Here is a 72,089-nt window from a genome sequence, read left to right on the forward strand (position 1 = left end):
GCTAAATGTCTCAACCCTAGGCAAGCCAGATGGTCCCTGTTTTTACTAGGTTCTATTTTTTGTCACTTTTCATCCAGGGGTCAAATATGTTCAAGGCTGATGCTTTGTCCCGGAGCTTCCCTGGTGGTGGTGACCATGAGAACCCTGTACGATATTACAGAAAGGGGTAGTCATTTCGTCACTGTATCCTGAACTGAAGGGTGAGGTGTTGGATGCTCATGGGGATGCCCCTGCCTCCTGCCCTTCAGGAAGGTTATTCATACCATCTAATCTGTGCCGCAAAGTAATTAAGGAACATCATAACTCTGTGCTTGCTGGACATCCAGGCGGCAAGACAACCTCAGAACTCCTCTCTCGTCATTTTTGGTGGCCGGGGTTGCATCGGGATATGATTAAACACGTATCTGCTTATAGTATTTGCGTGCATTCTAAGGTTTTGCATACTCGTCCGTCTGGTACTCTTCTTCCGCTACCTATCCCTAGTAGGCCATGGACACACTTGTCCATGGATTTAATCACCGACCTACCGGTTTCTGCGGGCAAAACGGTGGTTTTGGTGGTTGCAGATAGGTTCAGTAAAATGGTTCACTTCGTTGCATTACCTGCTCTTCCAAATGTCAAGACACTTGCTCAGGTGTTCATAAATGAGATTTTGAAGCTTCATGGGGTTCCCTCCGATATGGTGTCAGATCAGGGGGACCCAGTTTGTTTCCAAATTCTTGAAGGCATTCTGTTCTTGACTTCGGGTGCAGCTGTCCTTTTCCTCTGCCTTCCACTCTCAGTCCAATGGACAGATCAAGCGTGTGAATGAGAATTTGGAGACCTACCTCAGGTGTTTGGTCTCTGAAAATCAGGAGGTTTGAGCATCCTACTTACCGCTGGCAGAATTTGCCATTAATAATCATCGTCAAGAATCCATTGGCAGGTCACCGTTCTTTGGTGCACACGGTTACCACCCACAATTTGGTACCTTTAGTGGGGGAAGAGCTTTGGGAGTTCCTGAGGAGGAATGTTTTGTTTCATCGCTCACCTCGGTGTGGCGGGGGTCCTGTGTAATTTAAAGATCATTGGAGACAGGTATAAACGTATGGCTGACAGAAAACGCTTGCCAGGTCCGGACCTGAATGTGAATGACTTTGTGTGGTTGTCTACCAGGAATATCAAGTTGAAGGTCCCTTCATGGAAGCTAGGACCTAGGTTTATTGGTCCCTATAAAATAACCAGCGTCATTAACCAAGCAGCGTTTCGTCTTGAGCTTCCTCAGGCCCTTAAGGTCCACAATGTTTTCCACAGGTCCTTACTCAAGAAATAAGGAACCTCTTGAGCCCTCATCCCTCAGATTTCAAGGATTGTAGATTCTCATCTCCAAAGTTGTTCCCTACAATACTTGGTGCACTGGGAGGGTTATGGTCCAGAAGAGAGGATGTGGGTTTCAGCATCAGAAGCGGACCCTCCAAGGTTGGTTCGTTCATTTCACACCTCTTATCCTGAGAAACCTGGTTCTGAGTGTCCGGAGGCCACTCGTAGAGGAGGGGGTACTGTCACTGTCACCCTGTAGTTGGTTGCAGGAGATCTCTTTATTTGGCATTACAGACACCTTCTTAGATCTGTCTTACTCTAGGACCCATCGGCTACCTTCCTCTTGCTAATTAACACTCTGGCCTGGGTGTATAAATACCTTCACTTTGCAATAGGGAGGCGCCGGTGATATTCACATGACCACTTGTGAAGGCTTGGAGCAAGTGCAGTTCTTACTTCATCAAAAGAGGACGTGTGTGTAATCTCTCTGAAGTCGACTCAAGCTAAGCTACTTCCCCCTTGTCTGTCTCCCCTTGCTGTCTTTAGTGTTAGTTGGAACTGACTAGCGCTCATCCCCCCATTCCCTAGCCAGACCCTAGCTCTAGAGAGAGACAGGGTTTTAGGTACCTGCTCAGTGATTGGTGAGAAACCAAAAAAGGGATGGTAGGGAAGGACAGGGTGATATCAGATCAGCCTAGGAGGTCTCCACCCCCTCTGTCCTTAGTGTCTGGGCTCCCTTCCCCTCATCCCTTCGTGTAGCACTTTGTCTTTCCTACACTGTGCGTGACAGTAGGTATAGGAGCTCAGAGGACACAGGGTAGGGATAGATAATGGCCAAATGCCATTGTGATGCACTACTTCTGTGCTGATTAACTATATTGAAAATAGGAGTGATGGTCTGATTCTGTGAATAGAAATCCAAGATTCATGTGATATACTGTGAACTGCTGTAGCATTCTCATCCTCATCACTCATTATGTGTGTGAATTAATACATCTGTGATAAAAAGCAACAGCTCCTTAATAGATGCTTTTTTTCACAGAGTGCCAACAAACAGGGGTAGTATTAAACCGCTCATTGTAGATTTTGCAACTTAATTCTAATTCTGAATTCAACGCTTGTTTCTCTTTGTAAAGCCACGTTCACATGTTCAGTATTTGGTCAGAATTTACATCAGTATTTTTAAGCCAAAACCAGGAGTGGGACAATCAGAGGAATAGTATAATAGAAATACATCACCACTTCTGCATTTGTCACCCACTCCTGGTTTTGGCTTACAAATACTCAGGTAAAATACTGACCAAATACTCTATACTTCAATACTGTGAACTTGGCCTAAATGAAAGGGTGATCCCTGTGTTTTGAGATCAGCTATTTTTTTAAAAGAGAAATCGCACAAATCCTGAAACTTAAACGCATGTTATTTAAGTCCTTAACAACTGCTGATACACATTAAAATGGCAGTCTTTAAGGGGCCTTGTTCTCTAATCGTTGTTTTAAAAAGGTGATATCGAATAAGTGAATAATGGCAGGTGACAGCTGAATTTGATAGCAGATACCCTGTGGCATCAGCCCAACTGGTTTTCAGTTCGGACCCGATTAACCCCTTAAATACTGCTGTTAATCATGACAGCTGCATCTAAGTGGTTAAAAGGGGACTAAAATACCCAATTTAACACGATCTCCCTCCCTCTTGATCGTAATTGTGGGTGCCAATAGTTGCCATGTTACCCCAAGATCCAAACCAGAGCACTATAGCCTGTTAGAGTCTACTATAAGCAGGGTCTAAGGCCGGGGTCCCACTAGCGTATAGCATCGGATGCGATATGCTAATGACATTCGGCTCCTGCTCTGCTTCGAGCGGTAGCCGAATGTCGGTGTTCATGCTCCAGTACTCTCGCACAGAGAGGATCACAGCACAGCTACAGAGGGGACAGAGAAATCAATTTCTCCATCTCCTCTGCTGCTGGCGTCGGCGGGAATCGCACTGCACTCGGGTGATATCCGAGTGCAGTGCAATGTTTCACACGCACCCATAGGCTTATAATGGTGCGTGAGATCCGAATCCAACATGCAATCGCAGCATGCTGCAATTTTTTTCCAGCCTGATTGCAATCTGATCGGAGCTGGAAAAAAAAACTCCACTGAGCACACCATCATAGGATTTAATTGGTCCGAATGCAATCCGATTTTTTATCGGATTGCTTTCGTCCGATCTAATCGCAAGTGAGAGCGAGCCCTAACAGGCAAAGTCAGTGAGAGAGGTCTCAGGCACTGCAGTACACCAGCACTGCAGTGCATGAGACCAACCATGAAAGTAAAAAATATACATATCCCACAGTGGGACTAAGTGAAAATTTTTTAAAAAAGTGGAAATATAATATAAAAATTAAAACCACACAAAAATGAACAAAAATCATGAAAAGCCATTTTGCTACAAAAAATGCAGCCTTTGTGATTAAACAAAAAAAAGTACACATAATTGATATCATGGTGTCCAGAACGACCCAATCTATAAATTGTCATGTTATTTATTCCATATAGCAAACACAATAGAAAAATAATAATAAAAAACACTCTAAAAATGTAGCTTTTCCGTCATACTGACACACAAAAAAAATTAATAAAACGTGATCAAAAAGTCATATGCAAAAAAAAAATGGTATGAATGAAAAAGCCAAACTGTTCTTTGCCCTAATATGGCTCATTGAGTAAAAAAATAAAAAAGTTACAGCTCTCAGAATATGGTGATGCAAATAAATTTTTGTAAAATGTTGTTTATAGTATGTAAAAGTAGCAGAGCATAAAAAAACCTATATAAATCTAGTATCGCTGTAATCGTACTGACCCCAAGAATAAACTGGTCGTATCACTTTTACTGCACGGTCAACTGCACAAGAAAAAACAAGCAACAAAATAATAACTGAATTGCTGTTTTTTGTTCATTCTGTGTCTGAAACTGAATAAAAAGTGATCAAAAAGTGTTATATTTTACAAAATGGTACTAAAAAATTCTTCAACTCATCCTACAAAAAAAATAAGCCTTCATACAGCTTAGTTTGCAAAAAAATATAAAAAGTTACAGTTCTCAGAATATGGTGATAAAAAAAAATATTTTTTTTTACAAAGCATTTTTACTGTGTGATAGTAGCAAAATATATATATAAAAAATATATAAATCTGGTATTGCTGTAATCGCACTGACTCGAAGAATAAAGTAATCTTCTCACTAGTGATGAGCAAGCACTAAAATGCTCGGGTGCTCGTTGATCGGGTCAAGCAAATCGTAATGCTCGGGTGCTCGACAGCATGAGGAAGACCCCTGGAAGCATCTCTGACTCCCAGGTCACTGCTGTGAACAATGTTGTCAGAGTATTATGCCACTTTTACGGACTCACAATAGAACATACAAAAACAAAACCAAAATGGATTTTCCTGGAAAAAATGTTAAGGAACAATCTTTCCAGGGTAATGGCCTGCATATAAGGCAAAATAAATAGCCCCCCCCACCAAAAAAATGCTCCTTTACACCTTGGGCTATGTTCACACGTAGCATTTTGATGCGTTCTTGCACTTTTGCATTGCTTTTCCACGGTGAAAAATACATTCACAGGTAAATGTCATTTTAACATTTTACTACCTCATCTGCCCATGTGGTATGTGAGACATGATCAGACACATCCTGTTTCATTTATGAAGGAGGGACTCTGAAAGTCACAAAGCCTATTTTTATAGGGCCATCAGGCGGCCCTTACTATTGTGAAAGTGCTAGTAGTCGGCCCTCACTATTGTTAGAGGGCCATCAGCTGGCTATGCTTTGTTGTTCTCACTATTAAGGAACGAGTCTCCTATAGTGGTAATGCCCATGCAGTGACATTAAGGCCTGCGAAAAATTTGGAAAAACCCCAATACCCCTTTGAAGAGACATAGAGGAAGGCTCATTTAAAAAAAATTTCCCATTATAAAGGAGCTGGTCTCCTATACTGTTTTTGCGTATACAGTGACTTCAAGGGCTACCAAAAATTTAAAAAAAAAACCAATACCCCTTTGAAGACACATAAAGGAGGGCTTCATTTTAAAAAAATGTTCCCATTATAAAGGAGAGGGTCTCCTATACTGTTATTGCATATGCAGTGACTGCAAGGCCTTCCCAAATTTTGTAAAAACCCCAATACCCCTTTGAAGACTCATAGAGGAGGGCTTGAGTAAAAAAAATGTTCCCATTATAAAGGAGCGGGTCTCCTATACTGTTATTGCGTATGCAGTCACTGCAAGGCCTGCCCAAAATTTGGAAAAACCCAATACACCTTTGAAGAGATGTAGAGGAGGGCCTCAGTAAAAAAAAATGTTCCCATTATAAAGGAGCTCCTATACTGTTATTGTGTATGCAAGGGCTGCCAAAAATTTGAAGTCCGCACTCCCCCTTTCCCTAGTGTCTAGGCTTCCTTTCCCTCTTCCCTTCGTGTTTCACTTAGTCTTTCCCACACCTTGCGTAACATTATCACCGGCAGTGCACATTTAGAAAAAAAAACAAAAACCTGACACTTGGGTTTAATTGTGTGTTTTTTTCCGGGTGTGTTTTTTTTTTCTTTCTCCTTGATATGGATTCAGTTGCAGAGCTCGCAGAGTTGCTGCACGGTCTGTCTCTGGAGGTGAATGACCTCTGCTGTGAGGTTCAGCTACAGCATCAGTGGCTACAGGTCACTAATGTGGGGGTCTCTGCAAGTAGGCATGAACCCAAGGTTGCCCTCCCGGACTGGTTTTCAGGAGATAAGGACAAGTTTTCTGTATTCAAGGAGGCCTGCAAATTGTACTTTAAGCTTCGTCCTTACTCCTCCGGAAGTGAGGAGCAACGAGTGGGAACTGTTATCTCACTATTGCAGGGAGATTCTCAATCCTGTACTTTTTCTTTACCGCAAGATTCGGTTTGTCTCCAGTCTGTGGAGGTTTTTTTTGGGGTCCTGGCCCTCATCTACGATGACCCTGACTGAGTCGCCTTGGCTGAGTCTATGCTATGTTTCCTTCAGCAGGGAAATCAGTCAGTGGAAAGGTACAGTTCTGAATTCCGTAGATGGGCAACGGATTCTAAATGGAATGACTCAGCCCTTAGAAGCCAATTTTGTGAGGGCCTTGCTGAAAAGTTGAAAGATGCTTCGGCAGTGTATGAAACCCCCAAGTCCTTGGAGGCTGCCATGTCGTTGGCTATACGTATTGATAGACGCCTTCAGGATAGGCGGGTGAGACCACCTTCTCCGGGGCCTTCTTGTCGGGGTTGTGTACCTCTGCCGGAGAAGTGGTCTGGTGGTGAACCAGTGATTGGGAAGGTGGAGGAACCCATGCAGTTAGGGGATGCCTCTGTATCATACATTTCCTCGGAGATTCGCAAGAAAAAAGGCGCATGATTTTTTTTGTGGGAAAAAGGGACATTTTATTGGGGCCTGTCCTTAGGTTCCTAAGCAAAAGGAAACTCAATTAACCCTTGGTAGTCAGGAGTTGGATAAGCAAGGGGTGCATTTATCGCTAACCTGCAGTTCCCAGTTTGTCCTGACAGCAGAGGTGGTGCAAGAGAGTAAAACCGAGAAAATTTCTGTGTTTGTTGACAGTGGAGCTGGAGTCAACATGGTTGATGTTGAGTTTGTGAAAACTCATAGTCTTGCTTGCTGTACTTCAGCTAAGCCTATTCCCATCTTTGCCATCGACGCAGCGCCACTTGCACAGAAGGCATTGACTCAGATTGTACATAATGGTAAACTGAGGGTGGGGTCAGTTCATTGTGAAATAATCCCTTGCTATGTCCTGGATAGTCTTCCCACCCCAATTGTTTTGGGTCTCCCCTTGTTGGTGAAACATAATCCGTTGGTGGATTGGTAAGCCGGGGAAATCATTAAGTGGGGAGATTACTGCCATGAGAACAGTTTAGATATTTCCCTTGCTACAGTCTCTATGGAAATATTTCCTGCTTTTCTGTCTGGTTTTGAGGATGTTTTTTCTGAGAGGGTGTGTCAAGATTTGCCTCCTCATCGAGCTAAACTACCGAAGTCCAGACTATATAGTCTTTCTATCCCTGAGAGACAAGCCATGAAGGATTTCATTGTGGAAAGTATGGAAAAGGGACACATCAGGCACTCATCTTTGCGGCAGGGTTCTTCTTCGTGAAGAAAAAAGATGGCGACTATCTGAGATACCCACTTCCTCTGATTACAGATTTGTTCAGCCAGGTTGTAGGAGCTAAGGTATTCTCCAAGTTGGATTGAAGGGGAGCCTACAATCTGGTTAGAATCAAAGAAGGGGACGAATGGAAAACAGCGTTCAATACCCCGGAAGGGCATTTCGAGAGTCTGGTTATGCCTTTCGGTTTAACCATTGAACCTGCGTTGTTCCAGCATTTCATAAATTATATCTTCCACCTCTGGTGGGGAGGTTTGTGGTGGTTTATATGGACGATATTTTGGTTTACTCACCTGATTTTGAGACACATCAGAGGCATGTTAAACAGGACCTCCAGATGCTAAGGGATAACAAACTTTATGCCAAATTAGAAAAATGTGTTTTCACCATTCAGAAGGTGCAGTTTTTGAGGTACTTGTTGTCATCTTCGGGTTTTCGTATGGATCCGGAGAAGATCCGTGCAGTCCTTGATTGGGACCATCCTGAGAACCTGAGGGCCCTACAACGTTTTCTGGGCTTTACTAATTTTTACTGGAAATTCATCCAAAATTACTCAGTAATCGTGAAACCCCATACTGACATGACTAGGAAGGGGTCTATTTTCCAAATGGTTGGATGCCTTCCTCCAGGCTTTAGCTTCCTTAAAGAATTATTTTGCCACTGCACCTATACTCAGTCAACCCTATGTTTCCCAACCCTTTATTGTGGAAGTTGATGAGTCGGTTGTGGGGGTTGGGGCTTTGTTATCTCATGGGCCATCCCCTGGTAAATGGCATCCATGCGCTTTCTTTTCTAAAAAATTGTCTTCGGCTGAGAGAAATTATGATGTGGGTAATAGGGAACTTTTGGCGATCAAATTGTCGTTCGAACAATGGCGATGTTGGTTGAAGGGACTGTCAATCTTATTACTGTTATTACTAACCCTCGCTCCAGCATAAAGCTGCACGACTTGCTGTACCCTGACCTACTGTATCCTAACCCATCCCTTGTAGATTGTTTGTGTGCCCTCGCGGGCAGGGTCCTCTCTCCCTTTATACCAGTCAGTGAGTCACCGATGGTGACTCCTTTTCACATTTAAAGTGCCACGGAATAAATGTCGCTGTAATAGTAATAATTATTATAGTACTTGTACTCTGGGTCAATTGATGGCACTTCCAGATGTCTACCCCTAATTTGATGTGTTTTGGCAGCTTTTGGGCCCGTTTGAAGGTGTTGTGTTTGCAATTTTCCCCCCCCCCTATTGAATCCTATGGCATTCGGTAACGTTCGATGAACATTCGATGAATAAATTGGCGCATATTGCAAATTCGGCGATCGCTATCGAAACCAAATATTGATACATTCGCTCATCTCTATTATTGACCATAAGAACCTGTCATATCTCCAGTCAGCTAAATGTCTCAACCCTAGGCAAGCCAGATGGTCCCTGAGCTTCCCTGGTGGCGGTGACCATGAGAACCCTGCCCCGATAGTACAGAAGGGGGTTTTGGCATTATATCCTGAATTGGAAGGTGAGGTGTTGGAGGTTCAGGGGGACGCCCCTGCCTCCTGCCCTTCAGGAGGGTTATTTGTACCATCTAATCTGCGCCACAAAGTAATCAAGAAACATCATAACTCTGTGCTTGCTGGTCATCCATGTGGTAAGGCAACCTCAGACCTCCTCTCTCGTCGTTTTTGGTGGCCGGGGTTGCATCGGGATGTGATTGAACACGTATCTGTTTATAGTATTCGCGCGCGTTCTAAGGTTTTGCATACTCGTCAGTCTGGTACTCTTCTTCCGCTACCTATACCTAGTAGGCCATGAACACACTTGTCCATGGATTTTATTACTGACCTACCAGTTTCTACAGGCAAAACGGTGGTTTTGGTGGTTGTAGATAGGTTCAGTAAAATGGTTCACTTTGTCGCATTACCTGCACTTCCAAATGCCAAGACTCTTGCTCAGGTGTTTATAAATGAGATTGTGAAGCTTCACGGAGTTCCCTCCAATGTGGTGTCAGATCAGGGGCTCCAGTTTGTTTCCAAGTTCTGGAAAGAATTCTGTTCTCAACTGGGGATGCAGCTGTTGTTTTCCTCTGCCTTCCACCCTCAGTCGAATCGACAGACCAAGCACTTCAATCAGAATTTGGAGACCAGCCTCAGGTGTTTCGTCTCTGAAAATCAGGAGGATTGGGCATCCTACTTACTGCTGGCAGAAATTGATATTAATAATCATCGTCAAGAATCCACTGGCATGTCACCGTTCTTTGGTGCATACGGTTACCACTCACAGTCTGGTACCTTCAGTGGGGGAGGAGCTTTGGGAGTTCCTGAGGAGGAACATTTCATTGCTCTCCTCGGTGTGGCAGGGGGTTCTGAGTAATTTAAAGATCATGGGAGACAGGTTTAAACATATGGCTGACAGAAAACTCTTGCCAGTTCTGGACCTGAATGTGAATGACTTTGTGTGGTTGTCTACCAGGAATATCAAGTTGAAAGTCCCTTCTTGGAAGCTGGGACCTAGGTTTATTTTATTGATCCCTATAAAATAACCGCCGTCATTAACTCAGCAGCATTTTGTCTTGAGCCTCCTCAGGCCCTTAAGGTCCACAATGTTTTCCACAGGTCCTTACTCAAGAAATATGTGGAACATCTTGAGCCCTCACCCCTTCCACTGCCCCCAATGATGGTTGATCGTAATCTTGAGTTTCAGATCTCATTTCCAACGTCGTTCCCTACAATACTTGGTGCACTGGAAGGGTTATGGTCCAGAAGAGAGGATGTGGGTTTCAGCAACAGAGGTGAACACTCCCAGGTTGGTTTGCTCACTTTCCACCTCTTATCCTGAGAAACCTGGTCCTGAGTGTCCATTGGCCACTCGTAGAGGAGGGGGTACTGTCATGGGTGTATCAGATGTGACAAACAGTGGCAAGGCAGTTGGTTACAGGAGATCTCTTCGTTTGGCATTACAGACACCTTCTTAGAATCTGTCTCACTCTAGGACCCAGCGGCTACCTCCCTCCTGCTCTAATAATACCCTGGCCTGGGTATTTAAATACTTTCAGCTTGCTATTGGGAGGCACTGGTGATATTCACATGACCCCTTGTGAAGGCTTGAAGCTGTTGCAGTCTGCTTACTTCCTCTCTGGTGCTAAGAGGATGTGTGTGTAATCTCTCTGAAGTCGGCTCACGCTAAGTTGCTTCCCCCGTGTCTGTCTCCCTTGTTGTCTTTAGTTGTTAGTGGGGACTGACTAGTGCTCATCCCCCCTTCCCTAGCCAGGGCCTAGCTCTAGGGAGATACAGGGTTTTAGGTTCCTGTGCGGCGATTGATGAGGAACCAATATAGGGATGATATGGGAGACAAGGTGATATCAGATCAGCTTGGGGGGTCTCCACTCCCCCTTTCCATAGTGTCTGGGCTCACTTCCCCTCATCCCTTTGTGTTTCACTTAGTCTTTCCCACACCTTGTGTGACATGTACTCAACAACTGCCCTCTGCTGCTCACAAATCCTTCCCAACATCTGCAAGGTTGAGTTCCAATGCGTGGTGACATTGCACACCAGTCGGTGAGCTGGAAGCTGCAAATGCTGCTGAAACACTGCGAGGGTGATGGATGCTGCAGGTGACTTTCAAAAATGGGCACACACACGGCGTACTTTGACAAGCCACTCAGGCAGATCTGGGTAGGTTTTGAGAATCCTCTGAACCACTAGGTTGAGCACTTGGGCCAGGCATGGTACATGCGTCAGGTTGCCTAGCTTCAGAGCCGCCACCAGGTTCCGGCCATTGTCACACACAACCATGCCTGGCTGTAGGTTCAGCAGTGACAGCCACAGATCTGCCTGCTCTGTCAAAGCTGTCAACAACTCATCAGAGGTGTGCGGTTTGTCCCCAAAGCATATTAGCTTCAGCAGTGCCTGTTGCTGCTTGTCCGAGGCAGTGCTGCAGTGCTTCCGACTGATGGGGTCATTTCGGAGATGGAGGCTGAGGAGGAGGAGAAGGAGGAGGTGCAAGAGCTGTAGAATATGGAAGCAACCCTAATTGACCCAGGGCCCGCAATCCTCAGCATCTGGAGTACGTGTTCTGTCCCAGGGTCCGACTGAGTCCCAGCTTCCACTATATTAACCCAGTGTTCCGTCAGCGAGATGTGCTGTTTCTGGCCACATGCACCTGTCCACGTGTCTGCGGTTAGGTGGACCTTCCTAGTAACTGCATGGTTGCGTGCACAGCTAATGTTCTGGGACACGTGCTTGTGTAATGCGGAGACGGCACACCTGGAGACCAATTACTGAAGGATGGCCGCTGCCATGAGGTTGTGGAAATATTCCATCTCCACGAGCCTAAAAGGCAACATTTCAATTGCAAGCATTCGAGAAATATGTGAGTTTAGTAGTGGCCTATGGGGCATTGGCTGCTTATTTGCGCTTGCTTTCAAATGACTGGGGTAGGGACAACTGAACGCTGCACTGGGACAAGGACGTGGACGGTAATGGTTGCAAGTGTGCAACAACAGGTGCAGGGTGGGAGGCATCTTCGCCTGCACCATGGACAGGGGATTGGCGTACACGCACAACAATGGAAAAGGCAGTGGTGTCACCCACAGACACTGTTTCTGGACCCTGGCGTTCTGCCACCTAGTCAGGTGCTTTGCTGTCATGTGCCTGTGCATGCTGGTGGTGGTCAGGCTGGTAGTTTTGATGCCCCTGCTGATTCTGGCCTGGCAGAGGGTGTAAATGGCCTTTTTGGGGTTATCAGGACAGTCATTAAAAAAGAGCCTGACTCTAGAAAACCTAACAGTTGGACTGGCAACTTCCCTCGTGTTGGTGTTCCGGGGAAAAGTTGCCCGCCTTGTGTCTGTGGCCACCCCACTGCTTGTTCCTAGATTTTTTGGTGCTATGCCTCCTTCCCCCTGTGTGCTGCTGTCCTCGCTATGTATGTCACCTTGCCAGGTTGGGTCAGTGACTTCATCGTCCACCACCTCGTCTTCCACTTCCGCACCTTGGTCCTCCTCCTGACTTTCTGGCAGTTGTGTCTCATCATCATCCACCTCTTGCAACAGTAATTGCACTTTCCCACAGCTCTTCGGAGTGTTCAAGTGTGGGATCAGTTGTCTCCAGACACTCGGCACGGTGGGAGAAGGATGATTAGGTTGAGAAATATGTGGTTCAGACTCACGTCTACTGAGACTTGACCATGTGGAAGACAGGGTGGTGGCGGTGGCAAACTGACTGGAAGCATTATCTGATATCCAACCAACAACCTTTTCACACTGCTCTGGCTTCAAGAATGGTGTTTCGCGGCCCCCTAGTAATTGGGAAAGAAAGATAGTTCGACATGATGTGGATGTTTGTTGTGCTCCCTCAGCAGACACTGTTTCATCTTGCCCATGGCCTCAGCATCTGCATTCACCATCACGTCCACTTTCCCGTCCCTTGCCACGTGCCTTGATCATTTTAAATGGAGTGTAATATTTGGCCTGCTCCACAAAATGTCTGTATTATTACCGCAGTAATATGGGATCACATGTGACAACCACGTGTGATGACCACGGTTTTAGCCAGTGGCCTTGTAGTATAATATTGGTCAGAAACCAAGTGTGAATAGGTTCATGAAAACACAGCTGGCTGACTTTAAATGGAGGGTAATATTTGGCCCGCTGCAAAAAATGTCACAATTATTATCGCAGTAATATGGGATCATGTGTAATGACCACTGTTTTAGGAAGTGGCCTTATAGATGTGGTTTTGGTCAGTGACCAAGTGTGAATAGGTTCAAGAAAACACAGCTGGCTGACTTGAAATAGAGGGTAATATTTGGCCCGCTCCACAAAATGTCTGTATTATTACCGCAGTAATATGGGATCACGTGTGATGACCACGGTTTTAGCCAGTGGCCTTGTAGTATAATATTGGTCAGCGACCAAGTGTGAATAGGTTCAAGAAAACACAGCTGACTGACTTTAAATGGAGGGTAATATTTGGGCCGCTCCAAAAAATTTCACAATTATTGCCGCAGTAATATGGGATCACTTGTGATGGCCACAGTTTTAGGAAGTAGCCTTATAAATATGGTATTACTCTGGCTGACTTTAAATGTAGAGTAATATTTGGCACACTCCAAAAAATGTCTGTATTATTATGGCAGTAATATGGGATCACGTCTGATGATGGAAACGTTTCTCTGCTTCCACAATACCGCCATGCGAATAAAATCAAAAAAATCTGCCTGTATTCTGCTAACAAGCAAATGGAGCAGAAAAATGGAGTACTATATTGCCTTTAAGCAAATAATCAGGATTAAGAGCAAAAAAAATAGCCCTGATATGTAGGGCTATGGATACGTGTAACAGCAGCAGCAAACAGAACGTGCAATGGACCCTATTGTGCTGTATACACTGTCCACAAACCCTGCCTGCTTAACTCCTGCTATCACCAGGAATATATACAGCTGGATTAGTCCTCAAAAGGATTGTTAGTTTAGATGTATATATACCTATGGAATACCTGACAAAAACAAGCACCAATTCTGTCCCTCACTCAGCAGCACCTCTCCCTACTCTGCCTGTTTCCGGGGTAGACTGTGATGAGCATAGGGTCACCAGGTCTTATATAGACCTGATGATGCTATGCGGCCAGCCAATCACTTTAATGCCACAACCAACATGGTTACAGCATTACAGTGAGTAGCAGGCAATCCCTGCATGTTAATTGGCTGTCTAAAGAGCGCCAAACCTGCGGGGAGGGGACCCGAGCTTCCGCCCAAGCATCGCAGAAATACAGTACTCTCCGAGCATCTCGAGCAGTGAGATGCTTGAGCGAGTACCGTGCAGTGGGGAGAACTCTCACTATTTGTTCATTCTACCTCCCAAAAATCAGAATAAGACTTGGTTCACATTTATCCTGCACTCAGCACTTATGTCAGGGTTTCCTTGTAAATCCCCAAAAATTGTGATTTATACAAAAGCCCTGATGGAATTACTCACTTATGAGGCAGATGGAGTCACCTTGCACTGGTCTGTGTTCTGGCGGTGTCCCATCATTTTAGGCCTCTAATTAGCACACAAGTGTGGGTGACCACAATTCTGTGTACACCTAAAAAGATGGATACCTCTGAAACAGAAGCCAAACTTAGCCCAAAGTGTATCCATCTGCCTCATTATAGAGAGTAGTTCTGTTGGGAGTTTCATCTAAACTAATTTTTTTGTGGGATTTACACAAAAACCCCAACGTAAGTCCTCAGTGTAGAACACAAGAATGTGATCCCAGCCTTAAACTGAAAGCAATCAAATAATTTTATGTACCCAAACATGTTATCAATAAAACCCTAACTTATCCTGCACAAAACCAGCTCCCATTCAGGTCCATAATATGTCACTGGAAATATAGGGGTTCCCGTGTTACTGGTTGATTAAAGACTCCCATCCCCACAAATAAAATCCAGTGAAATCTGCTTTCCCAAAATCCAAATGCCCCCCTCCTTCTTAGCCCCACTGTGTTTCAGGGCTCTTTCACATGTCAGTGTGTCCAGTACATGTGGTGACAGTTTCCATACATACTGGAGACACTGACACAGGTAGACACATTCAAATCTATGGGTCTGCGCACATGTCAGTGTGTTTTCATGGACCTTCTGTCTGTGTGCTCCACATGTAGACATGTCCATTTTTTACACAGTGCACGGTCCGCAAAATGTCCCATGCTGAACACATACGGATGACATCCATATGTCATCAGTGTGACATGTACCAGCGTCTGGGAATCAGCGGTACAGTTAGCACTGTTTCCAAGTGCCGGGTGCTGAACGCTGCCCTCATCATTGTCCCTTGCTCGCGCTGTGATGAGCACGAACAAGGGAAAATGTTAGGAGTATTAGTCTGCTTCTGCAGTGTCCATGTGTAAAATAAGAATAAAATAATAAAATCCTGACACCTGTCCGGAGATGTCCCCCACTGTAATCCTCTGACCGCTGACACCAAGGAGCTGGGGAGAATGAGCCGCTCCAGTGAGGCCCTGCACTGAGCAGAGCTCACTGAGTGACAGGACACCGTTTCTGAGCTCAGCGCAGGTAAGTTCAACCATAACTCTCAAGCAGCATGCCCGCTACCTTGGGGTTATATTTGACACAGAACTTTCCTTTATTCCCTATGAGATCACTCACTCGCTTTTGTCACCTGCATCTTAAAAACATCTCCAGAATACAACTTTTTCTCCCCTTTGAAACTGCTAAAACTCTTACTGTCGCTCTTATTCATTCTCGTCTGCACTATTGCAACTCTCTTCTGATTGGTCTCCCTCTAACCAAACTCTCTCCTCTCCAATCTGTCCTGAATGCGGCAGCCAGGGTCATATATCTGTCCAGCCGCTTCAAAGATACATCCATCTTGTGCCAGTCATTACACTGGTTACCCATTCACTACCGGGTCCAAATCTCTCACCCACAAAGCTCTCCACAGTTCTGCACCGCCCTATTTATCCTCGCTCATTTCTGTCTATTGCCCTACACGTGCCCTCCGCTCTAGAAATGACATAAGACTAACATCCTCCATAATCTGAACCTCGTACCTCCGTCTCCAAGACTTCTCTAGTGTTGCGCTAGTTCTCTGGAATGCACTACCCCAGGCAATCCGACTGATACCTAGCCCCCACGTTTTCAAGAGTTTTTTTAAAACCCATCTCTTTAAACAAGCCTATCACCTCAACTCACTAGCCTAACTTTCCCTATTATCTCCTTTTAATTATTATTCCGAAGCTTCTACCTCCTATTCATCTGTCTCCACACATGCACATGATAACTGCACTTGATACTTGATAATTGCACTTAAATATACGGGCTGATAACCGGATCATGCAATCTTATACAAAAATCCCTATTTATTATAATTGCTAGACCTGAAATAACAAGCACTTTTCACCTATTGTGCCCCCCCTATTTCCCTGTAGATTATAAGCTTGCAAGCAGGACCCTCACTCCTAATGTAACTTTTTGAACTGTCTACCTTGAATTTATTGTCTGTACATGTCACCTTATTTGTAAAGTGCTGGGGAATATGTTGGCGCTATATAAATAAAAAGTATTATTATTATTTTTCAGAGATTGTATCATAAGAAAAAAAGCCTGGATAACCTGAATTTTTTCATTTTTAACACTAGATGGCAGTATCATCCCACCAGTTCAATTATAGTCTGTCAAGTTTTAGTTCCATCTTAATACAATTTCTTTTTTGGAAAACTGTACATGCATATAGTAGGAACACCTTCTTAACTCTTTAACATGCTTACTTTTGTCAGTTCTTTTGAACCCTAATAATCATACCGTACACACACATAACACAAATGCCATAGGCCTCAATGAAAGTCACGAGCAACTGTGACTTGTATGCAACTTGTCTTTAAATTCACTTTTTTATTTAAAGCAAAATCACAGCTCTAAAAAAGCTGCTGATCTGCAATTTTTATATTTCTGCTTTGCAATTTTTGTAAAAAGTACATAAAATCTTGACTCAAGCAGGGACCTAAGAGTTTTAGATGTGCAAAGTTCCTAATTAAAGTATCACATATGCCTATTGCCTATGTCTCAATTGACCTGCTCAGTAAAGGTAATGTGTCATTTCTACAACATGGTGAACACCAAGGAAGCCAGCACTGGATCCAGGGAGGGTGGATACCTGCTAACTTTGTTATTTTAGTAATTTTACAGACTAGAGCCCACGCTCCTGAAAGTAGACAACCCCTTTAAAGGAGTTAGCCTCTTTTTTTATCATTTTCACAAATGGGCATAAAACAAATTTTTTTCCAGCTACTAATTTAACATAGTCATGCCAATATCTTCATTTATAAAGAAATGTATTTTTACTGAGTTTATCGTGCACTATACATAAGTTGATTTGGTAATTTATTAATTTACTTCTGCGGTGTTTTATAGTTTTGCTATATTTTTTACTTTGACATAATAAAATCTTTTTTCCTTACAAAATTACTTGTTTTTATGTCTCTAGATTATTATTTTTTAGTCAATGGAGCTGTATGGGGTGAGCCTGTACATCTGCACCTGCATATTTGGTTCAAGGTGTAGCAGACATCCCACTTGTTGAGATTTTGCCTGAATAATCCCAGCTGCCACAAAATTGCATGGGCTTGGGTCAACGTTTTCTAAGACCGCAGGCCAAAAACCAAGGAGCTTTGCTTTTACAATCTCGGAATCCATTGTATTTTTTGCCTTGAAAATATTCTGGACCTCTTGGTTAGCACTGCTGAGCTGCTTCCAGTGCTGGAAAAAGTCTTGTGCTTCCATATCAGTTGGCTGAAAGAACTTGTTCAGGGTTATAGGAAGCTTTACTGAGAAATTCTATAACTCGCCCACGTATCTGAACTGGATGTTCAGAATAGGAGCCTCCACAAATTACTGCAAACACTCGATATTGTCACCTGCTGCACCTGGGGCCCTCGGTTAACAGTGGACTCCACTGGTTTACACTGGAAGCTCAGACTAGCCTTTAGCTCAGAACAAAAGTGTGTCAGAGTGAAGTTCTGGAACTGATTGGAGAGCTTGTTTCCATAGAAGATGACATATGACCGAGATTTTGCAGATTCTCAATCAGGACGCCATTGTTTTTGCAGATACGTAAACCTTTCAAAGTTCTTTTCTTGCCCTGTAGCGACTTCATCAGTAGGAAGTGATATATCTGCAAAGACATCCACAAACAGACCACCGGATGTGGCAGCAGGGGGAGCACCGGGACTGTATGTGGAGGGAGCTCCCAGGTCTAAGAGGGAGCTCCCAGGTCTAGGAGGTCTGCAGAAGGAGAAGGAGTGGACGCTGTGCTACAGGGGTGGGTTCAGTGCCCCTATTCACGTCGGAGCTGTTCTTCTCCTTTCTAGTGTCTTCGAGGTCAGTGACAGCATTCGGACCCTTCTTCTTCTTCCATTTAGCCAAGATGGATGACTCTCAGGGAATGGAGGCATCTCCTCTAAAACTGTAGTGAAGATGTCGTTACTAGCTATGGAGCTCAGCTGTAGATATCCCACCTCTTTGCTAAAGCTCCACGTCAACATTTTTGAGCTGGCTGTCACTTCACAGCACGTCCTGGATAGTAGGTTTAATTCCAGGAAACAAGTTGATAAACTTGATGTAGGCTGAGAGAAGCAGGGCTCGGATTAGGTCGCTGCACAGATGAAACTTGATCACTGAACTAGATCAGGGGGTTAGATCGTAGATTGCCAGCGATAAGATTTGTAAACTCGCCCAAAACATATTTTACAACCATGACAAAATGTTTGTGGTAGGCAGAGCTTGCAAAGCCTCAAACACTGTCTTGGCTGCATAACCCTATACATCATCTCTGTGGATGACGATCTGGAACACTCTGTCCCAGACCTCTTCACTTACATAGTGCCCTGCTATACAAATATGTACTGACTATGTCAGTGCCTGTGCATACCATGCGATCGGCGCCATTTTATTTAAGACGCTGTATATGCAAATTTGCAGACACAGGGTCTTCAAAAAAATGGTGCCGGATAGCATGGTATGCATTGAGTCCGGTGTAATTTTATTGAAGTATTGTATTGTATTGTACAAAATTAAGGGAGACCTGTCACCAGAAATTACGCTGTGAACCTGCAAATATGCGGTTAATCTGCTGGTTAATAGCGTTATTCTGCTGCCCGGTGCCTGCATGCAGCCAAATGCAGCGGGGAGAAAATTAACTTTATTCTCCCCGCCAGACTTTGGTTTCAGTCATGGGGTTGGTGGTACCGCGGGTTCTGTCTTTGCTCTGTAACCATGCCTCCGGCCTTGGCTGACACTCTCTTTGCATTAGGGCTGGATGGATGGGTTCCCCAGCCTGGTATATGCTCCCCCATCCTGTCTGCACTGCTGCTCCATCCATCCATGCTGCTCAACCATCCATCCATGCTGCTCATCCATCCATCCATCCATCCATGATGCTCATCCATCCATGCTGCTCATCCATCCATCCATCCATGCTGCTCATCCATCCATCCATGCTGCTCATCCATCCATCCATCCATGCTGCTCATCCATCCATTCACAAACACTCCTACTCACCTTTCCCTCGCTCCCCTGCAGCACATCATCTGAGTCAGGGGTGGGCAATTAATTTTCCTGAGGGGCTATATGAGAGTCTGTGACTGTTGTGGAGCGCTGAACCAATAGGCTGAAATTAATTCTGCTCCATATTAATATCAATATATTAATTATAATTATTATATTATTAATAATTATATTAATATTAATTGTATGACTTAATATTGAGCAGAATTAAGTGTGCTGACATCCCCCTATATACCATTTGAACCCGAATACAGCCCCATGTCCAGCATGAGAGCCCCATAGCCTTCCCATGTCCAGCATAAGAGTCCCATAGCCTCCCCTTGTCCATCATGAGACCCCCACAGCCTCCCCATGTACAGCATGAGAGCCCCATAGCCTCCCCATGTCCAGCATGAGAGCCCCATAGCCTCCCAATGTCCAGGATGAGGGCCCCTTAGCCTCCCCATATCCAGGATGAGACCCCAATAGCCTCCCCATGTCCAGGATGAGAGCCTTATAGCCTCCCCATATCCAGCATGAGACCCCCTTAGCCTCCCCATATCCAAAATGAGACCCCAATAGTCTTCCCATGTCCAAGATGAGAGCCCCAAACCCCTCTTTGTCCAGCATGAGACTCCCATAGGCTCCCCATGTCCAGCATAAGAGCCCCAAAACCTCCCCATGTGTAGCATGAGACCCCTATAGCCTCCCAATGTCCAGCCAAACATCCCATACACATGAAAAAACAGAACACCACATACTCACCTCGGTCCCGTTTCCCTGGCGCTCTGCCTCTGCTCCTGTCTCCAGTGCGCTGACTCTCCGCAGTACACAGCTGACATGATGAAATGACGTGATCACGTCAGCTGTTTCATACGCTGATTGGTGGAGGAAGGGGACGGAGGCCCCTCCTCCACCAATGCAGTCAGCGCGCATGGAGACAGCAGGTGGATGGAGACAGCGGGCGGGCAGGTGTGGGATGGCATGGTGTGGCCCAGGTTTGGTCTGAGTTAAATATTTAAACAAAATGGCGCCGGAGTCAGCACGTGTTCATACCGTGCTATCCGGGGCCATTTTGTTGAAGACACTGTGCGAGAGATCGCGCAATGTGCAGGCGCTCACTCTGGCATCACACTCCTCCTACATACTCTCCGGTATGTCCGCATTGGCGCCGCAGATTGCGGTATGTGGTCAGCGCCTACGCATACTGCTATCTCCAGCGCCACCCTCCTCATCCTCCTCCTGGTCTGAATGTGTCCTTCTGTCCACCAACAAAGACTGGAGAGGTCTGTAATTTTTATGATAGGTACACTTCAACTGTGAGAGACAAAATCTAAAAATAAAAATCAGAAAATCACATTGTATGATTTATAAATAATTAAATTGCATTTTATTGCATGAAATAAGTATTTGATCACTTACCAACCAGCAAGAATTTTGGCTCTCACAGACCTGTTAGTTTTTCTTTAAGAAGCCCTCCTACTTTGCACTCATTAGCTGTATTAATTGCACCTGTTTGAACTCATTGCCTGTATAAAAGACACCTGTCCACACACTCAACTAATCACACTCCAACCTCTCCATCATGGCCAAGACTAAAGAATTGTCTAAGAACACCAGGGACAAAATTGGAGGCATGAACAAGGCTGAGATGGGCTCCAGGAGAATAGGCAAGCAGATTGGTGAGAAGGCAACAACTGTTCGCACAATTATTAGTAAATGGAAGAAACACAAGATGACTGTCAATCTTCCTCGGTCTGGGGCTCCATGCAAGATCTTGCCTCGTGGGCTAAGAATGATTCTGAGAAAGGTCAGGAATCAGACCAGAACTACATGGGAGGACCTGGTCAATGATCCGAAGAGAGCTGGGACCACAATCTCAAACATTACCGTTAGTAACACACTACGCTGTCATGGATTAAAATTCTGCAGGGCACGCAAGGTCCCCCTGCTCATGCCAGCGCATGATCAGGCCCATTTGAAGTCCGCCAATGACCATCTGGATGATCCAGAGGAGGCATGGGAGAAGGTCATGTGGTCAGATGAGACCAAAAGAGACCTTTTTGGTATCAAATCCACTCACCGTGTTTGGAGGAAGAAGAAGGATGAGAACAACCCCAAGAACACCGTCCCAACTGTGAAGCATGGTAGGGGAAACATTATACATTGGAGGTGCTTTCCTGCAAAGGGGAGAGGATGACTGCACCGTATTGAAGGTAGGATGGATGGGGTCATGCATCGCAAGATTTTGGCCAACAAACTCCTTCCCTCAGTAAGAGCATTGAAGATGGGTGGTGGCTGGATCTTCCAGCATGATAATGACTCGAAGCACACAGCCAGGGCAACTAAGGAGTGGCTCCATAAGAAGCATTTCAAAGTCTTGGAGTGGCCTAGCCCTATAGAAAATCTTTGAAGGAGCTGTAACTCAATATTGCCCAGCGACAGCCCAGAAACCTGAAAGATCTGAAAAATCCCTGCTGCATTGTGTGCAAACTTGGTCAAGAACTACAAGAAACGTCTGACCTCTATAATTGCAAACAAAGGTTTCTGTGCCAAATATTAAGTTATGTTTTTTATTGTATCAAATACTTATTTCATGCAATAAAATACAAATTAATTATTTAAAAATCAAATAATGTGATTTTCTGTTTTTTCTTTCTAGATTCTGTCTCTCACAGTTGAAGTGTCCCTACGATACAAATTACAGACTTCTCCATTCTTTGTAGGTGGGAAAACGTGCAAAATCGATAGTGTAGCAAATACTTATTTTCCCCCAGTCAAAAAGGGAAGGGGAAAGGAGGGGAAAAAAGTTGTGAACAAAAATTAACTTTTATTGATTATATAAAATCTTTATAAAATGTGAACTAAACCATACATCCTGTAAGGATGCATATAGGGTCACTGCTAAATGTATATACGTTGAATAGCTGTGACCCTGTAGATCCTGGAATATGTAGGACAGCAAATAGAATTGTATGGTTCCACAACCGATGTCCCTTTAATTAAATGGTTAGGAAATATATCCAGCTAAGAATCTAGATGTACCTATTCCCAAAATTATACAGAATAAAAGTGACACTAATACCGTGTGGAACTATATATAATGAGAGGAACCGCTGCAATCCTCATGTACAGGTCGGAAATTACCTGTGAATCGCTATCATATATAGTCACTATTATTAGTGCTGATATTATAGGAGCTGACACATCATTAATAGGGATTGCACCGGTATTACATGCGATCACATATGTCAATTATGCGGGGACATGAGTCTCAATCACTACTATGATCATACAAGGCAGAATGTGGCACTTTGTCATTAGATGGCTGAACACCCATCCACACAATAGCTCCTGACAAGATGCAGTGCGGTCTCCTAAACTGATCACGTGCACGTGGTACGCACGTGGTCTGTATAGCCTGAGACAATTAAGCTCCGGAGAGACACTGCAGCAATCTGCTATTCATGTCAGCTGGCACGCACATGGGGACAGGACATAGAGAGCCTAGTGAAGCTGTTACATATATTCACAGGACAGATCTTCCCTGACGCACGTTTCGCCAGGGGTACTGGCTTTTTCTAAGGGAGGAGTCGGCCGCCTCTTCAAACTATTTATACACCCTGTCATGATTGTCGGGTATGGCAGCCAATCAAATCATAGAGGTGCACAATACATAGATGATTGGGTTAGGAAATGCAATAAACAGATGACAGAATTACTGATATCATAAGTGCCTTAAGTAATTCATCTGGGCAGTATAACCCCAAAAAATATATGAATTGATGAATAAAAACGATCATGACAATCTTATCAATTTATGTGGAGTTATTATCTCCCATAATGACATTTTGTATCCTTGCAAATTCATTTCATTCAGCACTTACACATATGGAAATTACATCCCAAAATGGGAGTGCATGATATATGGTTATAATTGATGCAAAAAAGCAACAAAATAATTTAAAGACCCTTACAATAACGTTAAGACTCTACTTTTTAATATCCACAAAATATATCTTAAATCAAATTGAGCTACGGATACCTCACATCCGTTCTTCATAATCGAGAAAAGTTTTTCAGAGGATATATTTTTAAAGGTTCTTATAGGACCACACACACAAGTTCATCGACAATTATCCAATAATGATCCAACAAAATCGATCACATCGTACCGCTACAGTCTTTTAATGGACCCAGGATTCTTAAATCCCAGGCAAGATGTCAAAGAAAACAGCCAAAATTAAAATTCTCATTTAGTCCATAAGGACTAACCATGTTTAATCTGAAAATCCATTCACTTTCCTTCTTTAGAAGGACTGAATCCAAGTCTCCACCTCTGATGTCCAATTTCTGTTGGTAGATTGCCCACCCCTTAAGTTCTTTCCATCTCAGGTCATGTTCGTTCTTAAAATGTCTTGCGATGGGGGTAGGTGTAAAGACTCTTCGTTGTTCTCGACACTCATATTCATCTTTATCAAAATTAATAATACTCCTGATGTGTTCCCTCACCCGAGTTTTCAAGTCTCTAGAAGTCTTCCTTACATATTTCAATCCACAGGTGCACTCCAAGCAGTATATCACCCCTGTAGAAGAACAATTAAGATGTTGACGCAGGGCAAAGTTTTTTCCAAAGGCATCTTTGAGGGATCTCATAGGGACTAGAATTTGACAAGCCTTCCACATCTTGCAGGGAAAAAAACCTGGATCTCTGACTGTCAAGGATCTATTATTCCGCTTGAAATGACTACAAACTAGGAGACTGGAAATGGAAGTCGTTTTGCGATATCCTGCAGATGCTTGTGGTGTAAGAAAACAATTAAGGTTGCGGTCTGATCTCAAAATACCCCAATGCCTGTTGAAAATATTCATCATTATTGACCAGTCCTCATGATATTCCGTGATAAATCTCACATTGTCATTTTGTTGTTGTTTCCGTTTTCTTGGGGTCAAAATATCTTTCCTTTTGGTTCTCAAAGCGATGTTATACGCTTTTTTGATGTTATTCTTAGAATAATTCCTGTCTAGCAGTCTTTCTTTTAATATACTGTGATATACTGCCTGGAGTGCACCTGTGGACTGAAATATGTAGGGAAGACTACTAGAGACTTGAAAACTCGGGTGAGGGAACACATCAGGAGTATTATTAATTTTGATAAAGATGAATATACGAGTCGAGAACAATGAAGAGTCTTTACACCTACCCCCATCGCGAGGCATTTTAAGAACAAACATGACCTGAGGTGGAAAGAACTTAAGGGGTGAGCAATCTACCAACAGAAATTGGACATCAGAGGTAGAGACTTGGATTCAATCCTTCTAAAGAAGGAAAGTGAATGGATTTTCAGATTAAACATGGTTAGTCCTTATGGACTAAATGATAATTTTAATTTTGGCTGTTTTCTTTGACATCTTGCCTGGGATTTAAGAATCCTGGGTCCATTAATAGACTGTAGCGGTACGATGTGATCGATTTTGTTGGATCACTATTGAATAATTCTCGATGAACTTGTGTGTGTGGTTCTATAAGAACCTTTAAAAATATATCTTCTGAAAAACTTCTCTCGATTATGAAGAACGGATGTGAGGTATCCGTAGCTCAATTTGATTTTAGATATATTTTGTGGATATTAAAAAGTAGAGTCTTAACGTTATTGTAAGGGTCTTTAATATATTTTGTTGCTTTTTTGCATCAATTATAACCATATATCCTGCACTCCCCTTTTGAGATGTAATTTCCCTATGTGTAAGTGCTGAATGAAATGAATTTGCAAGGATACAAAATGTCATTATGGGAGATAATAACTCCACATAAATTGATAAGATTGTCATGATCGTTTTTAATCATCAATTCATATATTCTTTGGGGTTATACAGCCCAGATGAATTACTTAAGGCACTTACGATATCAGTAATTCTGTCATCTGTTTATTGCATTTCCTAACCCAATCATCTATGTATTGTGCACCTCTATGATTTGATTGGCTGCCATACTCGTCAATCATGACAGGGTGTATAAATAGTTTGAAGAGGCAGCCGACTCCTCCCTTAGAAAAAGCCGGTACCCCCGGCAAAACGTGCGTCAGGGAAATCTGTCCTGTGAATATATGTGACAGCTTCACTAGGCTCTCTATGTCCTGTCCCCATGTGCCGTTCATGTCTCTGACATGCCAGCTGACATGAATAGCAGATTGCTGCAGTGTCTCTCCAGAGCTTAATTGTCTCCAGCTATACAGACCGCGTGCGTACCACGTGCACATGATCAGTTTAGGAGACCGCACTGCTTCTTGTCAGGAGCTATGTTGTAGATGGGTGTTCAGCCATCTAAGGACAAGGTCCCACATTCTGCCTTGTGTGATCATTGTGGTGATTGAGACTCATGTCCCTACATAATTGACATGTATGATCGCATGTAATACCGGTCCGATCCCTATTAATGACGTGTCAGCTCCTATAATATCGGCACTATTAATAGTGACTATATATGATAGCAACCCACAGGTAATTTCCGACCTATACGTGAGGATTGCAGCGGGTGCTCTCATTATATATAGTTCCCCGCGATATTAGTGTATATGTCACTTTTATTCTGTATAATTTTGGGGATAGGTACATCTAGATTCTATTCAACGTATATACATTTAGCAGTGACCCTATATACATCCTTACAGGATGTATGGTTTAGTTCACATTTTATAAAGATTTTATATAATCAATAAAAGTTAATTTTTATTCACAACTTTTTTCCCCTTCCCTTTTTGACTGATTGTGCAATTGGTGGTGTCTACCCATGTGAATATTCTCCTATTTAATCAGACTTTGTTCCTACTTATTTTCCCCACTGTATATATATCACAGTACAGACAAAAAGTTTGGACACACCTTCTCATTTAAAGATTTTTCTGTATTTTCATGACTATGAAAATTGTACATTTACACTGAAGGCATCAAAACTATGAATTAACACATGTGGAATTATATACTTAACAAAAAAGTGTGAAACAACTGAAAATATGTCTTATATTCTAGGTTCTTCAATGTAGCCACCTTTGGCTTTGATGACTGCTTTGGACACTCTTGGCATTCTCTTGATGAGCCTCAAGAGAATGCCAAGAGTCATGAAAATACAGAAAAATCTTTAAATGAGAAGGTGTGTCCAAACTTTTGGTCTGTACTGTATGTATATATATATATATATATATATATATATATATATATATATATATATATATATATATATATACACTGCTCAAAAAATTAAAGGGAACACTCAAATAACACATCCTAGATTTAAATGAATGAAATATTCTCATTGAATACTTTGTTCTGTACAAAGTTGAATGTGCTGACAACAAAATCACACAAAAATCATCAATGGAAATTAAATTTATTAACCAATGGAGGCCTGGATTTGGAAACACCCCCAAAATTAAAGTGGAAAAACACACTACAGGCTGATCCAACTTTGATGTAATGTCCTTAAAACAAGTCAAAATGAGGCTCAGTATTGTGTGTGGCCTCCACGTGGCTGTATGACTTCCTTACAATGCCTGGGCATGCTCCTGATGAGGCTGCGGATGGTCTCCTGTGGGATCTCCTCCCAGACCTGGACTAAAGCATCTGCCAACTCCTGGACAGTCTGTGGTGCAACGTGACGTTGGTGGATGGAGCGAGACATGATGTCCCAGATGTGCTCAATCAGATTCAGGTCTGGGGAACGGGCGGGCCAGTTCATAGCTTCAATGCCTTCATCTTGCAGGAACTGCTGACACACTCCAGCCACATGAGGTCTGGCATTGTCCTGCATTAGGAGGAACCCAGGGCCAACCGCACCAGCATATGGTCTCACAAGGGGTCTGAGGATCTCATCTCGGTACCTAATGGCAGTCAGGCTACCTCTGGTGAGCACATGGAGGGCTGTGCTGCCCTCCAAAGAAATGCCACCCCACACCATTACTGACCCACTGCCAAACCAGTAGTGCTGAAGGATGTTGCAGGATCGCTCTCCAGAACATCAGTAGAAAGACCGGGAATGATATGCCCGGATCAAAAAGGTGAGCCAAAATCTATACCTAAGAGGGTAAGAAAACAAAGACCCCACGTGTATCGCTGCTATGTTAGCAGCTTCATCAGGGGAGGCAAGTTGCCTCCCGGTCTTTCTACTGATGTTCTGATTTTGCAGTAGTTCTTGGCCATATTTCATCATGACACTTATGCCTTTTGTTTAATCTCTTTGTGTCAGTAGAATATTTCTTATCCAATTTATTGCAGCTTTATTTATGCTGCTTCATTACCCTCTACTTACTGATGATATTATGGGGTGTTGCTGTTACAATTGATTTCTTAATGCTTTGTTCTTTGGCCTGTATGCATGAGGGTTGACCATATCATAATTTGCTATGGTACTGATTTGTAAACATTCTTGTTTTTAAATGCTTTTAATATATTTCTTGGTTTGTTTATGTGTGTCTTTTTGATTAATAAATAATTGATGTTTAGTGATCCCTGCCTGTGCATACAGTCTTTTCTCTCTTTTTGTGTATTCATCATATAACTGTATGTGGTGGGTTGATCCATATTTATTGATATAGTAGTGCCCTCCGCATTTTTTCCTGGGATCAAATAACTAAAAATTTTCATGTGTGTATGTATTCACCTCTTTTGCTATGAAGCCCCTAAAAATTTCTGGTGCAGGCAATTACCTTCATAAGTCACATGCTTAGTGAAGGACGATCACCTGTGTGCAATCTAAGTGTCACATGGTCTATGTCACGCAGTACCTTGGGACTGAGAGCGCTAAACAGGTCCCTAGAATTAGGGGTGCTCTAGTCTATGTCTGTCCCCCGGATTACTCCTGAAGGTGGAGACGCCGAGTTCTTGTGCCTTACTATGCTCCTAAATCAACCATTATCTGTCCCCTCTCCCATCCAGGGAGGTGGAAAGCCAAGGTTTATAGGAACACACTAACCAAACAAACAAGAGAAGATGGACAGGGATAAATGAAAATAACAATCATACAAAATACACTCACCAACAACAGAGTGGAACACAGGGGAGTAAAAGGAAGGAGAAACCAAACAGGAGAGGTTGAGGATGTTCACTCAAACAAAACTCCAAGCAACAATCTCCTGAACAAATCTCCAAATTCCTACTCCAACCACAAACTACACCTCCAACTCCAAACCAGGCAGTAAGAACTAAGACTGGCAATTCCTAAGTGCCAGAGGCAAGCATACATAGCAGAGAGGAGGGGCCAACACTGACTGAACAGCTGAGACAATCCAAGTAGAAAGCTCCAGGATCTTCAACTGAACAGATTAACCCTTGCACAGCTAACAAGGAAAAAACTACACTATTTAATAAGATGGTGAAGTACTTCTAACCAGTGCAGGAGTTAATGAAACCAGACACCACAATCTTCTGGCCCCTCTCTATTGCAGTATTTTTGTGACAATCTGTCAGTATATACACACTTTTCTGAAAGGCCAAAGAGGCTGCAACACCATTAATCAAAAGGCACCACTAACCAACCAACACCATGAAGACAAAAGAGATTTCCAAACAAGTCAGGGGCAAAATTATTGAGAAGTACAGGGTCGGATTATAAAAAAAATATCCCAATCTCTGATGATTCCCTGGAGCACCATCAAATCCATTATCATCAAATGGAAAGAACATGGTACCACAACAAACCTGCCAAGAGAGCGCCGCCCACCAAAACTCTCAGCCCAAGCAAAGAGGGTGTTAATCAGAGAGGCAGCACAGAGACCAAAGGTAGCCCTGAAGGAGCTGCAGAGTTCCCAAGCGGAGACTGGAGTATCTGCCCATACGGCCACAATAAGCTTTATACTCCATATAAGTGGCCTTTATGGAAGAGTGGGTAGATAAAGCCTTTACTTACACACAAACATTGTAAGGCTTGTTTTGAATTTGCTAAAAAAAACATGTGGGAGACTCCCTAAATGTATGTAGTAAGGTGCTGTGGTCAGATGAGACCAAAATTTAACCTTTTGGCTACCAAGATAAACACTATGTCTGGCGCCAAACCAACACAGCTCACCACCCCAAGAACACCATCCCCACAGTGAAACATGGTGGTGGCAGCATTATGCTGTGGGGATGGTTTTCGGTTTGAGTTGAGGGGAAGATGGATGGTGCAAAATACAGGGATATTCTTAAGCAAAATCTGTTTCGGTTTGTCAGTGATTTGAGACTGGGACGGAGGTTCACCTTTCAGCAGGACAATGACTCAAAGCATACTACTAAAGCAACACTCGAGTGGTTTAAGGATAAACGTGTAAATGTTTTGGAGTGGCAAGAACCAGGAGAGACAAAGAGTAAGTATGGCATAAAAATAGACTTTTTATTTAATACAAGCATAAAATTTCAAGTGTTCAATCAGAAAGTTATTATCATAATAGACATAAAGTGCAGTGTGCTGGGAAAGAAAACTGCTGCACTCTCTCACATATACCCCAGTAGTATTTACCACATCGCCGCTGCTTGACGGCCAGTGCTCATGCCATGGGACTCCCGGAGGCCTGACGCATGCGTCATGGAGCACACACTGTGGAGGACCTTCCAGTCACATGACTCCAATTTTGTCATGTGATTTGTGAGAGGGTGCATTTAAGGTCCTGCTTCACAGTTTTGAGCACGCCTTTTGAAAAAGCCAGCGCTTATAGCGGTGAAACGCGCATCGGGGCATCCTCTTGCCAGGACATTACTCTGCTGCAGCCCCCCACATTACCTCCCATCACACCCAGCGGTAAGCATTACTAATTCTGCTCACACGTTGCATTATGACTTTAGAACTAAACCACATGTACTATTTCTGTGACCTGAATCAGGGCTTCCAATCAATATGGCATTTTCTGCTGTGATGTGGTAAATACTACTGGGGAATATGTGAGAGAGTGCAGCAGTTCTCTTTCCCGGCACACTGCACTTTATGTCTGTTATGATAATAACTTTCTGATTGAATACTTTAAATTTTATACTTTTATTAAATAAAAAATCTATTTTTATGCCATACTTACTCTTTGTCTCTCCTGGTTCTTGCTATGATATTTCAGGCATATGGGTTGCAGGCACAGCGTATTGACCGGCTGCTTAGTAACCTCATCATTAATATGAAGGCCGATGTTTGTTTACCAAATGTTTTGGAGAGGCCTAGTCAAAGCCCAGATCTTAATGCAATTGAGAATCTGTAGTCAGACTTGACGATTGCTGTTCACCAGAGGAAACCATCTTACTTGAAGGAGCTGGAGCAGTTTTGCCTTGAGGAATGGGCAAAAACCCCAGTAGCAAGATGTGGAAAGCTCATAGAGACATATCCAAAGCGACTTGCAGCTGTAGTTGCCGCAAATGGAGGCTCAAAAAAGTACTGACTTTAGGGGGGTGAATAGTTATGCACACTGAAGTTTTCAGTTATTTTTTGCTATTTGTTGTTTGCTTCACAAGAAAAAGAAAACCAAAATGTTCTCAGTTGTAGGCATGTTCTTTTCATTAACTGATGCAAACCCTCAAAAAAACTGTGAAATTCCAGGTTCTGAGGTAGCAAAACATGAAAAATGCCAAGGGGGGTGAATAATTTCACAAACAAATTTGTCGGAAAATCTTTAGTTTTGTTTCAGAATCAACATTTTCTATGGGATAATACATTAAAAAATGCTCTCACAAAGGTGGGCAATTGATTGCAAACAAGGATTGTTTTTTGCACACACAAAAAGTAATTCTACTCACAAAATTTGAGACCATGTTGCAAAAATGAATACACCTCAATGAAAGTCTTAGGAGCAAAGCTAAAGTGTTGTGTAGGACTTAGGTGTCAAATGCTCCCCAGTAACATTGGCTCTGAGTGGATATTGTTCAGCTACATGCAAATATTACATTACCTTTATTTGCTAATTCACCTATGGTTTACCTATGTTTACTATCCCATAGAAAATGTTGATTTTGAAAAGAAACTAAAGATTTTCTGATAAATCTGTTGTGGTGTACTCATTTCTTCCGAACACTTACTCTTTTTATAACATGTACAGAAAGTAAATAGATAACAAATGACAATCATATGAAGAGTGTAAAAGGACCAAATACTGGTCATCTACATACAGATTTTAAGAAGTGTCATGACTCTTGAATTATATTGGGCCATACAGGAAGTCAGGGTGTGTTCAATATGTTCATCCGCTTCCCTTCATCCACGCTCTGTATCAATGCATTGAAGAATAAAATAGCAGACACCCAATTACTACTTGGTCAGCAATTTCTTAAATGTTCATGTGAAAAAATCTGCCTGTCAGATGTAAAATAGAGGTAATAACGCAGCAAAGCACACAAGGCGTTCTATAAAGTGCACATGCATTCCAACTTTCAGGAAAGGGAAGACAAAAAGGAAAGAGGGGGAGTATTTGATTTAAACCAGCTGCAAGTAATTCAGTTAGCATAGGAGCAGCAATCCTGAAAAGGCTTTTGTTACACTGCTTCATGAGGTGAATTATCAGGAGTGCTGACCTGCTCCAAATGATTTGTCTAATGACAGAGCGTGGGCAGACGCCAACACATGCACAGCTGGGATTTGGGAAAGAGCTTACTATTGCTTTTTTACACTTATTTTCTTAAATTATGCATTTTTTATGAAGTATCGGAAAATAATGATTAACAGGTAACTTTTTATTTTTTTCCAACCTGACATTTTTAGCGATTTGTTTTCGTATGTTCTCATTTATATGTTGTCTTCTGTGGCAGTAACAAATGTAAAATAGTAACCGCACTTTTAATTTTCATTTAAAAAATGAATAGTACATATGAAAATAAGAAACTTTGTAATATATCTTATCAGAGAAATCGGCTTCGTTCTCCTTCTAAACTGATCTTTCCCTCTCAAATCAGGTCTAAAATCTGTAAAATCTGTATTCAGTGGAGACAGATTTTCCCATTACTAAGATAGGAGATGGCAGTTGGGGGTTTTAAAGTTCTCTATAGAGGGAAGGAGGAAGAGGAGCTAGAGGCGGCAGCTGCAAGTTCAGTAGCTTCCATCTCCTATCTCAGTAGTGGAAAGGTCTGTTTTCACTGAATATAGATTTTAGGCTGTGTGCCCACGTAGCGTTTTACAAGCGTTTATGCTGCGGAATTTCCGCAGCATAAACGCTTGGGAAACGCTTGGTAATCCGCCCCCCATGGTCCCCAATGACAAGCCGCACTTTCAATGCCCATGTTGCGGATTTTTCCGCAGCGTTTATGCTGCGCTCAAAAATCCGCAGCATGTCCATTAATTTTGCGGACACGCAGCGTAATCGCCGCCATTGACTTGCATTGAAACGCATAATATCCGTGTCAGTACATTTGTACACACGGATATTATGCGTTTCTATGTGCGGATGGTACCCAAGTCTGGAGGAGAGGAGACTCTCATCCTGACCTGGGTACAATAGAAACTGTAAAAAAAGAATTTAAAATAAAAAATAAAGTTTATACTCACCTTCCGATGTCTTCCCGGTGTTTTGTCTGCTCCGTCCAGTGTCTTGCAATGTTCGCTTTGTTGTGAAGGACCTGCCATGACGTCACTGAGTCATGTGACCCATCACATAGCTCAATGACATCACCGCAGGTCCTTCACACCACCGCGAGCAGTGCAAGACACTGGACGGAGCAGACAAAACACCGGGAAGACATTGGAAGGTAAGTATAAACTTTATTTTTTACCATTCTTATTCATTTTTTTAACTAACTTGGTCACACTACTATAAATCCATGCCGGTTGCATGGATTTATATAGTGTGAACAAGTTGTCAAGCACTTTTCCAAGTGATGCTAAAATCGCTTGGAAAAGCGCTTGATAACCCGCATGCAGAAATGCATGCAAAGACGCTTCACAAACGCTTCTACCTGGCGGGAAAACCGCATGTAAAAACCGCATGCGTTTTTCCTTCCAGGGAGAAGCGTAAAAAATATGCAGCATTTCTGCATCGTGGGCACATAGACTTACTTGTGAATTGAGAATTTTCAGAATAAATTATCAATGCAAGAAGAAAAAGAAGCAGATTTCTCTAATTTGATATATCACTAAGTTTCAATTCTTTTCATGTGTACTATTGATTTATGAAATAAAAATTAAAAAAATGCTTTTCTAGAATACCCAAAATGGCTAAGTTTATGAACCTTCTAGAAAATTCTTGGAAAATATTCTATAGATAGTATTATACACCAGGTAGGCTGGCTGGGATGTATAAGGACTGCCCTGCAACCTGCTGGTGCTGCTCTACTTCTATGAAGCATATGTAGCACCCAGAGGACTCGGCTGCTACAGGGGTATTGCACCTCGAGCCAGAGGTGTGGTATTCCACTCCCGGGTAAGGATGGAGTGTGGAACAGAGCTCAGTAAGCTGCATGCACCACATACACCCCATTTCCGGGGGACAGAACAACGGTACTCCCACCAGATAGTTGTGCAGGTACGACAGCGTCTGTCCCTGGCTGGAGTGGGGGGGGGGGGAACATCCCAGTGGTGTAGGAGCAGACAGGGGAGGGACTCTGGGCATAGGTAGGAGCCCATTGGTTGCATTGTCACCAGGGCTCGGGTGTCAGAGGGAGTATAAAAGGTGGGCACCATCTAGGAACAGGGTCAGTTCAGACTGAGGAGAAGCTGAGAGGGAGTTCAGCCAGAGAGGGCTGACAGGGAGCTGTGGCTCCGTCTGGGCCCAGCTCCAGAGCTAGGCCTGAAGCAGAGAGGAGAGAGAAGGAAGAAGAGGAACACAAGGAAAGGCCCAGAGACGCAAGCAGAGGGAACCCTGAGATCCCACGAGTGAACTAAAACGGGTGAAGGGTTGGCAGAGAAGGGTACCGGATCCCAAACTGGTGGAGGTTAATCATCCTTAGCCAGAAACCGGAGGTCGTGGTCAAGCTTTGGCACGACCCCTCGCCATATCCACCAGGAAGGCACGCCACATAGGGTCAGGAAAGCCGGAGAGAGGTTTTGCCCCATAAGGCCCGAGGAAGCCGGACATAGGTGGGTCCCTGGTGAGGACGGCCAGTAGGAAGGAAGAGAGGGGAGCTCTGGACCACGCTCTGGAATCGCCTGGGAGTTGGCCGAGTCCCTGACCTGGTGGACGCGGCACGGCTCGGGTGGTCCTACTGTGCACAAGGATCTGATAAAGAACTGTGAGTAAAGCTTTTGAAACTGCACTTCCCGCCTCTGTGTTCCTGTCGTCACACCTGCACCCTCGGCACTGGGACACCCGCACCATCACTCCCATCATCATCTCTAACAGATCTGCCCTGAGGTCATACTCCTCCCGTGGGGAGTCATCTCATTCTCAGCTGCACAAGCAACACCGGCCTCAGCGGACTGCCGTGCAGCGGCGGTTCCGTGACCGCAATCCACGGGTGGCGTAGTCGAACATTCTAACATCTACTGCTAAACACTGCCGCTCAGCTTGACTCCCTGGGCACGGACTGGGTCACCGCCACGAGACTACTACCCCCATCTGATCCGGCTCCGGGTAAGCCCCCGTGCGCGCGATGCCGCATGACTCAGCAGGCCCAGGGGCGCGTCACATATCTGCTGGGATTATGGCGCGGTCCTTTTTTTATGGAAAGTGACGAGTTTGAGTTCGTAAGACTTTACTGTTGGATTTTATTCTTGATTTTTGTTATAATTATTAAAATCAATAAAACATTGCAAAATAAATAAGAATCAAAACAATGGTTTATTTTTAAATGGTTATGGTCACACTGGTGGGTGGGGACCCATTGTGACATGGGCCAGGCTTGTCCTGGAGGGGCGTCACTAAGCGACTACCTAGTACTTCACTAAAGCCCCTGAAGGTGGGGTTAGGCTTGTGCCGCAGGTAGCCACCAGGTACCACCCCAGGGCAGTCCCCGGTACTGCAGTAGCTGACTCCAAGGGACAGGGATGCAGCTACAAAGTTTGAGTGTCAGGTGGGACAGGTGCAGGACCTTTGGCAGAAAGGATATTGGTGCTGGTTAAGACTGGATGGCTGGTTTAGACAGGATGGATTCAGGATCACATGTACTGGTTCAGACAGGACGGGGACCTGACAATGAACTAGAATGTTTGAAGACAAACTAGAAGCTAAAGTTGCTCAGGCACCTCACTACAGGGAAGGGTGCTTTAGATACATGATGTCTCCCAGCTATAGGCGGGGGACACTTGTCTGGTGCCCTAAGCACGTTGCCAGGAGATCTGCATGGCCTGCATCGGCTCATGGAGCTGTGGAGGGAGTCGAAGCAGGGGATATAACAGCAACCGTAGCACTGAGCATGTCGGCGTCCCTGCAGTATCCACCTCCTTACGCCCCCGTTTCTTCAAGCCTGCAAGGAATCTCTGCAGAAAAAGTGGTTTATGAATATTCTCCATGAGCTTCCACGATCTCTCTTCGGAACCAATTCCTTTCCAATCCACCAGGAAAAAAGTTTTACCTCTCGCCTTACTCATGCTCTTCACCTCAAAGCCATCCTCAGAGCAGACTGGTACAGGTGTGGAACCAGTATTCTTGAGGAAGTGTTTCAAAACGACTGCCCTAAGGAGAGCTACGTGGAAGGAGTTAGGCATGCGTAACAAAGCTGGAAGCTTTAATTTGTAGGATACGATGTTGATCTGCTTGACGACCTCAAAGGGACTGATAAAGTGAGGACCCAACTTGTAAGATGGAATCATGAGATGGTTTTGAGGAGAGCCACACCTTATCTCCCAGCTGAAAACATGGTGAATCCATACATCTTTTGTCCGCATGCATTTTCATCCATTTGGAGGACTTCTCAAGAGTGGCTTTGGTATCCCTCCAGATCTTGGAGAAATCTTCAGTTAGAGCATTGGCTACAGGGACTCCAGAAATGGCCGACATCGGAAGAGGAATACCAGGCTATTTACCATAGGCAATGAAGAATGGTCACTTAGCAGAGGACTCGCTTACATGATTATTATAGAACTCCGCCCAAGACAAAAGCTTGACCCAATTGTCATCATGCACATTCATAAAATGTCACAGAAAATTAGACAGAATCTGGTTGACCCTCTTTACCTGACAGTTGGATTGAGGATGATATGCAGAAGAGAAGTCCAAGAACACATTTAAAAGTTTAAAGTGGTTCTCCTGAATTTGGATGTGAACTGGATGCACCTATTGGAAACAATGTGAAGAGGAAACCTGTGAACGCAAGAAGATGTGCTGAATAAACTTCTTAGCGAGCACAGGATCAGAAGAAAGAGCAGGTAAAGGGGTAAAGTCAGCCATCTTTGAGAAGCGGTTGTCTACCACCCAGATGACGGAGCATTCAGAGGACACAGGAAGATCTTTAATAAAGTCCATGGCGATATGCTGCCAGCAAGCTGAAGGCACAGGTAGTGGTAAAAGCCTCCTGAATGGAAGATGCTTTGGAGTCTTGTTAATAGCACAGGAAGGACAGAAAGAAATTAATTCCACAACATCTTTAAGCATGGCTATACATGACCAGCCAATTTTGAAGAGTGCCCCCACAGCAAAACTTGCTTCCTATCCGATTCCGACAGTAAAGTCTTTCCTGGAGGAATCCGAGACAAGTTTACTGAAGCCACAGTAACCACCTTGGAAGACCCAATGATAAGTTGGGGTTCCTCCCAGAATGCGCATCTGCTTTGATGTTCTTGTCAGCCATCTGAAAATGTAGGACAAAGTCAAAGCGAGCAAAGAACAGCAAACACTTAGCTTTTGTGCTGAACTTTGTGTGGACTGCTGATAAACCAAGTTCTTATGGTCGTGTATAAGATGACCGGGTGAACTGCCCCTTTGAATAGGTAATGCCACTCCTCTAAAGCAATCTTAATTGCCAATAACTCATGATCGCCAATAGAGTGATTACGTTCAGTGGCAGAGAAGGCTTTGAAAAAAAAACCCTGGTAACCATTTGACTTTGGAGGATGAGTCATCCACTTCCAGGAGCAATTGTTTGTTGACCTCAGGCCTATGTAGTACAGGGGCAGAGGGGAAGGCCTGTTTTAGGGAGACAAATGCGTTTTCAGCCTCCAGAGTCCACAACTTTTTATTGGTGCCAAGCTGAAATGAAGGCAATCTGAGCGAAGGAGTGAGGAATAAACTGGCGGTAATAGTTGGCAAATCCTAAAAATTGTTGAATTGCCTTAGCGACAGCAGGACACGGTCATTTGAGAATAGAAGACACCTTCTCAGGATCCAACTTCAAACCCGTCTCCGAGATGATATATCATAGGAAAGGCAGAGAGGACTGTTGAAAGATGCATGCTTCAAACTTAGCATACAGGCGAGTCTTCCTAAGTCTTTGCAAGACCTGGTGAACTTTCCTCCTATGAGAAGTCAGATCTGGAGAGAAGATCATCCAGATTAGCTACCACGCAAGAGTAAAGATGATCTCGAAAGATGTCATTCACAAACTCTTGGAAGACATCTGGGCATTACTGAGCCCAAACAGCATAACACGGTATTCATAGTGACTGTCCTTGGTGTTGAAAGCAGTCTTCCACTCATCTCCTTGGTGTATGTGGATTATATTGTATGCTCCTCTAATATTGAGCTTGGTGAAGATCCTGGTACCTCTAAGATGATCAAACAATTCTGGGACTAGTGGCAATGGATATTTGTTTTTAAATGTGATCTTGTTGAGGCCTTTATAATCTATACAAGGCTGGAGAGTACTATCTTTCTTTTTAACAAAAAAAATCCAGCTCCTGCCAGTGAGGAAGACTGTTAGAACCTTGCTCTTAGGTTTTTTTTCCTTTGCTGGTCACATGACCTTGTTGGCCTATTTAATCCTGCTCCGCCCTTCTGGCTTTGCTGGACTTCATTGTATATCTACTTTCTAGCTAGCCTGTGCTCTGTGTCTTGCTCTGTTAGTTTGCTTGGTCTACTGACCTCTATGTTCTATATATTTTGTTTGTTCGTCTGTCTGCTACTATTTCTGTTAGGAGGTGTCCCATATTCCTCCCAGTCCTTAGTACTTGTAGGGATTCCTTCCCCACATCTATAGGTCTCTGTACAGACTAGCTTAGGACTTTAGCAGGTCTGATCGCAGGATCAGGTCCCCTGTTACATCGTAGGGATTAAGCTGAGTTCTATCGTAGGGACAGATCTCCTCTCTTTCCTTAGCTCTGGTAGCAGAACATAACAGTAAGTCCAGCCAGCAAATTCTCTAAGGAAAGATTTTTCTGTTCCATCATGGTGTCGGTTCAGGATTTGGTTCATCGCCTGCAGGGACTCTCTCTGGAGGTGGCTGAGCTCCGTCAGCACGTGAGTAACTGTCCTGGAGCACATTTCTTGGAGCCTAAGGTATGTTTGCCGGATTTATTTTTTGGTGAACACCGAGAATTTTTTTCATTTAAAAATGCTTGCTTATTGTATTTTCGTTTGAGACCTAAGTCCTCTGGGGATGAATCCCAGCGCGTAGGGTTCATAATGTCACTTTTGCGCAAAGAGCCTCAGGAGTGGGCCTTTTCTTTGCAACCTAGTGATACATGCTTCAGATCAGTGGATAGTTTTTTTTCTGCTTTGGGACTATTATATGATGATCCTGACCGTGTCGCATCAGCTGAGACTGAGTTGAGACGTTTAAAACAGGGATCAGGTAATGTGGAAAAATATTGTACTCATTTCCGTCGTTGGTCTACTCAAACAGGGTGGAACGATTCTGCTCTGAAAAGTGTATTTCTTACTGGGCTCAGTGAAAGGGTTAAAGACCTGCTAATTGCTTATCCTACACCTGAAGATTTGCAACAGGCTATGCAATTAGCTATACGGGTGGATAGAAGACTGCGTGCATGGGTTAATGAGAGCAAATCCTCTGCTATGTCAGTTTCTGGTTATGAGAATGTGTGTACTAACAGTGGTGAACCGATGGAGATTGGATCGGTGGCACCTCGCTCTCAAGAAAAAGACCGTCGATTTTCTGAAGGCTTGTGTTTCTATTGCGGAAAATCTTGTCATTTGATTAAAGGCTGTGAGCTTCGTATGAAGAAAGAAAAAAAAATGGTCAGTCACGCCCGTATTGCCTGTTTAAATTCCAAGGGTATATTTTTAGCTGCTTCCACGATTGCTCAGAAAAAATTAATGGAATTTCGGGTGTTTGTTGATTGCGGGTCTACTCTGAATGTAATTGATGGGGGATTCGTGGAAAGACTCAATTTAAAACCTGAACCTTTATCATCCCCCATTGCTGTGGTTTCTGTGGATGGTTCCCCTTTGAAGAATATTACTCTCAAGGTCTGTGAATTTCCTCTCACTATTAATGGTGTTCACCATGAGAAATTGGATTTGGTAGTGTTGAATAACTTGCCTTCTCCAGTAATATTGGGATTGCCCTGGTTAAAATTTCACAATCCTGTACTGGATTGGTCTACCAGTGAAATTAAATCCTGGAGCCATAAATGTTATAACAAGTACGGGCGTATTGCAGCTTTGGATAGGGGAGAATTGCCTGTTCCTATTCAGGATTTTTGGAGAGTTTTTTCTGAGAAGGAATCGCAGGTTTTGCCTCCCCATAGAGACTATGATTGTTCTGTTGAATTTGTCCCTGGAGCGACTCTTCCTAAAAGTCGTTTATTTAACCTTACTATTCCTGAGAGGAAGGCTTTGGAGGAATACATACAGACAAGTTTGGCCGCCGGTCACATTAGGCCCTCTAAGTCTCCTGTGGCGGTTGGATTTTTTTTTGTAAAAAAAAGGACGGCGGTTTACGTCCTTGTCTGGATTTTCGTGAGATTAACAAAATTACTGTACGCAATCCTTACCCACTGCCATTGATTCCTGATCTGTTTAAACAGTTAATGGGGGCCAAGTGGTTCTCTAAAATTGACCTTAAGGGGGCATACAATCTGTTGCGCATGAAGGAGGGTGACGAATGGAAGACTGCTTTTAACACTCCTGTGGGTCATTTTGAGAATCTGGTTATGCCTTTTGGTCTTACTAATGCTCCTGCATTTTTTCAGAATCTGATTAATGACATCCTTAGACCTTTGATCGGCAAAAATGTGGTTGTGTATTTGGATGACATTTTGATTTATTCGCCGGATCTGGAGTCTCATTGGCGGAGCGTGCGTGAGGTATTACAGTTATTAATGGACAATTTTTGCTAAGCTGGAGAAATGTGAGTTCGCTGTACAGAGAATTAGTTTTTTGGGCTACATTATCTCCAGCAAAGGTTTTGAGATGGATCCGGTTAAGGTTCAGGCTGTGCAGGAATGGCCTAGGCCTATTGGTTTGAAATCGATACAGAGGTTTTTGGGTTTCGCCAATTACTACAGAAAATTCATAAAAAATTTTTCTAGTATTGTCAAACCTCTGACTGATCTCACCAGGAAAGGTGCTGATGCGGTTCAGTGGTCTTCTGAGGCCATTGAAGCTTTTGTGTATCTCAAGGAGAGGTTCACCTCTGCTCCCATCCTTATGCAGCCTGATGTTACTAGGCCGTTTTTGGTTGAGGTTGATGCTTCCTCTGTGGGGGTTGGCGCAGTATTGTCTCAGGATAACGGGGATGGATTACATCCCTGTGCCTTTTTTTCAAAAAAATTTTCGGAGACTGAACTGAATTACGATATTGGTAATCGGGAATTATTGGCTATTAAACTCGCATTTGAACACTGGCGCCACTTCTTGGAAGGTGCGGAATTTCCCGTTCAGGTTCTTACGGATCATAAAAATCTGATATATCTTGATGCTGCCAAGCGCCTGAATGCCCGTCAGGCTAGGTGGGCACTGTTTTTCTCGCGGTTTAATTTCTCCGTTACTTACATCCCTGGTACTAAGAATGTTAAGGCGGATGCCTTGTCTCGCAGTTTTTCTCCCATAGTCGGTGCTGAGAAAGAGGAGAACATTTTACAAGAAGGTGTTGTGATAGTTGCTTTGGACTCCGTTTTGGAAAATGAGATTCTTAAAGCACAGGAGAATGCCCCTTCTAACACTCCTCATGGGAGGTTGTTTGTGCCTGGGACCTTTAGGAGAGATTTGTTTGTTGAGTGTCACGAATCTCGGTTGGCAGGTCATCCCGGAATCTCTGAGACCAAGAGACTGGTGGGTCGCAGTCGCAGTTTTTGGTGGCCTGGATGGCAGAAGGAAGTCATTAAGTGGGTGCGTCAATGTACTATATGTGCTAGATCTAAGTCCTCACATACTCCTGCTGCGGGGTTGCTTTGTCCTTTGGAGGTTCCCAGTGCTCCTTGGACACATTTGGCTATGGACTTTATAACTGACCTTCCCCCCTCTGAGGGTTTTACTGTCATCTCGGTGGTCGTGGACCGTTTTAGCAAGATGTGTCACTTGGTTCCTTTCGTCAAACTGCCCTGCGCTAAAACTCTCGCTAAGGCCTTTGTCAAGGAAATTGTCAGACTTCATGGCATTCCTACTGACATTGTTTCTGATAGGGGTCCTCAGTTCGTGGCTCGTTTTTGGCGTGCCTTTTGTGATAGGTTGGGAGTTCATTTGTCGTTCTCGTCCGGATATCATCCTGAATCTAATGGCCAGACAGAAAGGAAAAACCAGGATGTTGAGCAGTTCTTGCGTTGTTTTGTGGCAGACAATCAAGAGGGGTGGTCTGAGTTTCTGCCACTTGCTGAATTTGCTCTGAACAATCATACATCTTCTTCTGCTGGTTGTTCGCCTTTTTTTTGTTGTTCTGGGAGACATCCGTCGTTTGGGTCGTTCTCCAAGTTGGGATCTGCCGTGCCTGAGGAGGAGAATTTTTCCGGTGATTTGGAGAGAGTTTGGACGGATGTGCGTGGTAATCTTCAGGAGGCCAACAGAAAATCTAAAGACTACTTTGATAGGAAACGACAGGAGGTTTTGTTCGCTGTTGGTGACATGGTTTGGTTGTCCTCTAGGAATCTGCGGTTGAGGATTCCTTCAAAGAAATTGGGTCCCAAGTTTGTAGGGCCCTTTAAGGTGCTTCAGGTTGTCAACCAATCTGCTGTTAGGTTGGAGGTTCCTACCTCCTGGAGAATTAATCCGGTATTTCATGTCTCTCTGTTGAAAAAAGCTGTTGTATCGGATTGTGACGCCTCTGCCTCTGTTCCTCCGGTGGTGGAGGACGGGGAATATGAAATTTCTCGCATCCTTAACTCTAGACGGTATAGAGGTAGTTTGCAGTATCTTGTGGCCTGGAAAGGTTTCGGTCCCGAGGATAACTCTTGGGTGAGGTCGGATGATGTCTCCGCGTCCAGACTTATCAGAGCGTTTCACAGGAGATTTCCTGATAAGCCTGGTCCTAGGGGATCCGGAGGATCCTCTTAGAAGGGGGGGTACTGTTAGAACCTTGCTCTTAGGTTTTTTTTCCTTTGCTGGTCACATGACCTAGTTGGCCTATTTAATCCTGCTCCGCCCTTCTGGCTTTGCTGGACTTCATTGTATATCTACTTTCTAGCTAGCCTGTGCTCTGTGTCTTGCTCTGTTAGTTTGCTTGGTCTACTGACCTCTATGTTCTATATATTTTGTTTGTTCGTCTGTCTGCTACTATTTCTGTTAGGAGGTGTCCCATATTCCTCCCAGTCCTTAGTACTTGTAGGGATTCCTTCCCCACATCTATAGGTCTCCGTACAGACTAGCTTAGGACTTTAGCAGGTCTGATCGCAGGATCAGGTCCCCTGTTACATCGTAGGGATTAAGCTGAGTTCTATCGTAGGGACAGATCTCCTCTCTTTCCTTAGCTCTGGTAGCAGAACATAACAAAGACATCTAGATGCATCCCGTGCCAGGTTCTCCTTAATGTAATCAGTCATGGCTATGGTCTCCGCCTGAGAAAGAGGGTAGATATGGCCTCGAGGGGGTGAAGTTCCCGGGAGCATGAAGATCCCAGGAGCAGGCCAATGGGCCAATCGTACGGCCTATGTGGAGGTAATGTCTCCGCTTCCACCTTATTGAAGACATCAGCGTATGACCAGTAAGCTTGTGACAGACCTGACTGAGTGGATGATGTCACCGGCAGCCGAACTGGATGAATAGAGACAACACACCTTTTGTGGCAAGATTGTCCCCAATGAAGCACCTCTGCAGATCTCCATTGTAGGACAGAACGGGCTCATGAATACATAGCCACGGCAGGCCCAGGAGAAGTGGATGTGTCAGGCTAGGCAGCACATAAAAGGCAATCTCTCCATTTCCATAATTCCTACCCAGACCGCCACCTGCTCAGTATCAAAAAGAACGACTTCAGATAGAGTCCTTCCATCAACAGAAAACACGATTAAAGGACTCTGGAGGCATTGGACGGGAATCTGGTATCAATCTACCATGGCTAGCAGCATGAAGTTCCTAGCCAAACCGGAATCTAGGTAGGCAATCTCAATGAATCAGGTACCTCCCCATGACATGAATATGGTCAGAGTCAATAGCAGAGAGGAATTATTCTCACCCAGGGTAGCCTCTCTTCCAGACCCTAGGCTTGGGTGTTTCCCGATTTCTCGGGACAAAAGCGGATAAAATGTTCCGTGCTACTGCAGTAGTAGCTCAATCCCTTGACATGATGGTGTTCCTGCCATTGCTCAGCCAGCTTAGCGCGATTATCCTGCACAGTTTCAGAGGCAGCTGCTGCCATGGAAGGCTGGGGAATGAACGGTTGCTGGAAGGACAGAGCCAGCCGCATCAGTCCGTTCTCACATGTCATTTCTCTGGAGCGCTATTGAAACCTGATATCGATCCGGATAGCCAGGGAAATTAGATCATCTAGAGTAGCGAGGATGTCCCAGCCAGCTAGTTTGTTCTTAATCCTTCTGGACAAACCCTCCCAGAAGGCGGCTACCAGCGCTTCATTGTTCCAGTCAAGTTCTGAAGACAAAGTTCGGAACCGTACAGCATATTGGCCTACAGTCAGACCTCCCTGATGCAGCCTCGGGGGAGAGAAAGTGGCTGACGTGACACAACCCGGCTCGTCGAAGACTTTGCGAAACGCCCTAGGAAGGCCTGCAGTTCCGATATCACAAGATCCCCTCTCTCGCATAAGGGATTGAGTCATGCGAGGGCCTCTTCTCCGAGGTGTGACATCAGAAATGCTATTTTAGCTTGATTAGAGGGAAACTGCTGGGACAGCAGTTCATATTGCCGCGTGCACTAGTTATTAGATCCACAGCACTGCTTGGGATCTCTGTCGAAACATGGCAGTACAAACAGACAAGGACCAGCTCCTGGTGCGTGAGTTGCAGGCTAAGTAGTCTCTACTGAGGTTGCTGCAATTTGGGCTGCAGTGGATGAAGCAGCCGATGTCAGGGTGTACAAACGGGTGTTCACAGACCGCAAGTAAGTAAGTAAGATTTAATCCTGCTGATCTCGCTGGTGGGTTATCTCCTGGAACAACTCCACGAGTGGAGGGGTATTGGGGTCAGTGGGGTCCGTGACCTAAGCAAACTGGTGAGTGTGAACCCATTGTGCCATGTGCCGGGACTGTCCTGGGGCATGACTAAGCGGCTACCTGGCTCTTCACTAGAGCTCCTGATGGTGGCGTTAGGCTTGTACTGCAGGTAGCCGCCAGGTAACATTCTATGGATTCAGGATCACAGTTTCTCATTCAGACAGGGCTACTGGTTTAGACAGGATGGGTTCAGGGTCACAGTTACTGGTTCAGGCAACACAGTTGGTTTAGAAAGGGCGGATTCAGGATCATAGGTACTGGTTCAGACAGGGCAGCTGATTTAGACAAGAAAAAATTCAGGGTCACAGGTACTGGTTCGGACAGGACAGGTTCTGGATCACAGGTACTGGTTCAGACAGGAGGTTTGAAGACAAACTAAAGTTGCTCAGTCACCTCCCTACAGGTAAGGGTGCCTTAAATACATTATGTCTCCCAGCTATAGGCTGGAGACATGTCCAGAGTACATGTGCTGCCCCTTTAAGAAGCTGGGAGCGAGTGCGTGCCCTAAGCGCATTGCTAGGAGACCTGCGTGGCGTGCATTGGCTCAGGAACCTGGGAGCTGTGACGGGAGCCGGAGTAGGGGTGAAAAACAGAGCAGCCGTAGTGGTGAGCATGTTGGCATCCCTGCTGGGGGGAGGCGGAAGAACTGTGCAGGGACGCTGGAGCTACAGTTACTCAGGCTAAGTGCAAAGAATGTAAGAAAAATGTTTCCATTTGTTGGCCTGAAAAAATGAACAATGGTGGTGTTTCATATGTACTAAACTACATATTTTAGAATGGAAAACAAGCGAGGGTTGGGTTATAGAGAAAATTTAGTAACTTTTGTTCCCAATTTTAAAAAGAATAAAGGGACAGGGCTCCATCTGCAGAAAGTTGTCTTAGGCTAAGTGCCCACGATGCAGAAATGCTGCTGATTTTTTCTGCATCTCCTTGGCAGGAAAAACGCATGCAGATTTTACATGCGTTTTTCCTGCCTGGTAGAAGCGTTTGTCAAGCGTTTTTGCATGCATTTCTGCATGCTGGTTATCAAGCGCTTTTCCAAACGATTTTAGCATCTCTTGGAAAAGTGCTTGACAACTTGGTCACACTATATAAATCCATGCAACCGGCATGGATTTATATAGTGTGACCAAGTTAATAGTTAAAAAAAGAATAAAAATGGTAAAAAAAACCCATTATACTCACCTTCTGATGGTCCCCGGTCTCCTTCTCCAGGGCATCCGGTCACTTGCATGGATCGCGGTGGTGTAAAAGGACCTTCCATGATGTCATTTAGTCATGTGACAGGTCACGCGATCGCCGACGTCAGCGGTCGCGTGACCTGTCACATAACTAAATGACATCATGGAATGTCCTTTTACATCATCGCGAGCTGCCGGGGAGCCAGGACGCACCATACAGGAGACCGGGGGCCATCAGAACGTGAGTATAATGTATATTTTTTATTTTAAATTCCTTTTTTTAACAGGTACTATGGTACCGGCGTCTGGAGGAGAGTCTCCTCTTCTCCAGACCCGGGTACCATACGCACATTGAATCACTTAATATCCGCATGTGCACATGTAATCATGCGGATATTAAGCGATTCAATGCAAGTCAATGGCGGCAATTACGCCGAGTGTCCGCAAAAATAATGGACATGCTGCGGATTTTTCCACAATGATAATCCACAGCGGAAATTTCCGCAGCATGTGCAGAGCACATGCGGATTATCATTGGGGACCATGATTGACACCCAAACCTTAACTGTTCAAAACTTCTGACATGCCTGTATGACATACTAAAAGTTTTCTGAAAGTACAACTATACTTTAAAAATTAGAATGTTTTTGTCATTTTTATTTTTTTTTCAAGTGTTTGGCCACTGGGAAAAAAGTACAAATCTGGAAAACTCCTTTAATTGTCTATGCTGTATATAAACTTTTAATTGCTTTTGTTTATCTTTTTAATGTTTTAAGTTAAGTTGGTTGGTTTAATCTATGAATCTATAAATGAAATGTAATTTTTGTTAGCAAGAACAAAATAAAACTCTTAAAAATAATATGAAAGTGACAATGGCAGGTCATTAATATGGCTACTTATACTATTTATACATGAATTTAAATATTTGTTTTACCACATAATTCTTACCTCTTTACATTGTTGAAAGGGAGATATTTTATCCTTTCATCCTGGAAAAGTCATTAGAGTGTAGGTTTAGCTCTTGTGACCAAATTAATGTCTTTAGAAATGGAAAAAAGTAATGAGCAAAACAGAAGTAAACCTGAGTGAAGAGCATGGATGATATTAAGACCAGGTCAGTCTTGAAAGTTTAACATTCAAAATAATGCAAAGCATATTTATGATTATTAATGATGGATGAAGCAAAATCCTTAATACCTACTTTACATTTGGTACAACAGAAATAACTATTTTTGCAACATTTCAGTCCAAGATCACACATATGGTATACGTAATGTATTTTTAATTTTGCAGAATTTCTGCATCATTTTTGCACCTAATATGGAAATTAGGCTCCTTGCATTTTTTATTGTGTTTTTGTGTGCGTTTTTTTAACGTGTTTTGATGCTTTGATTTAAATAAAGTTGCTTTGTTTTTGATAGTCCCTGGTATTTTATTGATATACTTAGGTGCGGATGACATGCATTTTTGATGCGTTTCCGCTGTGGAAATGCACTTAGAATGCATGTGCATTTTTTACCTGCAGAATTTCTGCACCTACTGCAAGCCTATAGGGAAATTCTGCACAGGGAACCCTCAAAAGAAATTGACATGTTACGGATTTCACACATACCATAAGTCAGTATGCGCTTAGTAAAAAAGAAACACAGTGGGCATGAGATTTCTATAAATCCGCTATGCTGGAACTGTAAGACTCTGCGTTTTTTGACTCAGCAAAAATACGTGGCTTCAAAAACGCATCAAAAGTTCATTGTGGGAATCTAGCCTCATACTCAAAGTCCTAACTAATGTTCAAAGACAAGCCTCTAGGCAGTACCATAAAATCATTTTACAAGCCACCAAATTTTTAATGACAGTGAAACTGTCAAAACTTGTGAAATAGAGATGATTCTAAATGATATATCCGTTCTGGATCTGCATCATCATACACCTCACTTGATGATTCCAACTGTACATTGGAAACTTTCAAAACAACTGATAATGAAAAAAACTGGGAATAAGAGATACTCAAAAAAACAATAGAGGGCACACTATGAACAAAAGAAAACTTAATTCTCCTCCCCTCTATGAGAAAAAATCCAAGAACAACAGTTTGGAGATAATTAATATATCCTCTCATTTCCTTAATAAGGCACAATGTGATCTCTTGAAATTTGGTCTAACCTTTGTGAAGTGACCGCGGGCAAGGCCGCGCATTGGTATCTATGATCTGGCCCAGCAAGATCCCCACACACAGACTCTATCTTGATAACCGTATCTTTACTCGTATACATTTTTAACACAGCAAAGAAAAACAATAAATGACAACCGTAAATATGCACAGTAATAACGTGTACTGATAAGCTGACCCTCACTGTCCCTACTCACACGTTACCAGTCCTTTACTCCAGAAGGATGTGTCCCCCGTCGCAGGCCTGTCTGTCTTTGCAGGAGGGCGTCCCAGCCGGAAAAAAAAATCAGGAACAGCAGAATTCGCGGAAAGAAAGGAAGGGGTACTTCGGCCTCTCGCCAGAGGACCCGCTTACAGTCTCTCTGATCCGGATAGCAGCTTTTGTGGATCCCTTATGTAGTCCACACTCCAGTAGCAGGGAGTGTAATAGCTGTATCCTTCAGCAGTGCAGAAGCTGAGGAAGGCTCTGAGGATAAGGTGTCAAATAAAAGAAATCACATTGAGAGTCTCTCCTGCGCCACACACGAGGGCCTGCACACCGTCCTGGCTCTTTTCACAGACCACAGCAGACTCTTCGCGTGCTTTTTCCTGCTTCCCACTTTGGTCACGTGACTCTCTAGGGCGGGACACAGGAGGCTCAGTCTTTTTCTCTGTCATCACACCCTGCGCAGGTGCAACCTCTGTCCACAAGGTGGCAACATCATCCTGTGTAATCACTTCTGTAACAGGCTCTATATCAATTATCACAGAACAGCCAGAGCCGGCCAGCTCACTACACGCCCCCCCACTCAAAGGTTGGCAGTCCCTGCCAACGACCGGCTCCAGGGCGGCGATGGCTGTGGATGTGACAGGGGGCGGCTGGGAAGAGGGCCACACATATTGGTCTCTGTAGGACTGTCCTGGAGGTACCCCTGCAGTGGTCCTCGTTGTCCGCCTAACGGGTTGGATCCCCTCTCTCCTATCAGTCACCCCACTCTCTTTCCCAGTCGACATGTCAGTAGAGGAGGTAATCGGTTCAAGTGCGTCAGTCGGACGGACAGAGGTAGGCATGCATTCAGTCTCTACATCCCCGGGGTCAGTGTCTCCGACAGTATTAGTGATATCCATCTCTCTAGGTATCACAGTAGGGGAGTCAGGCTGGGAACGGCAGGGGCGCAACATATTACGGTGCAAAGTTCGGATGCTGCCGCTGTCTTCGCCCTGCACTCGATAGACGGGGCCACCGGGGTACGGCTGTCCAATTACTCGATAGACTTCGGTCTCCCACTTGGGCCGGAGTTTCCCTTGCGGCTTCTTTATTCGGACTAGGACCAGTTGACCTACATTCAGTGGGTCTTCTTGTACCGGAAGTGGGTCAGCGTGCACTTGATCCTGAATTTGTCGGCCTACTAGCCGGTAGACAGTCTCCATTCTCTGGCGGTGTGTTTGTAGCCAGGAAGGATAGGTACCACAGGTATCTTCTTCGGAGCTAGACAGTTGCAACTCATGGATGTCTTTGCCTGGACGACCAAAGAGAAGGGTGTATGGGGTGTATCCGGTGACGGAATGGACCTGATTATTATAGGCCCACAGCAGTTCTGGGAGGAATTGAGGCCAGTGGGGCTTTTTGTCTTCAGCCAAAGTCCGGATCAGTTGTAAGAGGGTCCGGTTAAAGCGTTCACACGCGCCATTCCCTTGTAGATGGTAAGGGGTGGTCCTGGACTTCTTGATTCCATACATCTGTTGGAGTTCTTCAATGACTCGCCCTTCGAAACAAGCCCCCTGATCAGAGTGTAGCCGCTCCGGACACCCGTAGACCCGAACGAATTGCTGACAGATAGCCTGTGCAGCTGATTCAGCAGTCTGATCCTTGGTAGCAACAGCGACAGCGAATTTCGTGAAGTGGTCCACCATCACCAGACAGTACTGGTAGCCACTATTCGCCATTCCGATCAACAGATAGTCCACCATCAACAGCTCGAGGGGCCTCGACGTCTTAATAGTCTGGACGGGGGCACGCTGCTCCGCGGACTTGTGGAATTCACAGGTACGGCATGCTTGACAGACGTTTTCAACCAACTTAAGGAGCCCCGGACAAAAAATGAACTGCTGGGTCCTCCGGAGGGTCTTGTCTATGCCGAAGTGGCCGTTCCTCCTGTGAGCTTCGCCCACCATCTCATGGGCCAACTGCACCGGGACGACAATCTGCCAACACTCCTCCAGCATATGGGATAAAAGGGCCCTGCAACACAGGACTCCATCTTTCACGATCAGCCAATCCCACTGGGAAAGCAGAGCCAAGGCTCCGGTCGATAGTCAGGCTCTCACTTCGGAGGGCGGTTTCTCTTGTTTATTCACATACTTTTTCAGTAAGACGTGCTTGGGATCTCGATCTTGAAGCTTGGCCCATTCTTGCTGGGACAGGGGAGATCCCACTACGGCTTCAATCCCTCCTACCGCATACTGGCGACTATCTTCTATTTGCTTTGCGAGCCGGGCAAAGTCAGGCATCTCATCTTCCTCCAACTCTTCATCCCGGTCCCCCACTGGCGAGGATGATGTCACTCTAGACAGGCTGTCAGCATTCTGATTCTCGTTCCCCGCTCTGTATTTAATTTTGTACTGGAATCTAGAGAGCCTGGCCATCCAGCGCTGTTCCATTGCCCCTAGTTTGGCATTCTCTAGGTGGGCAAGAGGATTGTTGTCCGTCATGACCAGCACCTCCGCTCCTGTCAGATAGCCGGCAAATTTCTCCGTCATAGCCCAAGTCAGAGCCTAGAGTTCCAAGCGGAAGGAGCTGTAGTTGACAGGATTCTTTTCGGTGTCACGGAGAGACCTACTGGCATAGGCTATCACGCGTTCTTTATTATCTTGAACTTGAGAGAGGACCGCCCCTAGACCTTGAAGGCTGGCGTCGGTGTGCAACTGAAACGGTAATGTGTAGTCTGCATATGCCAGAACAGGGGGTGATGTTAGAGCAGCCTTAAGTGCCTGAAAGGATTTTTCTCGATCAGGCCCCCAACTGATGCGTCGTCCTCTGGGGCTGTTCGCGGTCCCTCGGAGAACCTCATGCAGTGGTTCAGCAAGCCGAGCAAAGTCCTTGACAAACCGACGGTAGTAGCCTGCTAGCCCCAGAAAAGCCTGGACTTCTTTGACGGTAGTTGGCTGCGGCCACTCTTGAACAGCTGCTATCTTCTCCGGAGAGGGCTGGACGCCTTCGGCCGAGATCCGGTGACCCAACTAGTCGATTTCCTGCTGGAACAGACGGCACTTGCTGGGCTTCAACTTCAAGCCGTGTCGCCTCAAGCGCTGGAACACTTGGCCAAGCTTGTGAAGATGATCTTCAAAGGTGGCGGAGTATACCACGATGTCGTCAAGGTATATCAGCGTAAACTCAAAGTTGAAGTCCCCCAGACAGCGTTCCATTAGTCTCTGAAAGGTCCCCGGTGCGTTATTCAAGCCGAACGGCATCCGGTCGAACTCATACAGGCCCATGGGAAGGATGAAGGCGGTCTTTTCCCTGTCCTTCTCACTCATTGGAACCTGCCAATATCCACTGGCCAGGTCTAGGGACGAAAAATATTTGGCCTTCTTCAGGGCGGTCAGTGACTCTTTGATCCGAGGAAGTGGATATGAGTCCCGGATAGTGCAAGCGTTCAGCCTACGGTAGTCCACGCAAAACCTTAGGGAACCATCTTTCTTTTTGACTATCACCACGGGTGCAGCCCACGGGCTCTGGCTTTCACGTACCACTCCGGCGTGTAGCATAGATTCTAACAGGCTTTTCACCTCCTGGTATTGCTGAGGTGGTATCTGCCGGTACCTCTCGCGGATAGGGGGGGTATCGCCCGTGGGTATCTCGTGCTGGATACTGGTGGTACACCCAAAGTCTGTGTCATGCTTTGCAAAGGAGTCTTGGTGTTCCCGCAGGAGTTCCTCCACTTGAGACACTTCTTGTTTGGTGTACTGAGACGTGTCTAGCTGCACTTTTTCCCGTAGTTTTCGCCCAATGTCTTCTTCGTCTACTTGAGCGTTTATGGCTGAGACGGTTACCGTCCAGTCGCCTTCTGTAGACGGGGTGAATTCTAGGGGCCCAATGGGATTCACTTCCGTGGGTAGAGCATATACCCAGGCAAGTTGAGTGCCGGCTTCAAGGGCTAGGCCTGCGTCTGCGGTGTTGTTTAGCCTGACAGGGACTCTCCCATTCCTCACGACGGCTAGAGTGCGAGCAACTAGTGGGTTTAGCTTAGACCCACTTGGGGTCCTCGGCTCGATCAACACTTCAACCCCCTCAAGTTGTCGGTGGGTGTTAAGGGGTAAGGAAATGACTGTCTCTTTTTCAGCGGGCAAAGTAATCCGGTTATGGCGTGGCACCATAATGGCGGCTAGGGGTAGTTGTTCCTCTGCCATCTGTTGAAGTCCAATGGTCCGGATTACGCGCTGGAACGCCAGTCGAGTCGACTTATGTTTGGTGACTTTCTGCCAGTATTTGGGTCCTTTTCTTGTCAACAGCATAAGATCCAGGTCTTTCAAGATGTTCATTCCCACTATCACTGGGGTCTCGGAGCCGAAACCTTCCTTGACGATGACGATCCCTCGTTTCCCTAAGTCCTGTCCGCAGGCCTTTGTGTCCATCCAAGCAACTCCGGTCACTGGAATGGGTAGATTATTAGCCGCAATAATCTTAATGGCGGTGTCTGGGTCACGAGCAGTTCTTGGTTTGAGGTAATTTTCGTAAAACTGTTCAGAGATCGTGGTCACTTGTGACCGGTGTCCATCAGTCCCTGTACGGCAATTCCTTCCAGGAAAACTTCAAGTGTCGGGCTATTCGCGGCAAGAGCACTCCGCCATCGGCTCTGTTTTTCCACACCCCTCTCCTTGGCCTCCCCTGCTGCGCGAGCCTCAGCTGCAGGGGTGTCTAGTTTAACGGCGGCCATTGTGGGGAGGCCCGGCGTGGTAGCTCTGCTTGTGGATATGGCTGGGGTTCCATTCGCTGGTCTGATCGAAATTCCCTTCGCTGGGGTGACTGAGGGTTTGTTCATTGGTGCGACGGAGGTTGTTGCGGAGGGAAGTGTTGAGGACAACGATTTGCCCTATGGCGAGGGTCACCGCATGACCAACACTGTCTCACGGGATGACTAGGCTGTCTTCGCTGGTCTCCTTGTCGGTCTAATGTTAACTGTAATATCTGTCTCTGTAAGTCTGCTACCATCTGTTTCAGGTCTTCCGTGTCACTGTTCGGATTTTTAATGTCAGATATGGATCTGCACGCAGCACCTTGAATCCCCACATCCATGACGGGTCCCCTTGAACGTTCTATGGCTTCCTGTTTGACTTCAGCAAAAGTAAGAGCTGGCATCATCCGGATCAAGTCCTGTAACGTGCGGTTAAGATACTGGTCTCTCAGTCCTATTGCAAATTGGTCTCTCAGTACCAGGTCACGAGAAGCCATACCGGCTAGTTGCTCCCCTTTTCCACAGGTTTGTTCAAGGAGTACCTGAAGGGCGTTCGCATATTGGGGAATATCCTCCCATTCAAGCTGTATCCGTCTAAAGAACATGTGTCGCAGTGTTCCCTGGTATGTGGTCGGCCCATAGGTGTTCTCCAGCACCCGCACCAAATCATCTACTGTACGCTGGCCCCTGACTGTCTCCAGTCTGACTGTCATCCATGCCTCCCCCTCTAGCGTCAGTACCGCCATTTCTGCCAAGGTCTTAGGGTCAATATTATACATTTCCCCCAGTATCCGGACTTGTTCCGCCCACTCTGGTACAGGGTAGTTTCGTCCGCCAAATTTCCTGACCTGATTCACAATAGACATCGGCAGGGGTTTCTGACTGTACACATGGCCAGGGTGGGAATCTTGTTGGTCACAGATCCTGCCGACTACGCCAGATGAAGTGACCGCGGGCAAGGCCGCGCATTGGTATCTATGATCTGGCCCAGCAAGATCCCCACACACAGACTCTATCTTGATAACCGTATCTTTACTCGTATACATTTTTAACACAGCAAAGAAAAACAATAAATGACAACCGTAAATATGCACAGTAATAACGTGTACTGATAAGCTGACCCTCACTGTCCCTACTCACACGTTACCAGTCCTTTACTCCAGAAGGATGTGTCCCCCGTCGCAGGCCTGTCTGTCTTTGCAGGAGGGCGTCCCAGCCGGAAAAAAAAAACAGGAACAGCAGAATTCGCGGAAAGAAAGGAAGGGGTACTTCGGCCTCTCGCCAGAGGACCCGCTTACAGTCTCTCTGATCCGGATAGCAGCTTTTGTGGATCCCTTATGTAGTCCACACTCCAGTAGCAGGGAGTGTAATAGCTGTATCCTTCAGCAGTGCAGAAGCTGAGGAAGGCTCTGAGGATAAGGTGTCAAATAAAAGAAATCACGTTGAGAGTCTCTCCTGCGCCACACACGAGGGCCTGCACACTGTCCTGGCTCTTTTCACAGACCACAGCAGACTCTTCGCGCACTTTTTCCTGCTTCCCACTTTGGTCACATGACTCTCTAGGGCGGGACACAGGAGTCTCAGTCTTTTTCTCTGTCATCACACCCTGCGCAGGTGCAACCTCTGTCCACAAGGTGGCAACATCATCCTGTGTAATCACTTCTGTAACAGGCTCTATATCAATTATCACAGAACAGCCAGAGCCGGCCAGCTCACTACATTTGTACCAAGAAATGGTTTTGATTTTCTTAGAGCCATGAAAGACGTACATTTATATTGTCATAAATTGATTTTGAAGAGACTATGCAACCAATCAGGGTCCAATCTGGAAATGGGCAGTGTGGTGAAATGTCAAGTTCTGGCAGTATTGGAGGATTAACTCGGGGAACAACAACCTGAATTAAAAGGTGTGTTCAAATAATGAGTCGTACCACGATCATTGACTTTTCCTCCTTTGTTTGTCTGTCCACAGGTCAAGATTTTTTGTAAATTGGTAATTGAAGATCTTGAAAAAATCCCTAGGTGCATTTCTAACTTGAATCTTACAGTACTAAAAAAGAATCCTCTTAAAGAGCTTCAATCCCCTGATGATGTTGTCATTAAACTGGCAGACAAGGAGGGAAATGTGGTGATTTGGCTGATTGACAAATAAGAAACAGAGACCTATTGCCAATTCAGGAATAGAAATACCTATCAGATACACCTCCAAAATCCCATGTTGACATTTTCCCAAAAATTGAAATGAATCCTGTATAATGCCTATTAGTCTGGTATCATCCCCCCAAAAATTCTGGATGGTCTATTGAATATATTTTAAAAAAACCCCTACATTTTACCTTCTCCCCAAAGTCCATAAGGACCCCATTAATTCACCATGGTGCACCATTGTCTCTGGCATGGGAGGGTTGTGTGACATGGTCTGTAAGTTCATTGACCATTATCTCAAACCTTTAGTAGAAACGCTGCCCTGACATGCCAGAGACACTACTTATGTACTTGCCAAAATTAATGGTATCTTCCTTGAGAGCAATATGATTCTTGTCTCGATTGGTATGGAATCTCTTTACACATTCATATAGCATGTTGATAGTATAAAAGTGGTCCAAAATTTCTTGGGAATGACCAACTGGGATGGCCATCTATGTGAATTCATATTGTAATTACTTGAAATTGTACATGCACACAATTTTTTTCTTTTAAAGACAGGTTTTACTTACAAACTCAAGGGACTGGCTTGGGCGCAGCATGTGCTCCGTCATATGTAAGTCTGTCTCTCGGCCACTGGGCGAGACACATTTTTCAGGGTGACGGAACATGTTGTTTTCGGTATATTGACAATGTCCTGTTGATTTGGCAGGGCACTGGAGCCAAACTGATTTAATTCATGAACATTCTTATCAATAACTCCTTCAAACTTATGTTCACTTACAAACGGCACAAAACCAAGATTGATTTTCTGGATTTACAATTGTGTGTTGAGGAGGATAGGTCTATACAAACTGATGTATACCACAAGGAGTTGGTAGTTATATCTTTGTTACATGCCTCCTCGTCACAAATTTAACCAGTCATTTGGGCCATCCCAGCTGGTAAATTCCTAAGGACCAGACCAGTTTGTTCCACCGATGAGAGATTCAAATAACAATTGATTGCTCTTAGGCATATATTTAAAGCTAGGAGACAGAGTGGTAGATGTAGATGGGACACGTACTGGTGTAAGGCAGGGATGCCGCAATGGGAAAAATATTGGCAGCTGGGGACTGCGTACCTTTCTGACCAGGTGTCACGGGTGTGTCAGACAGTCGCCCTGCAGTGAGTTGCAGGAGATCTCCACGTTTGGCATTTCAGACAGCTGTTTAGATAGGAGGCTGTCTTTAGGACAGAGAGACTACCTCTCTCTTGCTAATTTGCTCTCTGACCTGTCTGTGTGGCTTACAGCCTATTAATACAAGATGCGAAAAAAGGAGCATGGACCGCACGTCCAAAAAATCATACATTTGATCTAATGCCTCTCGGCAAAAATATATATAACTGAACATGAGATTCTTAGTTTAACATTCTGATCAGACTGTATGAAGCCCACTTCCACGTCACGGCAAACCTCGAAGTGGGTCCTTACATTTCCTGCCTGAACGGGAGCGGAGCCATGCGCCAACCACTGCCACAGCGACAATGCACCAGAAGGGCGGGTGGCCTGGTGCCTCACAGCACCCATGCTGCAAGACCGGGTCCCCATGACTTCAAGCCACCCCACAAGCACAAAACCACAGCAACAATGGCCGATACACTGCACCAACACCACATGAAAGGAGCATTGTGACTCACCTTCCTCAAGCTCTCAAGTGAGAGCAAAAATAGGGTAGACCCTTTTTGCAGTCTCCTGCTAATTAAAATCGCCTGTGCCAAATGGGAGGAGTGCTGGTCCAAGAAAGGGGAAATAATATGTAATGCAAAAAAAGGAGCGTGGACCGCACCTCCAAAAAATCATACATTTGATCTAATGCCTCTCGGCAAAAATATATATAACTGAACATGAGGTTCTTAGTTTAACATTCTGATCAGACTGTATGAAGCCCACTTCCACGTCAAGGCAAACCTCATAGTGGGTCCTAACCTTTCTTGCCTGAACGGGAGCGGAGCCATGCGCCAACCACCGTCGCAGTGACAATGCACGAGCAGGGCGGGCGGCCTGGTGCCTCACAGCACCCATGCTGCAAGACCGAGTCCCCATGACTCCAGGCCATGCCGTCCCACAAGCACAAATGGCCGACACACAGCACCAACACCACATGAAAGGAGCATTGTGACTCACCTTCCTCAAGCTCTCAAGTGAGAGCAAAAATAGGCTAGACCCTCTTTTCAGTCTCCTGCTAATTAAAATTGCCTGTGCCAAATGGGAGGAGTGCTGGTCCAAGACATGGGTTGTGAGCATGTGTATTTTGGCCAAAATATCGACCAATACCTCATGTAATGTGTTTTGCACACGCCCGGACTGACTGGCGTGTGCGGGTGTTGTGGTTCCACTGGACCATGAACCGGAGAGTGCCTGGAGGGGCGTGACTAAGTATCTGGCCGATCCGACCAAGATGGCACGACGGCATACGACGCCAGTGCACCAGGGAGAAACCGGGCAGAGGGACCAGGTGCTACTCCAGGTCAAACTCCGGACACGGGGGTTGACCCACACAGGGATTACTGGAACAGGCTGGTTAGGCTGGCGCACAGACTGGAGGGTATAGGCAGGCACGACTGGTATGCAGGCAGGCGGGTAAAGGCAAGCGCAGCTAGAGTGCAGACAGGGAGGCACTAGCAGGTAGGAACACAGGCGGGATAGGACCCAGTACACACTGGGACTCAGGAACAATACAGGCAGAGGGGTACAGGCAAGCACAGCTAGAGTGCAGACAGGGAGGCACTAGCAGGTAGGAACACAGGCGGGATAGGACCCAGTACACACTGGGACTCAGGAACAGGCAGGTTAGGCTGGCACAGACTGGTGGATGTAAGCAAACACGGCAGGTATGCAGATGGGTGGATACAGGCGAGTATGCAGGCAGGGAGGTACTGGCCGAAAGGACGGGCTGGAGCACAGAAAGGTTAAGACCCAGTACAGACTGGGTCACAGAACCGCAGATGCGGTAGACAACCACAGCAGAGAGGGAACGCCCGAAGCGGTGGGCAAGAACAGGGCAGGACGGGGCTGCAGGAGCAGCGAGGGCAAGAACAGAGCAGGACGGGGCTGCCGGAGCAGCGAGCACAAGCAGGGCAGGACAGGACTGCCGGAGCAGCGGGCAGAAGCAGGGCAGGACAGGACTGCCGGAGCAGCGGGCAGAAGCAGGGCAGGACAGGACTGCCGGAGCAGCGGGCAGAAGCAGGGCAGGACAGGACTGCCGGAGCAGCGGGCAGAAGCAGGGCAGGACAGGACTGCCGGAGCAGCGGGCAGAAGCAGGGCAGGACAGGACTGCCGGAGAAGTGAGCAAAAGGGTCAGAGCGGAGCAAGGCTGCCGGAGCAGTGAGCAAAAGGGTCAGAGCGGAGCAAGGCTGCGGAGCAGTGAGCAAGGAGTCAGAGCAGGCTAGAACCGCCGGAGCGGTAAGCAAAGGAGTCAGAGCAGACTAGAACCGCCGGAGCGGTGAGCAAAGGAGTCAGAGCAGGCTAGAACCGCCGGAGCGGTGAGCAAGGGAGTCAGAGCAGGCTAGAACCGCCGGAGCGGTGAGCAAAGGAGTCAGAGCAGGCTAGAACCGCCGGAGCGGTGAGCAAAGGAGTCAGAGCAGGCTAGGCTGAGTATGGGGGACAGGGCTCTGTTCACACGGAACAGACAGGAAGGGAAAGGCAGAGCCAGACACCCACAGGGTACTAGCAGAGAAGTAGCGAGTGGACCACAAACTCACAAACGGGAGTACAGAGACAACAAGCAGGAGTTAGGTACGATTTCAGACTCTGCAGAAAAAGGAAGGGAACGGACATAGAGGCAAAACAGGTAAAGGATAGGAGAGAGTTCAGACTGGAACTGAGTGTACGGAGGAGACCGACACTGCAGCGGAATACAGGAGCGGGTCTGGGAATACGGCCCCCAGAGAGGCAGGACGAACAGGCAAGGAGCGTGTTCAGACAGGACAGACAAGATACAGGAGCGGGTCTAGGTAATCAGCCCCTAGAAGGCGGGAGGAACAGGCTAGGAGCGTGTTCAGACAGGTCAGACAAGATACAGGAACGGGTCTAGGTAATCGGCCCCTAGAAGGCAGGAGGAACAGGCTAGGAGCGTGTTCAGACAGGCCTGGAAATACAGCCTCCAGGATAGGCAGACAAGAGAACACAGAACGGGACCTGGCACCTTCAGAGTGCAAGCACACACTGAATGAAACACTATGCTCAGGCAGGAATAGATGGGAGCAGCTGAGCTATATACCAGGTGACAGACAGCAAAAGGCTGAGGACGCACAAGGGGTGTGACCCACAGCAGGTACAAAAAGCAGGAAGTGATCGGGCGCCGCCCTTAAGCAGCAGAAACAGACACAAACAGACAGCATGGAGGGAAGCCAGAGAGACATTCTGGACTGGAGATCAAGTGCGCGCTCTTGCACAGTGGGAGATGGACCACCATGCAAGGACGCCGCCAGGTATGTTACATAATGTATTTATCTTATACATTATTTTTCATCATTTTGCACATTTTCCATTTTTTGCAGGATGTGGCCAGGCCCTTCATTTTTGGGTGGGTGTATTGTGGTGTCTGTCCTGTGTGGTGCACGTATATAGGGCTGGGCAGCCCGCTCAATTTAAAATTATGGGCATCATTAATAGGCTGTAAGTCAGACACAGTGCACCACACCTATCTGTGTGACTGGCGTCCTATATAAGATTCATTTGTGTGCAATCATAATACTACACAGCCACTCACATATCTGTTAAATCATGGAGGGGGTGGCTGTCGCATAAGTATTTCGCACCTGTGCGGCCCCCGCATTTATCATGGGGTCTGCCGCGTCCTGCTTGTGCTTTGATAATCTGACCTAGTGTTGGTAAGGCTGTTTTTTTCTATGATGTTATATTCACTTCTACTTGTGAAGCTTAGCAGGAGCAGTACCTCGTCCTCTCTGGAGCTTGAGGCCGTGTGCACATTTGGAGTTCATCTAAAGCTAAGCCATTTTCCCCTGTTTTGTCTACGCTTGTTTTCTTTAGAGTTTTAGTGGAGGTTGACTAGTGCTCATCTCCTTCCATTCCTACCCATAGCCTTATGCCAGGGAAAGTAGGGCGAGGCACGCGATCGGCGATAGCTGTGGAGGCTATATAGGGAAGTTAGTTGAGACAGGGTGACGCTAGACCAGACTAGGAGGTCTCCACTTCCCCCTTTCCCTAGTGTCTTGGCTCCCTCTCCCTTTTCCCTCAGTGTTGCACTTATACCTGGTGTGACATTATAACCGGCCGAGCACATTTAGGAAAAAAAATACTACCTTTTTTTTTTCTTTGTGTTTTTTTGGGCGTGCACCTTTTTTTTTCCTTTCTCCCTTGGTAAGGGATCAGTTGCAGAGCTCACAGAGCAGTTCCTCTGTCTGTCTTTGAAGGTGAATGACCTCCGCTGTGAGGTTCAGCAGCAGCATCAGCGGTTACTGGCCGCCAATGTAGGGGTCTCTGTAGGTAGGCCTGTCCAGCCTGAACCCAAGGTTGCCCTCCTGGACAGGTTTTCAGGAGGTAGGGACTGTTTTTTTGTATTTAAGGTGGCATGCAAATTGTATTTCAAACTTCGTCCCTATTCCTCCGGTAATAGGGATCAACGGGTGGGTATTGTGATCTCTCTATTGCAGGGCGATCCTCAGTCATGGGCGTTTTCGTTACTGCAGGACTCGGTTTGTCTCCAATCTGTGTAGGTTTTTTTTGGAGCTCTGGCCCTCTTCTATGATGACCCTGACAGAGTCGCTTTGGCTGAGTCTTGGCTACATCGCCTTCAGCAGCGGATTCGAGTAGTGGAAACGTATAGCTCGGAATTCCATAGATGGGCAACGGATTCCAAATGGAATGACTCAGCCCTTAGAAGTCAATTTTGTGAGGGGCTTACTGAAAGGTTGAAAGATGCCTTGGCTGTATATGAATCCAGTCAGTCCTTGGAGGCTGCCATGTCTTTGGCCATACGTCTGGATAGGCGCCTTGGGGATAGACGGGTGCGACCACCTTCTCCGGCGCCTCCTGGTCGGGGTTGTGTACCTTTGCCAGGGGAGCGGTCTGGGGATGAACCAGTACTGGGGGAGGTGGAGGAACCCATGCAGTTATGCGGTGTCTCTACATCATACATCTCCCCGTAGATTCGCAAGAAAAAAGGCATATGTTTTTTTTGTGAGAAAAAGGGACACTTTGTTGGGACCTGTCCTTCAATTCCTAAACAAATGGAGACTCGATTAACTCTCGGTAGTCTGGAGTTGGATAAACAAGGGGTGTATTTGTGGCCAAACTGCAGTTTTCGCTTTGTCCTGACAGCAGAGGTGGTGCTAGAGAGCAAAACCCCAAAAAATGTTGTGTTTGTTGACAGTCGAGCAGGGGTCAGCATGGTTGATGCTGAGTTTGTGAAAACTCATGGTCTTGCTTGCTGTGCATTAGCTGAGCATATTCCCATCTTTGCCATTGACTCTGAGCCGCTTGCACAGAAAGCATTTACTCAGATTGTACATAATGTAAAACTGAGGGTGGGGTCAGTTCATTATGAAATCATCCCTTGCTATGTTCTGGACAATCTTCCTACTCCGATTGTTTTAGGTATCCCTTGGCTTGTTAAACATAATCAGTTGGTGGATTGGCAAACCGGGGAGATTATTGAGTGGGGAGATTACTGCAATGAGAACTGTCTGGATGTTTCTATTGCTGCTGTCTCTATGGAAATATTACCTGCTTTTCTGTCTGGTTTTGAGGACGTTTTTTCTGAGAGGTGGTGTCAGGATTTGCCTCCTCATCGTGCTTATGACTGTCCTATTAACCTGACCACTAGAGCTAAACTGCCGAAGTCCAGACTGTATAATCTTTCTGGCCCTGAGAGACAAGCCATGAAGGATTTCATTGTGGAAAATCTGGAGAAGGGACTTAATAGACCCTCATCTTTGCCCGTGGCGGCAGGGTTCTTCTTTGTGAAGAAAATAGATGTGGGGTCTATGTCCCTGTTTAGATTTCTGGGAATTAAATCAAATTACCATATGATCTGCGCTGCAAAGCAATCAAGGAACATCATAACTATGTGCTTGCTGGGCATCCAGGTGGTAAGGCAATCGCGGACCTCCTCTCTCGTCGTTTTTGGTGGCCGGGGTTGCGTCGGGATGTAATTGAACATGTAGCTGCTTGTAGTATTTGTGCGTATTCTAAGGTTTCTCATACCCGTCCGTCTCATACTCTTCTTCCGCTACCTATCCCTAGTAGGCCATGGCAGGGTGTTCTGTTTAATTTAAAGACCGTGGGAGACAGGTATAATTGTATGGCTGACAGAAAACACTTGCCAGGTCTGGACCTGAAAGTGAATGACTTTGTGCGGTTGTCTACCAAGAATATAAGATTGAAAGTTCCTTCTTGGAGGCTGGGACCTAGGTTTATTGGTCCCTATAAAATAACCGCCATCATTAACCCAGCAGCGTTTCGTCTTGAACTTCCTCAGGCCCTTAAGGTACACAGTGTGTTCCACAGGTCCTTACTCAAAAGGTATGTGGAACCTCTTGAGCCCTCACCTCTACCACTGCCCCCAGTAATGGTTGATGGTAATCTAGAGTTCCAGATTTCGAAGATTGTAGATTCTCATCTCCAACATCGTTCTGTACAATATTTGGTGCAGAGTCCATGGTCCAGAGGAGAGAATGTGGGTTTCAGCGTCAGAGGTGAACGCTCCCAGATTGGTTCGCTCATTCCACACCTCTTTTCTTGAGAAACCCGGTCATGAGTGTCCGGAGGCCACTCGTAGAGTGGGGGTACTGTCACTGGTGTGTCAGAGGTGACAGACAGTCGCCCTGCAGTGGGTTGCAGAAGATCTCCACGTTTGGCATTGCAGACAGCTTCTTAGATAGGAGGCTGTCTTTAGGACCGAACAACTACCTCTCTCTTGCTAATTTGCTCTCTGGCCTGGGTGTATATATATCTGGTGTATCTGAGAGGGCGTCGCCGGTTATATTCATTTCTACTTGGGAGCTTAGCAGGAGCAGTACCTCGTCCTCTCAGGAGCTTGAGGCCGTGTGCACATTTGGAGTTCATCTAAAGCTAAGCCATTTTCCCCTGTTTTGTGTACCCTTGTTTTCTTTAGAGTTTTAGTGGAGGTTGACTAGTGCTCATCTCCTTCCATCCCTAACCGTAGCCTTACACCAGGCCAATTTTTTCAGTTCTGACCAGTGTCACTTTATGAGATAATAACTCTGGAAAGCTTCAACGGATCCCACTGATTCTGAAAATGTTTTTTAATGACATATTGTACTTCATGATAGTGGTAAAATTTCTTCAATATGACTTGCGTTATTTGTGAAAAAATCTGAAATTTGGCAAAAATGTAGAAAATTTAGCAATTTTCAAACTTTTAATTTTTCTGCCCTTAAACTAGAGTGATGTAACACAAAATAGTTGATAAATAACATTTACCACATGTCTACTTTACATCAGCACAATTTTTGAAGCATAATTTTTTTTGTTAGGAAGTTATAAGAGTTAAAAGTTGACCAGCGATTTCTAATTTTTACAACAAAATTTACATAAGCATTTTTTAGGGACCATATCACATTTTAAATGACTTTGAGGGGTCTATATGACAGAAAATACCCAAAAGTGACACCACTCTAAAAACTGCACCCCTCAAGGTGCTCAAATCACATTCACTAAGTTTATTAACCCTTCAGGTGCTAGGATAACAGGAGAAAATGGGCCCCAATTTTTCCTGAGTACGCTGATATCCCATATGTGGTCGAAAACTACTTTTGAGGCACAGTGCAAAGCTGGGAAGGGAAGAAGCGCCATATTGGAGTTCAGATTTTGCTGGACTGGTTTGAGGGTGCCATGTCACATTTGTAAAACCCCTGGGATGTCAGAACAGCAGAACCCCCTCATAAGTGACCCCATTTTACAAACTACACCTCTCAATGAATTCACAGAATTTTATACCATTGGGCAGTAAAGAAAAAAATAATTACATTTTTACCAACAAAATTTTGTTTTAGGTCCAGATTTTACATTTTGGGAAATGGGTAAAAATGGCCCCAAAATTTCTGCTGAATGTAGAAATATCCCATATTTGGCTGTACAGTACTACTTAGCCACATATTTGCCACCTGGAGCTCAGATTTTCCTAGAATACTTTGCAGATTCCATATACAGAGCCTCTAAGTGCAAGAAAAGCAGAATTCCCCCTCAAGAGATCCCATTTTGGAAATTATACTCCTTTGGGAATTTATCTACAGGTGTAGTGATGATTTTGACACTATGGGTGTTTTCCAGAAACAAGCTGTAGTGGATGTTGCTTAGTGAAAATTGCAAACTGCCATTGTAGTGACCAGTACGTTGCAGTGACCAGTACATTGTAGTTGCCAGTACGTTGTAATGACCAGTACGTTGTGCCCAGCTCATGCTTCTGGAGACACGCACCCATAAATTAGACGGGCTCTCATATTTACAGAAATGCCAAACATGTGGATGCTAAATGTGGTTTAGACCCACTGGGGCTTAGAAGGGAGGGGGGCATTTGGATTTGGGAGTGCAGAATTTGCTGAATTTCTTTTGGGGGGCAAGGAGCCCTAGCGCTTTTCCAGAGCCTATGTACTACCAGTAATGTGGAAGCCCCTATATTTCTGTTGACAGATGATGGATCTGAGTGGGGACTTGCTTTTTTGTGGATTGAGTTGAAGCTTTTATTTTGAATATTTTACATAACATTTTGGATCACATTTATCCTGCGCTCTATGCCGATCACTTATATCGGGGTTTCCATCTAAATCTTTGAGTGACGTCACAGAGGAAATCCCCGAAGTATCCATTGACTATAATGATGCAGCAGAGTTACTCTGGACTCTGTCTGGCCTCTGCTCAGCAGTGTCCTTCTTTCCAGAAGTGCACAAAACTGTGACGGACTGCATTTTATGCACGCCTAAAAAGACGAACACCGCCGGATCACAGGTCAGACAGCATCCATAGTGTCACCTGCTTCATTATAGGGAATCTTCCTCTGGGGGTTCCATCTGAATAACATATTTCAGAGATTTACATGGAAACTCAAGTGTAAGCGCTCAGCGCTTAGCGCAGTATATATGTGAGCAAGCCTTACTGCGATCTCTGGGAGGCAGAATAAACAAATCAACAGCAGGTGATTTGGTTTTATTTAATATTTATGGTGTTCCTCATGGGGTATAAGTGATTAGATGACTTTGTTCTTCAGGTCGGTGCGATTACAGCAATACCAGGTTTATACCAGGTTTTTATGTTTGGCTGCTGTTACACACTAAAACACGCTTTTTATTGTAAAAACAAGTTTTTACATCCCCATATTTAGACAGCTATAATTTTCCATATTTTGGCTGACAGAGTCATGTGATGGCTTCTTTTTTTAAAAAAAAAAAATCTTTATTTAAGTAAATAGAACATAAACAAATGACATTCGTGCAGCATATGGAATTATAGATAAGGAAATTGAGATATCATAACAATATCAATAAAAGACAATAGTATCTCAATGGAACAAATCAAGGCACTTGAAACAGTATATAACAAGACAAATACAAAACTAAACCTAGTATACCTAGACAACAAGAGACCTAAGCTATGGAAATGAATAATATCTGAATAAAGTATCAGAAAAGAATTAATGCAAGGGAGCATAATGTATGAGAGACATCACATACCAAAACAAAGTTATGTGTGTTGTGGCGCGTTGACAAGATTAATAAACAACCTGAATGAGGTAGGAGATAAACAGTAATGGGAAGGAGAAGGAGGTGCTCAAGATATGACAGAATAAGTAGTAGTTATTTTTAACCCACAAAACAGCTAAACCGGCCAGGTAGGTTTCAAGGGATACCAAACCTCAAGAAAATTGGATTGCCGGGAAGTCTCCCAACTAGTGAGCTCCTCCAACCGCCTAATCATGCCAACCTTATTCAACCACTCAACGTGAGTGGGGGGTGTAACCTGCAGCCAGTGCAGAGGGATCGGGTATTTCACCGCCACGAACAGTAGAGGGAGCAGATCATGTTTATTAGGTTTAAAATTTTGAGATGGGCAGGATAGCAAGACTTCTTTCGGAGACAAGGGACCCCTTATCAAACCTAGGTCTTTCAACGTCTCCTCTATTTTAACCCAGAAAGGTCTAATATTAGGGCAGTACCAAAATATATGGGACATGTTCCCCACCCCTGCTTCTCCAGCAAAGGTTAGAGTCAGAAAATACATAATGGCATAAAAGTTCTGGCGTTCTATACCACCGTGTTAATATTTAGTACGAATTCTCTTGCAAAGATATGCACCTGGAGAATCCATGAGAATTAGTAAGAATGGATTCGACTTCTTCATCCGCCAAAGAGATGTTAAGTTCCTTTTCCCAAGAGTATATAAAGGAAGGTTTTTGGAAGGACTGAGGCAGGATCATATGGTTATATATTGTGCCTTGTGAAAGTATTTGGCCCCCTTGAACTTTTCTACCTTTTGCCACATTTCTGGCTTCAAACATAAAGATATAAAATTCAAATTTTTTGGGGAAGAATCAACAACAAGTGGGACACAATCATGAACTGGATCGAAATTTATTGTATATTTTAAACTTTTTAAAAAAATTAAAAACTGAAAAGTGGTGCTTGCACTATTATTCGGCCCCCTTGAGTTAATACTTTGTAGTGTCAACTTTTGCTGCGATTACAGCTGCAAGTCGCTTGGGGTATGTCTCTATCAGTTTTGCACATAGAGAAGCTGAAATTCTTGCCCATTCTTCCTCGCAAAACAGCTCGAGCTCAGTGAGGTTGAATGGAGAGCGTTTGTGAATAGCAGTTTTCAGCTCTTTCCACAGATTCTCGATTGGATTAAGGTCTGGACTTTGACTTGGCCATTATAATACCTGGATACGTTTATTTTTGAACCATTCCATTGTAGATTTTGGTTTATCTTTGGGATCATTGTCTTGTTGGAAGATAAATCTCTGTCTCAGTCTCAGGTCTTTTGCAGACTCCAACAGGTTTTCTTCCAGAATGGTCCTGTATTTGGCTCCGTCCATCTTCCCATCAATTTTAACCATCTTCCCTGTCCCAGCTGAAGAAAAGCAGGCCCAAACCATGATGCTGCCACCACCATGTTTGACAGTGGGGATGGTGTTTTGAGGGTGATGAGCTGTGTTGCTTTTATGCCAAATATATCGTTTTGCATTGTGGCCAAAAAGTTCGATTTTGATTTCATCTGACCAGAGCACCTTATTCCACATGTTTGGTGTGTCTCCCAGATGGCTTGTGGCAAACTTCAAATGAGACTTTTTATGGATATCTTTGAGAAATGGCTTTCTTCTTGCCACTCTTCCATAAAGGCCAGATTTGTGCAGTGTACGACTGATTGTTGTCCTATGGACAGACTCTTCCACTTCAGCTGTAGATCTCTGCAGTTCATCCAGAGTGATCATGGGCCTTTTGGCTGCATCTCTGATCAGTCTTCTCCTTGTTCGAGATGAAAGTTTAGAGGGACGGCCGGGTCTTGGTAGATTTGCAGTGGTCTGATACTCCTTCCATTTCAATATGATCGCTTGCACAGTGCTCCTTGAGATATTTAAAACTTGGGAAATCTTTTTGTATCCAAATCCAGCTTTAAACTTCGCCACAACAGTATCTCGGACCTGCCTGGTGTGTTCCTTGGTTTTTATGATGCTCTCTGCACTTGAAACAGAACCCTGAGACTATCACAGAGCAGGTGCATTTATACGGAGACTTGATTACACACAGGTAGATTCTATTTATCATTACCAGTCATTTAGGACAGCATTGGATCATTCAGAGATCCTCACTGAACTTCTGGAGTGAGTTTGCTGCACTGAAAGTAAAGGGGCCGAATAATATTGCACTCATTATTTTCAGTTTTTAATTTTTTAAAAAAGTTTACAGTATCCAATAAATTTCGTTCCACTTCACGATTGTGTCCCACTTGTTGTTGATTCTTCCCAAAACAATTAGAATTTAATATCTTTATGTTTGAAGCCAAAAATGTGGCAAAAGGTAGAAAAGTTCAAGGGGGCCAAATACTTTCACAAGGCACTGTATCTTCGATATTCCTTTAGGAAACGGGAACGAGAGTTTACATAGCATGTCCACCCATGAACCTCCTCCCGCACCAGGGAATTTAGATTTAAACATCAAAGAATGTGGGTGACATGTTTGTGTTTTAAGAAATTAATGGGGCGCGTGGAGGAATTAACCGCCATGAATCCAGCAATGGGATTTTATTGGTCAGGAACTGTTTGATTAAATAGTTCAGCAAATCTGACCAGAGATTATAGGGATCTGAATAATTTGGGTCTAGAAAGTACGGAATGGTAGAAATAGGGGCCTGAGCTGAGGGAAGTATGCCTTGTTTAATCTTAAGGGAAGTGGTAATAGTAATATCACTTATGGCCTCGGAAGTGAGGACAACATTTGCCCATATGTATTTGTGTGGATTATTACCCAGGAGTAGAAGATCAATGTCTGAGGCATCCCCTCTCTTGGATGCACTGGCTAATTTGAGCCATCTGTTTAAGTGGATTGGAAGGCCAATACCCCCCTTATGATTAGGTAGGGTTAGGATTTTATGAGGAAGTCTAGATTTTTTATACTTCCAAATGTATTGGGATAGGACCTGTTTTATTGAGGAAAAGAAGGCTAAAGGAAGATTTATAGGGAGCATATTCATGTGATAAATAATTTTGGGGAGGATATACGCTTTGACTACATTTTTTCTACCTATCCAGGATAACAAATCATTATCATAGCTCTAAGGAGGGATTTAATTTTCTCTATAAGAGGCACAAAGTTCCTATAGTATAAAAAGGTTGGGATTATTAGTAATCTGCACTCCTAAATATTTGATATTGACCTATGGCCATTTGAATGGTGCCGTTCTCTGGAGTAATTTTACGTTGCTTAAAGGAGTCAAAATGTTAAGAGCCTCAGACTTTTCGAGGTTAATTTTGAAGTTTGATATTTCCCTAAATTGTTCTAATATTGTTAGAAGTCTGGGGATTGCTACCAAGGGATTAGATAATATTAGGAGGAGATCATTTGCGAACACCGCAGCCAACAACTTCATATTTTTGATTTTAATACCCTGGACATTTGGATCTTGTCTGATTTTCTGTACAAGCGCCTCCATAAGTAGGATGAAGAGGGAAGGAGAGAGGGGGCACCCCTGCCGTGTCCCATTTTGAATATCGAAACTCCCTGACAGCGGTGATGGCTTCTTTTTTGCGGGATGAGTTGACGTTTTATTAGTACCATTTTCAAGCACATAACATTTTTTGATCGCTTTCTATTCCGATTTTTCGGAGGCAGAATAAGCAAAAAACAGAAATTCAGGAAATGTTTTTTGGGGTTTTTTCTTATTCCGGTAAAATTTATAAGGCAGCTTTATTCTTCGGGTCAGTACGATTACAGCGATACCACATTTATATATTTTTTTATTTTTTGTCTATTTTACATTCTAAAAACTATTTTATAAAAAAAAAAAAATATTTTGCTTTATTCTGAGAGTTATAACTTTTACATTTTTCCGCTGATAGAGCTGTATGGTAGCTTGTTTTTTGCGGGATAAGATGACATTTTCAGCGGTACCATTTTTATTTACATTTACCTTTTTGATTGCATTGTATTGCACTTTTTGTATGGCAGTATGATGATAAGACGTAGTTTTTTGCCTCGTTTTTTATGTTTCTTTTTTATGGTGTTCACTGAAGGGGTTGTTAACTGGTAGGACAGTTTTATAGGTCGGGTCGCTCTGGACATGCTGAGACCAAATATGTGTGCTTATTTTTTCACTTAAATAAATGTATTTATTGGATTAATATTTTTTTATTTTTTTTTTATTTTGTGATTTTTTTTTTTAATATTTTAACAATTTTTGATAACTTTTTTTTTACTTCTTTACATTGTCCTAGGATAGGACATCGTCTTTACACTGATAGATCGCTGATCTGATACTCTGCAATGCTTCTGCATTGCAGGGTATCAGAGCAGCGTCTTTCACCTAGGGGGGAGGCATGTCAGCTCCTGTTCTGAACAAGAGCTGGCAGGCCACCGTGGTGACCTCGCGGCCATCTTTGCGTGGTGCCAATGAGAGCAGACAGGGAGCTCACTCCCTCTGCGATTCTTATCGATGTCTCTCTCAGTATTGACTGCGGCATCACAGGGGTTAAACACCCGCGATCGGTGCTAGCACCGATCATGGGCATTGTTGCAGGGTGACAGCTCTTATATAGAACTGATACCTGCACTGGATCGCAGGGGCTCTAAGCGTGAGCCCGCGCAATTGAGAAGTATATGTATGGCGGTTTGTAGGGACGCAGCTCCCGCAGCGCCGTACATATATGGCTCATATTGGGATGAATTTAATAGCCTCGTTATTACCTTTGTAACTTTAGACACAATGCAATGTATTCCACCCCAATGTATGAACCTCATGAACTGTTTTGTCTAAGAATGTGACTTACTGAAACATTTATCATGCAGAGATCTTATGAAAAATATAGATGTTAGTCTTTTGGTGGCTGCTGTTGTGTCTTCTACAGCTGCAGTTATGTAATCTCTCACTATATCAGAATTACAGGGCCCACACAGAAAGTCGCAGCGGAGAAGCTATAGTTGTACTTTGTCACAATGTAAACAGCCTTTTTTTAGAAAACCAACTCAACCAGCTGTGTTTTTAACAACACTTTTTAATTTATAAACCTGCGGTACAGCTAAAATAAAATGTGCCACGTGGAGGCTGACACTGGATGAAGGTGCACATGTAAATGAAAATAAAATCTGGGAGCGGATGGAAGACCATCAGAAAGTAAGTACAGTATGTGGTGTTTTAAGTAACTCTGAACATCTACCATTAAAAAAAGTACATTTATTTTTGATTAAATATATCATATGACTGTAGCTGCTATACATGCCTATGTGTCAAAACTACAGAAAAACCTTGTTTTAATCTGATCCTGCAGTCATAATCCTACATACCCGTCCACTGATTCTTCCTGACATATAAAATATAATCTAAATCTAATTTCTACTCAGCACCTTGCTTAAAGCACCACTCCAGTGTTTTTTTCAGTGCTTGTAATGTAAGGACCCTGATCTTATTCTCACCCTCCGACGTCTTCACCTTCTTCGGCGCCACTTCCAGTTCCTCGGTGCCATCTTGTGATCACAACTTCTGACTGGCATGAAGTCAGAAGTTACGTCAAAAGCTCTCAATGTAAGTCTATGAGAGCCAGAACGAGGCTCTCATAGATTTACATTGAAGAGTCACCTCCGGTTGCTCCATGAAACACTGGAGAGAGCCAGCAGGTCACAAACGGCCAAAGACCTACAAGTTGGTAAGTATGAGACTAAGTGCAGGGACCTTAGATGCAAAGCACCACTCCAGCGGTAAAACTCTGGTGTAGCGCTTTAAAGAAAAAATCCTGACATTTTTTAATTTATAAACTGTCCTAATTACTCATGATCATCATCATCAGTTTTGAAAAATATTAAAAAAAAACAACAAAGGGATACTATTTTACAAACAGCACCCTTCAACATATTCAAAACTGCTGTCATGTAATTTAGTAACTCTTCAGATGCTTTTCAGAAATTATTGCAAATCAGAATGAAAATGAAAATTGTATTTTTACCACTAAAATGTTGATAACATCTGAACAGGCCACTATACCTGACAGACTCTAAAGCCATTACTTAGCCGTGGATTACCATTGCAACTATCTGGATCACACACACACAATCTCAGGGTGCCAATAGGG

General features: G+C 44.6%; 1 pseudogene; it reads right to left on the minus strand.

Moving 5' to 3' along the window:
* Positions 1–17,452: 17,452 nt before the first annotated feature.
* On the minus strand, positions 17,453–36,366 carry LOC141264642 (AP-2 complex subunit alpha-2-like; annotated as a pseudogene).
* Positions 36,367–72,089: the final 35,723 nt, after the last annotated feature.

This window comes from Phyllobates terribilis, unplaced genomic scaffold (genome assembly GCF_046119375.1).
Source record: "Phyllobates terribilis strain yellow unplaced genomic scaffold, ASM4611937v1 Scaffold_4__5_contigs__length_816908805, whole genome shotgun sequence".
Classification (NCBI taxonomy): Eukaryota; Metazoa; Chordata; class Amphibia; order Anura; family Dendrobatidae; genus Phyllobates; species Phyllobates terribilis.